This window comes from Labrus bergylta, chromosome 5, assembly GCF_963930695.1.
Source record: "Labrus bergylta chromosome 5, fLabBer1.1, whole genome shotgun sequence".
Classification (NCBI taxonomy): Eukaryota; Metazoa; Chordata; class Actinopteri; order Labriformes; family Labridae; genus Labrus; species Labrus bergylta.
The window spans coordinates 23,714,347-23,768,107 of record NC_089199.1 but is presented as its reverse complement, the minus strand read 5'-3'; the positions used below and the strand labels follow the sequence as shown (position 1 = coordinate 23,768,107).

Sequence of the window (53,761 nt, the reverse complement as noted above, 5' to 3'; positions counted from 1 at the left end):
TCTTTGGTGCTTTCCAAAGGGCGTCCAGGACCCCAGGTTTGAAGTCAATGCTCCAAAAGAAACATGAAAAGAGTTAATTTGATTCATTTTTGATTATAGTTTATACTCATTACTGGAACTTATAGTGATGCAAGGAATACATTCATTATGTGAGCTTGCTTTTTTCAACAAATAATCAGCTCAGTGGTGCCAGGTCCCATGGCAGTTTAGCATGAAGACATGTTCACACCACACCTTCATCAAACAAAACCAAATATACCTGAGCAGTCCGCCAGATCCCCACAGGGGTTAAACCTTACTAGTTTTTATATAGGTTGGATCTTCTTGTTGGTGTGTCAGTACTAACCAACCCCCAACATAACAGAAATACCTTCAGCCTTTCTTCTTCCAATAAGGTATCACAGTGTTTTCTGATGTGGTGAAGAGTTTTATTGATGTGCTGAAAGTTATTTTTGAGACTGAATGAAACATGTATGTAGATGATAGAGAGGTGCCTCCAGGATTGCAAAATTTCCAATGTCCAGTTGGGGGGGATTCCCCCCAATAGAATAGACGAATAAAGTCAATGTAGGACAACCAAAAAAATAGGCTTATGATTTTAAAATGCTCAATACTGCATTTATGGTTCAATTTAGAATACGAACATCCAAAAAGTTGAGTACTGTGTGCTGGACAAAAAACATATCCAAAGACACAGGAAGATGAATGCATGCGTGTCTGATGAAAGGCGAGGGCCAGACACCTTACAATGTTAAATGGAGCAGCTTCTGGTGTGCAGACTTAGTCTTTCTCTGTCTCTGGTCCTCTGCTGCCAACTCCTGGGTGGTGGTGTGTGATGTGTTCAGGGTCGCATATACCCTGCTCCCCTCCAAGCTCCTATCTTATGTATTGAAGAGGTGCAAATGTGAAACTTATAAAGAAAGTCAAAGGAGGCCCGGCATCCTGGAGTCTGGCCCCGGAACCATGTCACCAGTCAGTAACTTTATTGCAAATTTTACATTTAACTCAATAACAACATCATATTGACTTTGCCCTTTTGGTATGAGCGGTGGTGTAACTAATTCATGGTTATAAAGCACACCCTAACATGGAATGCATTTTTGGTAGTGATGGTAGATATTTGGCACCAACAGCGATGCTTTCTCATGGTCTGCACTTATTTTATTACAAACAGGTTAAGACTGATTTGTTCCAATAAATGTGGTTCTATAATCCAATAATTACAAGATGAAACCTTTTCAACCTTCATAGGAAGTTTCATGATGGCTTGTATGTTGGGAAACAAAATAATTTGACATTAACAGGTGCCTCTTTAAAAGGTCACGAGCTCAGAGCATTGTAAGAAAAACCTGAACCTCAAGGGTGGTTGAATTCATTTTTTGAGAGTGTAAATCTAACTTTATTTAAAGTTTGGAGCTATAACCAGCCGCAATGCCATGATTTGCTAAATGCTGGTAAATGTTGGGACCCAGGAGAAAAACCCAGACAAGGCAGGTGAACACTAATCATGCAAGATTACCCTAACCTTAACACCAAACCCTGAAGGAAGACATATAAGGATGAGCCGTTGTGAAGTTGTGAGAAATTGGCAGCTTGCAGGAAACACAGGTAAACTGATAAGCTGCTTCTAATTGGGTCAGATGCTCTGCAGCTGTGCCAGCAGGGCAGGGCGCCTCAGACCACACCTCCAGTATCTGCTCCAAGGAAAACAAAAAACACAACACAAGGTCACAAAGCAAAACTGTGCACTGATAACAAGGACAAAAAATAAACACTGAAGTACAAACGATGAAACGCGATCCATTCTTAGTGAATCAGGTTGGACAAAAAAAGAGGAACAAGGAATACACACACATAATCACAAAATCAACACACCAACAGAGAAAATAAGTTGATATGTATTCTCACACTAACAGTGTTTACTCATGGTGGCGGTTCTGAGAAAAAGATCTGATTGGCTGAGTAATGTGACATGTGTAGAGGAAAGAAAAGCTTTGCCATTTAAGGAGACTACCATAAAAGCAGCAAAGGCTGCACTGTTAAAATATGGTGCAGACTGTCTCCCTCTGCTGGTCAGAGTTTGCACTGCATGGCAGCATCACACTAAAGACATCTTTCATTACATTTTATTTTTATAACAGTCAGAGTAGAAACTATTTATGTAACATCTGTTGGGTTTTATACTTTTTTCTGTTTTTTCTTTTTATGATTTTTTTAGGTTAACTTAAGTATGTGCATTGACTTATACTGGTACTCTGCTGAGGTTTGATGTACCTGCTCTGATCTTTATAAACAGTCAGCGCTCTGATCCAGTGGCGCTGCATGACTCGCTCTTTATGTCTCAGTTCTTGGGACATGTCCCTCTGCTGCTTCCCATCAGGCGGTGGACATATGTACTCTCTTGTATTGAAGAGAAGCTACTGAGCATGTGCAGCTTTTAAACAAGAGTTTATGAAGGTAGATCACTTATCTGAGCACCAGAGACCAGCGCCATGTCAGATAACAGTAACTTTAGACACGTAGAACGTTTTTAATCTTCATCTTTATTGGAGATAAAACATTTTACTCAGTAGCTACATATTGTTTCCTTCACCCTATTAAATTTGAACATGAATGTATTCTTTATTGAAAGCTCTTATTCAGTTATTCTCCTTGGGGCGGGTGGGCGGCGCCTTAGCTCCCCCCGCCCATAAACCCAGCACGGATAAAAAACATTTTAAGCTGGGTGACATTAAACATTAAACAGCTTCAGTCAACACCACACACGAGCATGGGACCATGCCTGAAGTCAAAGAAGCTGCAGACGGCGATCTTTGTGAGCATGCTCACAAACTCTTCAAAGTCCACTTTACCGTCAAGGTTCTGGTCCATCTCAGCACAGACCTTGCCCACCCTCACAAGGTCCCTGCTGGCCTTTAAAGGGAGAAGAAGACAGTAGAGTCAAGCCTGTGATTTTAACACAAAGGTCCCATGCAGAGAGATAGCGAGAGAGAGAGAGAAGAGAGTACCGTCAGGAATTGCCCGAGTTCAATATTTAACAGTTCCCTCATCTCGCGCCTGCTCAGGTAGAAGCCGTCGCCGTCTCTGTGAGAGTGGCCTTTGAACACATCGATGAGCGTGTTCATGGCGTCCTCCAAGGGGCTAATCTTCTGTCTCATCAGTGGTGGGTTGCTTGCAAAACACATCCTGGTGAACCTGAAATAAAGGAACTCACATCATCTTTGCAGACATGTTCAGGATTTATGCAAAAGTTTGTGTACAAAAACGATTGTCATCACAGCACATCAGAACTATTTTAAGTTTTTTATTTTTCAAATCGTTTTTTAAATCGTGGGGGGGAGGGGGTAATTTAAACTTTAAAAACTCAATGGATTTTATTTTATTACTTTAAACGGGTTGTGGCAGATTTGATTGACAGCTCTGTGCGCTGCATCTGTCTGTCAGTTCAGGAGGCTAGGTAGCCATCTGATTTCTCTTCTTTTTTACTTCGTTTGGAGAGTTTGTTTAACACATATCTGACAACATACATGGCTTGCTGTGTGGTTAACAGACCATCCAAGAAGTTGATTCTTCAGTTTTTTTCGGTAAGTGATAAAGGAGTGTTATATTTACTGCATACTCGTGTCGGTATATTTACAGACCTAGCTTGTTTAGCGTTAGCTTGTAAACCAGTCGGCTAACTGTACTCAGTGTAGCCCATTATTTACGGTCAATGGTTTAGCCGATCAAGACTCCCATTCATGCCAAAGAAGCTAATGGCAACATAGCTAGCCAGGACTATTAAATTGGGGGAAAATGTAATTCTGAAGTGTTTGAAATTTTAGTTGGCAAGATGTGGTAAGACAGAGTTTGTGTGACGTTAAAAACTAAAGGTCCACCTCGGTGGTTAACCGCAGACTGTAAATATTATGAATGACGTTATAATTAATGTTATACGCCACGCAAATGTCGACATTAAAAGACAAACTTTGTGCATATGATGGGATTCTTTTTTGTGGGAATCAGAACTTACAGGGGTTAGACAAAGTTCAGAGTCAGAGAGTTTTTTCTAGATCTGTCAGTCTATTTGCATTATCACATTTCTGTTTCTTTAAAAGGTTTTCCAACTATTCCACCTTTGTTGAAAGTTTGCTGATCTGTGTTACACAGTAGTCAATCCCTTTGGTTAAGTTGCCATAATTGTCTTGGACATTTTTATGTAGAGCACGCACATCTTGTTGCATTTCCACTTGAAGTTGTTCCATCATAAATCGAATCTCTGAAAAAAGAGAACTTTCAGAATTTTTCACTTCCTCTGATGTCACAGTTTTAATGCCTTTTATCATCAGATCCATTCGAGTTTCAGTTCTTTCCGTTGTGGAGGATATGATAGATTTGAGGTGAGAGAATAACATTTGTTTTGATCAACTAAGGTTTGGAATTGATCCTTAGAGTGAGTTTGGTTTTCATCAACACATTTTATCAACTCTTTCATTTCCTTGTCATGGTACTCCATTTTTTCCATCATTTTTTTCCAGGGATCCTGAGTTCTTGCAGCCATTTGACTCCATTCTTTTGCAGGTGTTTCGAATTCTCCGGGTAAATCACAATGACACATTGAAACAGAAGATGATGAAAGGATGGGTTCTTTGCTACCCTCTGGTGGAGCAGTCCAGTATTGGGAATTTTGAGGAATCATTGTTTCATGCTCCCAAACCAAGGATTGAATTGAAGTATTGAGTTTCTCCGGCTGTGGGAAAGGAGAAAATAAGGACTGATATGATTATCATTCTGCAATAAAACACACACACACACTTCTGTTCAGACTTCTTTGTCCATTTGTTTTCTTGCAGGTCAACAGTGAGGATGACTACGGTGTGTTGGAGGGAAATTGGGGGAGTTCTTTTGAGGACGGACATTCACCCAGTCACTGGACCAGTAGCAGTGCCATCCTTACAGAGTGGCTCAAAAACCAGTTCGAACCAGTCAAATATGGGCAGTGCTGGGTGTTTGCTGTGTACAGGTAACATCAGGCTTCTCACACCTGGAATAACATCTGTATCTGTATATCGCCAAGTCGCAGCAAATGTTATCTCAGCACACTCTAAGACTCTAAGAAAAGAGCAGTCGACCGAACACTTGGCAACATAAGAAACTTTCTTTAACAGCAGAACTGATTCATCGTGTTTTCACACAAAACCCCTTAAAGGCTTAATATGGATTTTTCACAGTTGAATGTAATAGAAATCAAGTATATCCTCTGAAAATAACTCTCTGAGTCATGACTGTCTACAATGGGTGTAACACCTGAGTCCCGAATGTTGGAAAACACTTTTATGACTTCATGTGTAAATATATCAAGTCCTTCTATCTGGTTCTCAGTGATGCGGTTTTTTGGAATCCCCTGCCGCGTGGTCATCAACTTCTCTTCAGCTCACGACAACAACGCCAATCTCACCATCGATTGATACCACTCAGCAGCCTCTACCATCAGTGTGTGAATGTGTAGGTGTGACCTGCGGTGAAAAAGCGCTTTGAGTAGTCAGAAGACTAGAAAATAAATATACTCAGGTCCATGTCTGTGATGCTTTCCAAGTTTTCCGAGTCCTATCTTCACGTTGTTTACATCGCCAGGACGGCCGGCCGGCTCATCCCCTCACGTAAAAAAGTTGTTTAATTGAGGGACTAGAGAAAAGAAGAATAACATACTGTACTCACTGCTTAATTGAATGTCATGTAAGCGTTTCTAGATCACGGTCATTACGTGTAAATGTACATGCAGTGTGAAGCTACGAGCAACCTAAAGCGTGCTAGCATTGGCACGCTAACACAACAATGCAGCGCGAGTTGTTTTGGTTTTATGCTGGAGCTTAAGGGCGACATCTAGTGGATCAAAAAGTTGCATATTCTTCCTTTAATGAGCATTATGTAATGTGCCTTATGAATGGGGGACTTTACAACTCAGGCAGTTTTTATCTTTTTCTGTCTCAAAGTTTTTCCAAAAGTGAGACTTGAAGTGAACCAAAATGAGAAAGAAGAGTAAAACTGGTGCCACATTTCTCTGCCAACCCTAGTTTTAATTGTTGCCTATCAGAGCTGCAGAATGTTGGAAAACACTTTTATGACTTTATGTGAAAATATCTCAAGTCCTTCTATCTGGTTCTCAGTGATGCGTTTTTTCAGGATCCTCTTCCACGTGGTCACCAACTTCTCTTCAGCTCACGACAACAACGCCAATCTCACCATCGATCGATACCATTCTGAAGATGGAATTGTGGGTAAAGAAACCAAGGACAGTACTTGGTGAGAACACACACACAGATGTTAACATTATACACCATGTTTTATCCACTGCACTCTGCAATTCTCTCTCCTGTGAAAAATGGACATACATTTTTAGTACAATAGTTGTCCTGGATAAATCCCAACAAAATAGGCCTACAAACACTAGCGTATGAAACTTTTCAAGATGTGTTGTATCATGGGCAGCTGTGGCTCAGTCACTAGAGTTGGTCGTCTCTCAACCAGAAGGTCAGGGGTTGGATCCCCAGCTCTGATGAGTCCTTATAGGCAAGATACTTAACCCCAAATTGCTCCCACTGCTTCGTCAGACTGTGTGTTAATGTGTATGAATGGGATTAGTTACTTCTGATGGTCAATTTACTTAGCAGCCTCTACCATCAGTGTGTGAATGTATAGGTGTGACCTGCGGTGAAAAAGCGCTTTGAGTAGTCAGAAGACTCGAAAATAAATATACTCAAGTGCATTTATCATTGTATCATAAGTTCTTTGGTGCCTTCCCAAGGGCGTCCAGGACCCCATGTTTGAAGTCAGTGCTCCAAAAGAAGCATGAAAAGAGTTAATTTGATTCATTTTTTATTATAGTTTATACTCATTACTGAAACTTATAGTTATGCAAGGAATACATTCATTGTGTGAGCTTGCTTTGTCCAACGAATAATCAGCTCAGTGGTGCCAGGTCTCAGTTTGGCATGAAGATTTGTTGACACCACACCTTCATCAAACAAAACTAAATATACCTGAGCAGTCTGCCAGATCCCCACAGGGGTTAAACTGTATCAGTTTTTGTAGGTTGGATCTTCCTGTTGGTGTGTCAGCACTTGCTAACCAAACCCATCGCCTTCAGCCTTTCTTCTTCCAATAAAGAGTCACAGTGTTTTCTGTTGTGGTGAAGAGTTTTATTGACGTGCTGAAAGTTTTGTTTGAGACTGTATGTGACATGTATGTAGATGATAGAGAGGTGCCTCAAGGACGCATTCTGTCCCATGTCCAGCAGGGGGAGATTCCTACCTTTCTACCTAATCTACAAGATAATGATCCTACTTTACAGTTGATTTATAACTGGGTTAACATTTTCCTAACACTGCTGTTTAAAATCTTCCTCAACACAGCATGATGTTCATTTGGTAAATTATGGTCCAATTTAGAATAAATTAGATGATAAAAGAAGGGTAGGCTTTAGGGCTTGCTACCAGTCCTGGACAAACCAATACCACAGATGACTTGTGGGCAGCTGTTGCTCAGTTGGTAGGGTCGGTCACCTCTCAACTGGAAGGTCGGGGGTTTGAGCCCATGCTTCTGCAGCCACATGTTGATGTGTCCTTGGGCAAGACACTTAGACCTGTATGCTTTGTCGAGTCTGGCGGTGTAAGCTCAAATCCATTTATCATTGTATCATAAATTCTTCGGCGCCTTCCCAAGGGCGTCCAGGAGCCCAGGTTTGAAGTCAATGCTCCAAAAGAAGCATGAAAAGAGTTCATTTGATTCATTTTTTATTATAGTTTATACTCATTACTGAAACTTATAGTCATGCAAGGAATACATTCATTGTGTGAGCTTGCTTTGTTCAACGAATAATCAGCTCAGTGGTGCCAGGTCTCAGTTTGGCATGAAGATTTGTTCACACCACACCTTCATCAAACAAAACTAAATATACCTGAGCAGTCTGCCAGATCCAGACAGGGGGTTAAACTGTATCAGTTTTTGTAGGTTGGATCTTCCTGTTGGTGTGTCAGTACTTGCTAACCAAACACACCGCCTTCAGCCTTTCTTCTTCCAATAAAGAGTCACAGTGTTTTCTGTTGTGGTGAAGAGTTTTATTGACGTGCTGAAAGTTTTGTTTGAGACTGTATGTGACATGTATGTAGATGATCGAGAGGCGCCTCAAGGACGCATTCTGTCCCATGTCCAGCAGGGGGAGATTCCTACCTTTCTACCTAATCTACCAGATAATGATCCTACTTTACAGTTGATTTATAACTGGGTTAACATTTTCCTAACACTGCTGTTTAAAGTCTTCCTCAACACAGCATGATGTTCATTTGGTAAATTATGGTCCAATTTAGAATAAATTAGATGATAAAAGAAGGGTAGGCTTTAGGGCTTGCTACCAGTCCTGGACAAACCAATACCACAGATGACTTGTGGGCAGCTGTTGCTCAGTTGGTAGGGTCGGCCACCTCTCAACTGGAAGGTCGGGGGTTTGAGCCCATGCTTCTGCAGCCACATGTCGATGTGTCCTTGGGCAAGACACTTAGACCTGTATGCTTTGTCGAGTCTGGCGGTGTAAGCTCAAGTCCATTTATCATTGTATCATAAATTCTTCTGCGCCTTCCCAAGGGCGTCCAGGAGCCCAGGTTTGAAGTCAATGCTCCAAAAGAAGCATGAAAAGAGTTAATTTGATTCATTTTTTATTATAGTTTATACTCATTACTGAAACTTATAGTCATGCAAGGAATACATTCATTATGTGAGCTTGCTTTTTCCAACAAATAATCAGCTCAGTGGTGCCAGGTCCCATGGCAGTTTGGCAGATATGTTCACACCACACCTTCATCAAACAAAACTAAATATACCTGAGCAGTCTGCCAGATCCCCACAGGGGTTAAACCGTACCAGTTTTTATATAGGCTGGATTTTCCTGTTGGTGTGTCAGTACTAACCAACCCCCAACATAACAGAAATACCTTCAGCCTTTCTTCTTCCAATAAGATATGCTACTGGGCGATAGTCATTAAGGCAAGCTGGAGAGGCATTCTTCGGTACAGGGACAATAATGGCTTTTATCAGACTACCATAAAAGCAGCAAAGGCTGCACTGTTAAAATAGAAGTGCACATCAAATAAGTCTGGGTCTGGGCAGCATGGCATCTTAGTCCGGATTCGTACCGGGGTATGCCATTTGTTGACCTTTGGTGTAATTCATGAAATGGTATGGTATCGCTGGTTAGGGTGAGATAAGAAAATGTAGATCTCAAATCGTCCCAATTTTCTACGAACTGTATGACACTATGCATTTGAAATTTCTCTCACAAACTTTGGTTTATAAGGAAATGTTCCTTACAGTTCTGGGTCATAATGAATGGGCGTTGTGGGATATGTGACTCAAATAAAACCTTCTTTGTCTGAAATTTCTCTTTGTTTTAGGTGTCAAAGCCGATTAACGGTAAGGCTGTGAGCCAGAAATTGGTGCTGAGCAGTGAAAGTACTGCTGACAGGCCGCTGATCATCAACATTGCCGTTCAAGCCATGAACTACACCGGACACCTAGCTGGATACATTCAGGATGAGGAGTGGGAAAAGACACTGCTGCCAGGAAAAGGTGAAGCTTCTTTTGCGGACAGGACAGAGATTTTGATTAGAAAGGCAGAAAGTGAAAGACCGGGATCTCAAATTTGTCTGACGTCTTACATTATTTTCTCTCTTGTAGCTCTGACAATGCCGATTGTGGTCCCGTTCTCAGTCTACTCTAAGCCCATGTTAGAGTGTGACATCATGAAGATCTCAGTCCTGGTTAAAGACAAAGAGAAGCCAGACCACCCATACCTGGGAAAGGTCGACGTTGTGCTGCTTGACCCACCGATCTCCGTCACTGTTAGTAGAAAACATTTTTCTTTCTCTATCATCACCTGCCATCGACCTTTGTCCAGCTGTCTGTCACGTCATTTACCAGCTGTGATAATAACCTGATCAGTCTAATATTAACGTTATTGTAATGATGATGTAATTGGGATAGAATAGATGCAAGGTTGATATTAATAGTTGCATAGCTTAGATTCACTTTTGATTTAATGATGTCGACCGTAGGTACCACGAGCAGGCCTGATAACTGAAAGTTCTACCTCCCATAGTACATTTAGAGACTGTAGGTACCACGAGCAGGCCTGATAACTAAAGGCTCTACCTCCCATAGTACATTTAGAGACTCTCGGTATGACCCTACGTTAGAAAGTCATGTCTGTAGGTAAAGATTACTGAACACAAGAATGCAGATTAACCTGATATAAAGTGATAGTGGAGGAGTGAACACACACACACACACACACACACACACACACACACACACTCTCACCTTTCTCTGTGAGTGAGTAATAGGATCATGATGAGCCTGCACCAGTTTCCCTGCAACAATAAAAGCTGTGTACTTATTCTCTACACAAGCTCGTTTCTGCACATTTTTAGATCATGTCGACAATGTTTCTATATTTAGAAGTCCTCAGTCCTGCTGAGCCGGTGTAAACGTGCATGTTTTTGTTTAATTTGTTGAACTGTGTGCACGAATAAAATGTTTATGAAAAATCCATGTTCCATTTGTGTCTTTGAGTTTTGTGTAATCACACCCAGAGAAAAACTGATTTCCAACCAAATACAAGGATACAAATGTAAAACTGAGATAGTGCAGGAAAATACTCCTACAACACAATATTATGTCTGACTCTGAATAATCTGTATTTGTGATGGTTGGTCATGTGACCATATCCAGCACAACTTCACCAACTAACAAGGTGCATGAAGGGTGACAGAAGAGGTCAAAAAGCTCCAGCAACACTTGTACTATGAAGATCCACTTTATTAACAAATTAGAGTGACGTGTTTCGGCTTGTGGCCTTCATCAGGGAAATCATGAAACGCATTGCACACAACATTTAAATAGAGGAGGTAAGAAACTGAGGATCATGTAAAAATAAATCCAAAAATACCCAAATACATCCACATAGATATCAGCCAATGAGGAACCTGCAAAGGTGGGCGGGTTAGGCTTGTTGGCCAGATTTAGAAGCTTGTAGAAACGGGTGAATTTATTAATTTATTTTATTTTATTTCACCTTTATTTAAGCAGGTCAGTCGCATTGAGATTAAGAACCTCTTTCTTTAAAAGGAGATCTGGCCGAGACAGCAAGCAGCAACAACACAAAGAGACACAAAGTTCAATTTACAAAAATGGAAACATGCATTAAAAGAGAACTGTCTATGAGTCCGAAAAATAACTTTCTGGAAGGTCAGTTGTACAGCCAGGCAGGCTGAAATCATTGACATCCTGTAGAATCTGCTTCCAAGTCTTTCATTTTAGATTTATAAACATGGAAAGGACACCAGCTCCTTGAGTTTCAAGTCCTTCTGCAACAGATTCCAGGCTGAGGGCGCAGAATACCAAAAAGTCCTTTTCCCAATTTCTGTCGGGAATGCCTTGGGGTCCCCCAGGAGGAGCTGGAGGGTTGGATGGCTGAATGGATAAATTGGATGGATGGATGGATAAATTGAATGGATGGATGGATGGATGGATAGAGGTTTGGATGGATGGATGGATGGAGGGTTGGTTGGATGGATGGGGGTGTACCAGTGTATGAGTTTAGGGGGCGCCAGAGCCCTCCATCCTACCCGAGAGTACAACTCACAATAGTGAGTCAGAGCGTTACATTTGCAGTGAACCTCAAAAACACATGGTAGGGCTGCATTTAAAAGCAAACAGTCCATCTTAATATTAGAAACAGTCATCATCTCTCCTTCTCTTCCTCGACCACGAGCTGAAGACGAGAGGCCAGGTCGTGTTCAGCTCGCTCATCCTTTTTCAGTTGACCTGTGATGTCATGTCCGACTTGCAGGTCGGCCACAGCCGTCTGAACCAGCTGCAGACGAGACTCTCTGAGGGAACGCCTCAGCTTTGCCCGCCGGTTCTGAAACCAAATCTAAGAGAAAGAAAGACAGAGAAAGAGAGAGGAGAAACGGTCAGAGAGAATGGCAGAAGAGCTAAAATCAGAGAACAACACCGCCTTTTATCTAACTCAAGGACAGGTTTTTTCCCAACGAGTGCTTTCTGTTGTCTGAACCTGTATTCTGTCCTCGTCCAGGTCCAGCCTCTCAGCCAGCTGCTCCCTCAGCTGAATCCCTGGATAACAGTTCATCTGAAACACCGACTCCAGTACTTTCACCTAAAGGACAAACACGGACAAACATAGATTAAAGGGACCAATCAGTGAGATATGTAATGAGTGAAGTGATAAAGTGACCTTACTATATGATCAGACATTAAGGAAACATTCTGGTCCTGAATGCTCTGGATATGTTTGGACCAGAGAAGGTAGGCGCTTTTAAGGCGACCCCCACACGGCCGTTTAGGACGCCCCTCGGTTTGCCAGATATGAGAGCAGTTATCAGGTCAAACCAGCAGGTGTTGCAGCGATGGAAGCGGGTGAGAGAACTGGTTCAGATAGAAGTGATTGTACCCGACCTAAAAAGCCTCTGCATGTTTCTAATAAGCTCCACGAGCAGAAACGTCCTCAAACTAGGATCAATATTGGAGATGCTTTTTGAAAAATGGAGAGAGGTTAGAACACAGAAAGGTTTACAGACCGATGCAGAGCTGGCTAAACACTGAAGCTTCAGTGTCCACCACATGGTTAACCTGCGTGAGCATCGATTCTAGAGAGGAGGGGGCGGGCGGGGACAGCTCTCTACAATGTTTAGAATTTTGACTGCAGTACCCATTTTAAACACTAGGGGTCAGAGTTACATATTGCTCCTTTAAAAGACCAACGTCACAGTATTATTTTTACTCTCAGCTAACTTACTGACAAAAGATCACTTGTTTTATTACCTGGCTGTTGGTGAAGGCCGTGCGTGGTCTGCGTCCTGCGTACCAGTTTGACGTCGGTCTGGTGGAGCTTGTCTGCTGAGGAGGATGTTGTTGTTGTTGTTGTGGTTGTGGTTGTGGTTGTTGTTGTTGTTGTTGTTGTTGTTGTTGTTGTTGTTGTTGTCGTTGTTGTTTCAAGCTCAAACTGTTTCCTCTGTTTTCCTTCTCTGCCGTGATCTCTGGAGTCATGAGGACAAAATAAGAAGAGCAGATCAAACATTAAAACATCTTTAAAATATCAGAAACACTGGACAGAATCACAATTAAATGGTTAAATATAAATAACCCATTTAAGGTAGAGTTGGGTAAATATTTCAAAATACAAACAAATTTAAATGATTGCACAAAACAGACAAACAGGCCTGATAACTGAAAGTTCTAACCCTCATAGTACATTTAGAGACTGTAGGTACTCTTTTCTGGGAGCATCATGGTCTGGAGGGGTAATATGGCACTATTAGCTCTTTAACATACGATGGTGCCTGCCCATTCAGAGCTTTGTATGTTTGAAAAAGGACTCAGTTCCAGATTTTCTGTAGTCTTACTAGAGCAGCCTGATAAAAGAGAAATACAATAATCCAACCTGGTGGTAAAAAAAGTGATGGACTAGTGATAATTAAATAAAGATGACCAATTACCAACAGAAGCGTCCATAACAATTCCTGTATATAATCAGATTTCAGGATTGATGTTTTGATAACAATGTCAGTTTTGCCTGAAAGCTACAAGCTGTCATCATTGGTGATTTTTTGAGTCTACTGTGGGTTGTTGTGCAAGGAAAATGTGCTCATTCTTGTTAGAGCTGCTGCAGGCTTTTCTCACACAAACAAGAATTAAAGAAGCATTTAACCTGCCAGAAAAGTCATGCCCTTTAGCTGAAAGTTAAAAAAACCAAATGCAGCGAATTGACTGAAGAAGGAATCACCACAAATTTTACATCTCGCACAGATTGTTAGCTTGACTTTTACCTGCACATGGCACCCTCAGTATTAAATCGTACTCCCTCTCCATGAGCTAATTAATCCTCTTATTTTTACACAGATATGCAAAACCTTCACATCACTCCTCTGAGTGTGGAGAGTATAACTCAGCTGTCTCTCTTATTTTCAATGACGCCGCTTTTATTCTGAAGGGACACTAAACATTAAAGTGGATTGCTGTTTAAATTATTGTAAAAACATGATCACAAAGAAGTGATTGTTGTTGTGTATTTTTAATTTCCACAGCAGACCTTCCCTCTTTTATCTCTCACAGAAGTTTGAAAAGCTGTTGCTCCTCACCTGTCCAGGGCCGATGGAGTTTCAGGCAGTTTTCCGGTCTCTCCAGCTCCAGTCCAAGAATCCTGTCGATGGAAAACGTCGGCCTGTTTTCTGCTTTAACAGGAGCCTGCAAGGCTGCCATCATGTGACTGATAAACTACACCGGTGATGTAAAAAGCTCCAAGCGTGCTGACAAAACACCTGAGAACAACTCAAAGATACTCAGGCTTCAAAATAAAATAAAAAGGTACCACATATTCATTTTTCCTCTGATTAAAAGCTGGTCTTAGAGCTCTGGTGTGGACCTGAGAAGGTAAGCGGATGTTGAAGTGTGAGGAACATGTGAAGCAGCAGGAAGACAAACCGCTGCCTGCTGGTTTTAAATGAGAGAGGAGGATTTACACCAGCCACCAATTAGAAGGAAGAAGTGGTTTTTCCATGAGAAAGAGACTCCCTGAGGTTCCATACAACGGATAATCTCCGCTCTGTGAGTGTCGGGGTGTAGACTTCATTCATTTTTGCATCAACTCTGCAAAACAGAAGTGTTTGCAAACTTTGCAGGAGACACAAACATCTCGTGTGTGTGAGGACGTGTGTGTCTGCAGGATTTTAGCGTGCACATCTGAGATTAGCACGAGGAGCGTTTTGAAAAGGGGGGGGGGGGGTCATCAGAGTGTCTCAAAAACAAAGACTGACTGAGCCCCTTTTCTTCTGAGTTACCAAAGGAGAAAATCAGCAGAGTTTTTTCCCGCTCAAAATGCGTCCTCTAGCTGCAGGTCTGTGACCGACTTTAATCTAATAATAACACTCATAATAATAACAATAATAGAAATAATTGCAATCATAATGATCCGGGGAGATCCCGCTAATGCTATTAGGCTAATCTGTGTGTGTTGTGATGCAGATGAAGCTGGTGGCGTGTGAATGCATGGGGAAGCAGCGGGGAGGAAAAAGCTTTTCACAATAAGATGATCTGCTAATGAAGGCCTGAAGCCGCTCTAAACCAACAGCACACTTGTTTATTTAACTCTGAATGAAAGGGAGGATGTGTGTAACGATGTGATGCTACAGGCACAAGGGAAGTAAATTTAAAGTCAACCTAAAGAACGACTCAGGGAAGCAGACTGCTTCGCTTTCTATGACTAACATCAGATCGTTATCGGACTTTTTCTCTGGGTGTTCAGGCTGCAGCGAGGATGGGATTTGTTTTGCAGATGTTAAAATACATCTTTCATACTCATCTTTTCAACAGATTTTATGTAATCAAGGACTACTGACTGGAAGAAACAGCTTCCTCCATCAGGGCCCTGAGAAGAAGAATCTGGTAGAATCAAGTCTCTTCTTTTAAATCACTCCTTCAAACTCACTTTTATAAACTTGTTTTTACGTTATTTCTTTAAAATGTTATCTTCTTCTTACATGTTAACTCATTTCCTATTCTTTTTATAATTTTATCCTCAGTGTCCTTTTGTTGCCTTCGCCGCTGTTACTTTAAGGCAGCATTATGGGGCTAACAACAGCCCACAAATTGACCCAATGAGGGGACATAAAACACCTTAACACAGTCAAAATGAAGTGATTTTAGTAAGACGCAAAAATAACTAAAATGTTAACAAAAGTCAACAAAGGACTGAATCATCAACACTACATACAAACCCTGAGTGAGATGAAGAAGTTGAGATCTCGAGAAAAACAACTGACATGTACTCGTTATGGCGGTAAAGCCGAGTTAAATGAAATGTATACGAAGCATGCATGAACACTTAGGGCTTCACTATTCTGGAGAACATGATTTTTTATTCAGTGAGTAGATTTGCATGTTTTTGAATAAAGCATTTCCTTCCTCTTCAGATGAACTATGAACCATTTAGGACACGGAGACAACAAATCGGAACCTAATAAAAAGTAACAAACCAGCTTTAAAAATGAATTAAAACTAAACTGAAATTTAAAACAAACCAACCAGCATCCATCACCCTTCTGGCTACCAAGGCAGTTTTCCCCCTATATGCACCTAGCAGCTGTGGTGCACCGAAATATGACTACCGGTGCAGATTTTTTATTTTTTTTTAGGTGCTTCCAAATAAATTATTCATTTTCTTTGGTAAAATTCTGACTCCTCTCATCTTTTGCCATTACCCACGTGCCGGGTTATGACAATAGGGTGGTTTTTGGTTGATCTCTTTTATTAGTAATTATTTTAATGATCAGAATTTTATAAAATTGCACACAACTAAAGCATTGTTCCACATCACCACTGCTGCTGCACCTCAAACCTGAAACACTGCAGTGTCCCGACACGTCCTCTTCTTTTTGCTTTGCTGACTTTCATTGACGAGCTGTCATGCACGCGACGCTTAGCAGGGCCACAAGAGTGAGCGCTGTGATTCTTAAAGTCCTAGTCTGCTGCTGAATGAATTATAACTTCAAAAAAGAGTCGACCATAAACAGGTTTATTTAATATTTACATGACAAGATGAGATGGTCAGACAGAATTAGGTTAAAGACCACTTTTTGAATGTGTCTCGTCTCCAGAATCGAAAGCATTTCTACTGTCTTGTTTCGGCCTCAGACTGGGCGGACTCTCGATTTTAAATCAAGACCGGTCAAGACCACCCCTGATCGGCTATTTTTCCAGGTTTTTCCTGTGATTAGAAGGAAAACGCTGCTTTCTAGAAGAACAATTAACTTCAAGTCATCGATTCAACTTCTGTTTGATTCCCCCCCCCCCCCCCCCAAGTTACGGCTGCAACCTTCCTGGGGTTACGGTCTAAGTGAGTGACACGCCCCTGAACAAAAGATGAGGACTTTTCAGTGATATTTATGGTCTTGACTGGGAGCACTCTGGTCTCTGTCTCAGTTTGTATGGTCTTGACTCCTACCCCTTATTTTACTAACACCCTCTTTCTTGTTTTAATCTGAAGAAAATCAATAAAAAGAAAGTACCCCGCTCCCCCAAAAGAAGAGTCAATCATTCACAGGTTTATTGAATATTTACAGGACAGCTTTAGGCAGGAACAGGTGAAATGTGTATATGAGTGAGAACAAAACAAACCCCCACACAGGACTGTTTCCTTTAAGATAATTTATTTTGTACAGTAAAACAGATGTTCAGAGGCTGCGTTCCATCCACCGAGTGACTCCGTGGAAAAGACAAAAGAGGATTTACATAAACTTTAGAGGGCAACCTTTCCCCAACGTGGTTATTGAGTATTTTACAAAGATGGGTAACCAATCAATCATTGAGACAAAGTTTCTGATACCAGATGTCAGGACGTGGAACTGCTAACGGCGATGACTCAAAGCAGATAAAACAAACTTTTGGGAAGGGTGCGTTCAAGGACGCCACAACTCTCTGACTGACCTTGTCACATGATTCGCTCCACCACACCAACGACTAAAATAAAGGCATTTCTCTGTAGCAAGAAACATCAAACTCTTATTACTCTACCCGCTCTTAGAAAGGCATGTGTGAGTGTGTGTGTGTCGGTTGTTCTGTCTGCTTGTTCCGTGTGAGGTGAGCGTTGTGGTGTCGTTGAACGCAGCCCTCTCCGGTAGTATTTAGGCCCAGGTAGGGGTGCGTTTGTGTCCGTTTACTTGGGAGGCTTGTAGGCGATCTTCCTGCTCTTCAGCACGGACCATCGGTGTCTCTTCATGTAGTAGATGAGAGGGACGAGGATGGCCGAGCCCATCAGCAGCTGCAGAGGAAACCACAACCGAAAGATTAACTCCAAAGCAACATTCATGTTTACAGCCTGTTTTGTTTTCCGACCGTCTCTGTGTGCTGAGACTGCCTTTTATTCATCATAAAGGGGGTCATGTGAAGACCAGAGACCCTTCCTTTGGGGGTGGGACATGTTTCTTTGTTTAAGTGGAACACGGGGGGCAATAACAGAACTCTGAAAATGATGCATTTTACCACAGCAACTTTGCAGGACCTGAAGGTTTCATCAACATTAAAGGAGATCTATGATCCTCACTCTCTCCATCAATGATGTCAGTCTGGGACACCGACTGAGAAGTGCTGTGAGATGTGCAGCTCAAAAACATCTTCAGTTATCTGAGACTGGCATCAGTAAAATGCCTAATTTCATCCTCTGCCTGAAACGCTTGATTTCAGCTACTGTCTCTTTAAGACAGAAAAACAACTTGGAAACTCTGGGGAAAAAACTAGGTGCTCGACTTGCCGCCATATTAGTCATCAACAAGGGGGACAAAATATGTTTTGTCAATGGTAGGATACATTTTCACGTATTGCCCATCAATGTTTAGCTCAAAAATAACTTGTAACATTCACAAATCTTCATAGCATTAACGCTGTTTTTTTGCAATTATTTCTATTATTGTTATTATTATGAGTGTTATTATTAGATTAAAGTCGGTCACAGACCTGCAGCTAGAGGACGCATTTTGAGCGGGAAAAAACTCTGCTGATTTTCTCCTTCGGTAACTCAGAAGAAAAGGGGCTCAGTCAGTCTTTGTTTTTGAGCTTTTCCAACTTTCTGAACTGAAATCCCAAACGACCTCACAACTGGTGAATCGCCAAGTTCTCGTATCGTCTCGTTTAGAACAGCAGGAAACCACGCCCCGAGGATTACACCAACAACATGTGTGACTTGTGTTTAAAACTTAACTGAGGTTTAGTATAGCCATCCAACATTGTAAAGTTATATTTATGGATTAAAGTATTGATCAGCAGAATACATCTCCTTCAAACATCTGGAAACTTAATTTTGTTAAAATAAGAATGAGAAAATGTTTTAATTCCCCAAAGTAATGTGTTGTGAATAAAGAATATCGTACCTAACCTCAGGTGTAGTAATAAAGTGTATTTGTGTCGTACCTTCAGTCCCATGCGTTTGCGCTGGTCGTGCTCTGGCTCTGCGGCCCACCTCAAGAAAGTACAAACGTCTTTAGCAACCTGACTCATGGTGGCCGGAGTTCCTAAGAAAAAAAACAACAACAACAATCAGCACACTGTTTTATTTTTACTGCAGTATTTAGCATTCACACATAAGAGTCTTTATTCTTCTCTTATCTAGAAGATGAAATAAAGGGAAACTTCACACTAATCAACACATTTCACACTGACGTCCAGAAGTTAAATACATTACAGGGTCACCACAACACCTGACATGTCATGAAGATATTAGAAAGAAGATGTTGAAGTGACACACTGCTGTAATAGAGGAAATGATTGACTGTTTGTGAAAGAAGCTTTGGACCAGTGGTTCTCAACTGGTTGGCAAAACGGGGGGGCCAAACGTGGGTCACTGAGCTGTTTTCAGTTGGTCACAAAGGTGTTCCTGGAGAAGTTGTCTAACAAATATATGAAACTTTGTTTGTTCTGTCGCATGTTTTCTACAGTCTGAGGTCCAAACTGCACGGGGGGGTGGCAGCTGTGGATCAGTGGTAGAGTCAGTCCTCCCTGTAGTAAAAGGTCAGGGGTTTGATCCCAAGCTCCTGCAGTTACATGTCTGTTTCCTTGAGCAAACACTTAACCTTCATGCATCACTATGGACATTTTTGTCCTTAGTGACTTAAGAGGGTAGTAAATTAAACTGATGCCCGAGGGTTAACCCCAAATTGCTCCCGCTTGCATCAGCAGCGTATAAACGTGTCTGAATGGATTAGTTACATCTGATGGTCACTTAACACGTCATTCGGATTGAAGGTGAAAGCCGCGTCTGCACAGCTCAGTGTGTTTTTACTGCACCAGACGCAGATTTGGTACATATCAAACACACAGTGCACAGTCACTCACCATCATCATACTCCAGCACCTCGTTGTAGATGGGAGGAGCCATGCCGATGGCCTGTCCTACAAAGTATGGGTTATAGTACAGTCCCTCTCTCACCGCCACTCCTGCTGGAGGTTCGCAGTATCCTGTCAGCAGGCTGAACACGTAGTCTTCTCCTCCGTGTCTGAGTGAGTGAGACACAACAAGTCAACACCAAAGATTTAAGGAGAACTGTTGTCAGACTTCTACTGTGTACATTTACTGTTTGTTTTCTGTTACCTTGCATTGACGATGTAGCTGAGGTCAGGAGGCAGGGCTCCGTTGTTGGCGGCCCTGGCGGCCTCAGGGTTCGGGTAGGGCTTAGGGAAGTAATCCGAGAGCTTCCCTGACCTGGTGAACATCTCTCCGCTCTCATCAGGACCATCCACCACCTCAACCTGTAGACAACATCATCTTTCACTTTATAAGAATGCCTGACAATAACAGAGGACACGGCTGGGTGGCACCATCTACTGGCAGGACTCAGTAATGCCTGCTAGACCCACACACAAAGACCCACCTCCTCAGCGATGGTCTTGACCTCCGCCTCTGTGTGCGACACTCCCACCAAGTTCCTAAAGGCCAGGTACTCCATACTGTGGCAGGCTGAACACACCTGCTTATACACCTGGTACCCACGGCGAATACTGCAGGTACAGGCGGGGGGAAACAAAGCGTTAGGGGTTTTCATTCAGGGGGGGATTATATGTTTAAACTCTACAAACTGTAAAATGAAACGTGTGTCAGAAGCTTTGTGATTCACAAAAAAAAGTCCTCTGAGGCTGCAAAACTTTTAGTGTATTTGGATAATGCGCGTCTGTCCATCGCACCTGGCGTGATCCAGCGACGACAGAGGTCCCGCGTGGCTCCATGGGTAGTTCGGGGGGTGGAGCTCCAGGTCCGAGGCTTTGACAGACTGGTGCAGCATCAGAGCGAGACCCGCCCCGCCGGCTGTGACCACGCCCAGGGTCGACAGGGCAACTTTCTTACTCCTCGACAGGCTGGCAATCGACATGTTGGCCTAAAGGGGAGGAAGACCACGAGGTTCCAGTGAGTTACTGGACATCAAAGTGAAGGTGACCATTAGAGACCCCCGATCACTCAACGATCACGAGTAATGAGACTGACGCTTAACATAAAACTCCAAGAAAAACAAAACAAAGAAGTAATTTCTTAAGAGAAGGAGGAACAGAGTGTGGTCGTGGTAGTAGGCGATGATGAAGATAACAAAAGTCAACTTTTTTTGAGGGCTTGGAAATGGAATTTTAAAACATTTTGACTTGAAGATACAAAAGAATCAAATATTTTGAAAATGACAAAGTGAAGACCTGATGAACATCAAAACAGAAAGCATGATTTTTTTTTTGTGCTTTCGTGATTATAAACCCAAACCTACTGGATTAGATTTTATCACAATGTCCTTTCTTTACTGTGGTTTTATCTTATGAAACTGTCCGTCACTGTTCTGTAACCAGGCATTGGGTGTCACATGACGGCATCCCTGCTTCAGTGTGTACACACACACACACACACACACACACCTGAGTGTTGAAGATACGTTTAGGAAGAGTGCCCAATGCTCACCGGCATTAATAAATGTTAGGCTTGTTTGTAGGAAGTGTAATCCTCAAGGTAATTATCATTATTGAAAACTACAAAACAACGCAGACTAAAATAAAAACGAGGTCTTTACAAAAAAAAAAGACGCAACAAGCTAAAACTGTAGTGTGTGTTTACAAAACTAACTTAAATAAAATAAGGGGCAATTGTCCTTAACTTGTCTTTGACACAGGCACACCAGGTGATACTTCACCTCTCCTTATGATCCGTCTCAGACGTGTCGGTTTTCGCTTTACTTTGAGCTCGCTGCTTTCCCTTTCTCTTACTCATTTCTATCTGACACTTTTCAAGAACTCCCTTGGATTATGATCTTAATATGCATTGCTTAGTTTGTCCCTTATAAAAAAAAGGTAGAAGTAAGCAAAGCACATTAATATAATAATTTATATTCAACAACTTCCTAACGTCCTGTCAATAAGCAGTAATAAAGAGGGACAGCTCTTGGTGTATGGCCTATTACTTATATACTGTAGTTATGAAGAATATGCTTCTAATAAGAGCTTAATAATGACAATTAGCTCGTTAATAAGTAACTAGTTAATGAACATTGTGACCTTAATTGACCGAATTCGTAAATCATCCAGAGAACAGCAACATGTACAGTTTCCATAATGTTGCAGAGCGTTATAACAAAAAGGTCATGACCTCAGCTGGAGGTAACATTTATCAAACAGAAGAGCAAAGCAATTAAAAAAATAAAAAAAAGCTTATGACGTCACCGGAAGTCCTCACAGTCCTTGAAATGCTAACCGGTTAGCCGTCTGTTCATCTTTAGCAGGTGTTGTTCTCCACAGGATGACTCTTAAATCACGGTTTGGGCTCAGGACCGAAACATTCACCATCACTACGATGACACACACACACACATTGTCTCGTGTCCACGCAGGCAGTAAAAGGTGGTAAACAGTGTTGACCTGCTCAGTTTGCCGGCTGGTTCACACGGCATCATAAGTTAGCTTAGCAGCTAGCTTCCTTTGCAGCGCTTCATTCAGCAAGTTGGAGATATCTTAAAAGTGTTTCTTTATAAAGGCCGTGAATTCGTTTTCTTCATTAAGAGGAGGACGAGTTAGCAGAAGAGGTAACGCCACAGCAGTTGTAGACGTCTGAAAAAGGTGTGGGAACACGAGTGACCTTGCTTCCCCTCCTCACTGACTGACACCGGGCTAACGTTAGCTTGGTGCTAGGACGTCCCGCGGTGCCGCTTCTTTGTGGCCACGAAGAAGAAAATGGTCAGCGGGGTGAATAAAACACTCATCCACGTACTCACCGTCTGGGTCTTGATAGTTCTCGATGTACCGAGGAGAGCCCTGCCGCTGCCCGATAGCACCACGACTCGTAACGCCGCCATCTTCTCTGCAGTTTCTCTGAGCTGAAATGTTTTCCTGATTGAAACCGGCGTAAAGACTGACACGGAACACTTCCGGTCGGAGCCTTCAAAATAAAACAGACAGTGTGACCTGTCTGAAAAATAACACAAGGACACCATTATAAATAAATAATAATAAACTGCTTCTAATAATTTATATAATCAGTCCCCCTCTTTAATCAATCAATCAATCAATTTTTATTTGTATAGCGTCAACTCATAACAAGTGTTATCTCGAAAAAAAAAAGAATAAAAAAGCAGGTAAAATACCTTACTCATTGTTATGTTACAAAAAGCAGGTAAAAGACCTTACTTATTGTTATGTTTCAAAGACCCGGCCTATCCATCATGAGCACTTTAGCAAAGCAGCAAAAGTTACAGTGGTCAGAAAAAACTCTTTAATCATCATTTTGTATTCTAAGACCTGTGATTTCTAAGGGTTTGCATTATGACGGTCATTCTATTATCATTACAGTGCTGTCCCTGCTAATTGTACTCCTACTTTAACCATTATTATCAGCACTGTAGCCATATATCTGTATGAACTGTTGTTGTTATTGTTGTCTGTTTGTCTCCATCTCTTTCTTTCTTTCTGCCTCTCCCTCTACCCTCCTTGCTTTTAAAAGGGGTTGATAGTTGTCATATCTGACACTTAAAATATCTGTCTTGATGTGACCTCTGAACTCTTAAATATTCAGCATTAATCTCTTGATTCCTAAAAAGTAGTCTAATTTTACTTACATAATGAAACAGAGTGGACATAAATCACATTCAATAAATGAATCCTCTCTTAAGACTAAAAAAAGGCAAAAGGAATCTGTTGAATGTCACAGTTATGTCATCCTGAACTCTTGTTTTGAAAGTTGCACTCACACCAACCGGAAACCCAAAGTCAAGCTTGTTCCGGTTAACTTTACGAAAACTTACACAACCTGAATTTACACAACCGTTTTTTCCGCATTGTTTTGTAACATTTTACTAAACAAAGTCAAAACACCAGAGGACGAACCGCTGTTTCAACGATTCTCTGTGTTTTAAGATGAATTCACTCCTGATTATTTACAATAAACGGGATTTAGTCTGTGACGTTAAGTCTCCATCTAGCGGCAGCTTCTGAGCTTCGTGGCTCTACATTACTTTAAAGATTATCTTTGACTGTAAATCAAAAGTGACTTCATATCAGCTTTCATTGCGCGTACTAGTATTTATTCATGCCATAGATGGATATTTAAAGTATTTTTTTACGCCGTGTTTCGAGGGGAAACAAGGACAGGAGCAGTAATTCAAACAGACCTCCAATAGCTTTTTGAATGAGAAAACTTTATTGAAACCACCGAACAATTGACAACATTTAATTATAGCATAACCACATTTTAACATGTATTTTCACTTAAACATCTTATAGGCTAGTCTTTCACTTGATTTATTTTGTATGTATGTGTGTGTGTGACTCTTAATTTTTTTTAAAAGACAACATAAAACAACTGTTTTTGTTATTCCTTGAGTAGGCTAGGACCTATCAAATAAACCTTACTTTTCATGACTGAATTGATAGAAAATTGTGAAACAAACCACACTGAAAGTTCCCTTTGATTTCTATTCTTGAAGTAACAGTCTCAAATATGAAAAAAAATAACATAGCTGTCTATCTGCAGCTTTTGGGCCGTTTTATTTCAAATGGGGAAATCTAGGAATCAATCAGTCATTTAGTTCGTTAGGCCAATACATTTCGGACCAAAGTAGACTAGGCCCATATTTGTTTTTCAATGCTAAAACATTACGATCAGGCTTGTAGCCAACAAATACAGAATTTAAAGTATACACCAAATGTAAGTTTGGACAGTAGGCTCATTAACTCTCCCATAGAAAGTTGTTAAAATGAAAGATTGCTTCATATAGCCTACAATTTAGCAGAGCCTGTAGGTCTACTGATCACGTACATACAGTATACGTACTGTGATTAAAAAACAATAATTCAGGAAATAGATTAACCTTTGCTTCCTTTATTGGCTTTTGATTCTGAGACCTTCTTACAGTCAGGCTTCTTCAAACAGGAATTCAAGGAAAATGTCACAGAGCCATACAATCAATCTAAAAAGCTGCTGATGCCATGTGTCAAGCCAAACGAATATACACTGAGTGATTCCCCCACACCCTCAGGGGTGAGGCAGGGTGACGCTTTATCCCAAACCCTGTTTGCTATTTTTATCAATGACCTAGCCAGAGAGAAAACACAGCTGGGGGTGACATGGGGAGAAGTCAAACTGAGCACCTCGCTTTATGTGGCACCTACACTTACATATGAACAATTTACTTGTGTTCAACATTTGAACAGCTTTGTTCCTGCAACACAAACTCATAAAGGATCAAATAAAAATACTGACACAAAGTTGAAGCTGTAATACCCGAGTCATCCAGCAGATGGAGGCACTGCATCAAAAAACACACACAAACCAGCGGCACAAACCTGAGGGTTACACTTCATTTCAATTCAAATCTATGAAAAGCTTACAAATAGAAACATGCTGTTTAGTTTCTGGATAATTTTATTCATGTTTTTTTGGAACCAGGACAGTGAATATATTCAGAAATTAGAGAGAGAGAAAGAGAGAAAGAGAGAGAGAGCGTGTAGACTGACAGGAGCCACAGGTCGGATTCAAACCCAGGCTGCCTGCTTCGAAGACTGCACACTACCCACTACCGGCCCCCCTTTTGTTTGATTCATGTTTGTGTATTTTAATCCTTTTTTATTACATCTTTTGTGAATAAATGTCTCGTGAAAGACGAGCAGATTATTTTAGAATACTCTTCTTTCTGCTCCTTTTCATTCAAGATTTGAGAATTTATGTTCGTAATTAATTGTTTAATTTGGTTGATGAATGAAATACACATGTGAATAAACACACAAATGTTTGCCAGATTCTACAACAGACTCTCAAACATGGAGTCTGCTGTAAATTATTTAAGGGATGTTTAGAAGCCGTCAACACGCTGTCATTATTATTTTTATTATTTTGGGTGCTAATTTGACGATAATCCAAACTTTTAAAAAAAGGAACAGCAAAAAAAACAAAAGTTTGACTCTGCTTTCCTTCTCTAATTATCGACAGGCCTTCTCTTAGCATGACAAACATGGGACGATAAAACAATCGAAGAGGAACTCATCTTTAATCTTCAAAAAAACAAAATAAACGTGGATTTTTTAAAATGCTAAGCTGCATGTCCATCTTGCATTTTTTTTTTTTTTTTTAGCACCAGCGTCTTTTTTCTGTTGTTTTCAATGAGTAGATAGCGTTCGCAGCAGAAAGCGGGCGCCTGGAGAAAAAGCGCAGCACTTAGCATCTATTTTCCGTGCACTCCACCTTTTTTTGTGGGGGCTGCTCCGAGCGCTCAAATTCAAAATCTTTCATTTTCCAGAAAGGCGCTGTTGTCTTGTCCCCTCATCCTCCTCGCTCCGTGTCTGATCGGGAAATTAACGATCTCAAATATAAAACACGCAGTAAAAAGTAACAGAGATGTCAACAGACTGTTGTCATGGAGACCAGACGGACCTGCAGCGCTTTTCTTCTCAGCGCACAGACACTTCATCCAAGAGCTCCAGAGCGCACAGTCAGCGCTTTCTGCTCTGAAAAACTCACCAGGTGGACACGGGGCGTTAAAAACTAAACTCCTGTCAGACCAGCGGGGTGCCATCCTTCTGAAGACACGAGGAGGAGAACAAAAAACAGAAGGTGAATAATGAAAGAGGAAACATCCACAGCCTGAAATATTCAGAGTCATGAAAACACAGAGCTTGTTTGAATGAAGTGAAGTCGGTTGCGAGTGTAACCGCAGATGGATGTTTGCTGTCTGACAGCAGGTAGGTAATAAACTATTCATCAGCTCCAGCAGAGACTGTCATCGCCTGTCATGTTTGCTTGACGGGGAGGACGTTTCTGTCGTGATGTCTGCAGGTACATGCTGTGCATCCGAGCGCTCCGAACGTGCAGCCACATGGAGACTGAAAACAGAAATCGTAAAGGCTTATTATTACAAAGGAACAGAGTCAGGGGTCGAGGTCGTTCAGGTCAGTCAGACAGAAGCTGAAGACAAACCTTTATTTAACCTTCATCTCACAGTTAATTCCTAACAGTGTTGACATTCACATCTGAGATTAAAGGACCAATCAGTAAGCTGTGTAGTGAGTGAAATGATAAAGTGACCTTGCTGTATGATCAGACATTAAGGAAACATGCTATGTTGAAGTGCTGGCTTCTCTGACAACAATGCAGCAGCCAGTATGTCCTCCTTCTAACTTTAGATTCTGGTCCTGAATGCTCTGGATTTGTTTGGACCAGAGAAGGTAGGCGGTTTTAAGACACCCCCCACACGGCCGTTTTGGACGCCCCTCGGTTTGCCAGACATGAGACCAGTTATCAGGTCAAACCAACAGGTGTTGCAGCGATGGAAGCGGGCAAGAGAACTGCTTCAGATAGAAGTGATTGTACCCGACCTAAAAAGCCTCTGCATGTTTCTAATAAGCTCCACGAGCAGAAACGTGCTCAAACTAGGATCAATATTGGAAATACTTTTTGAAAAATGGAGAGATACAAGGATGTAACTTAACACATTATTATCAACGAGTCACAAAGAAAGTCGTTTTTTTTTTGTTTTTTAAGATCACATTTCACACACAGATGAGCAGAGCTGACAGCTGAAGGAATCGTCTCAGGATCTTTTTTAGCGACTGCAGAGAACACATGCTCTGTAATTATAGACATGTTATTTGTCATGAAGATTACAGGCTGCACATCAGTCTCTGTGTGAGTGTGTGTTCTCGATCGGTGTGTATTCTGTAGCTGTGAAAGTGTGGATGAAGACATGATGGTTCAGTTTGGTTATGCAGATTTCTGTGTGTTTGTGTGTGTGTATGTGTGTATGTGTGTGTGTGTGCGTGTGTGTGTCTCACTCGTGTCATGTCAGTTGTTTAAATCACGGTGAGCAGCTCTTTGACAGCCAAATATCTGTGCTCCAAGTCCATGACATCTGATGCATTAATTACACCGACGTGTGCACATCAACAGGATGAAGAATTTACTGCACATTAAGAAAGCTGGTGTACGTTCTATTTGCTCCGTCTCCTTTCACAAGCAGCAATAGTTGCTTTCCTTTACCTCTATTCAGATTCAGATTCAGATTCTTTATGCAACAGGAGCACAAGAAGCACAAGGACAACATCACCATAAAACATAAACCAAAACGAATTAAAAAAATAAGACAACACAGCAAAAATATAAAACCAACTAAAAACAATGCAATAAAATCAGTCAAGAGCTCATACCAGAATGGAAATTCAAGTTATTAAAGTGCAAAGTGGAGGTGTGCAAATGTGCAATTCAAGTGCAAAACGAGCAACAAATGGCTAATTGTTGTTTAACATATTAATTGCACTTGGTAAAAATGAGATCTGGAGTCTTTTAGTCTTCCTCACAGGAGCTCTAAAACAACGACCTGAGGGTCAAAGGTCAAACTCGTTGTGAAGTGGGTGATCTGAGATCACAAGTGTGGCCCAAGCTTGCTGATTATAGAAGGTCAAAAGCACAACCTGACACCTCCCTGAAATTCTCCCAAGTCTGTTCTTTGTTTGACAAGTTCAGGCTTCCATACCATGCAGCGATGCAAAAAAAAAAAGAAGTATTATCCATGGTATTGACTTTAAAACAACTTTTTTTTAACTAGGGTGGCCCACCTGGGGCACTGACTTTTGCAGGAGTGGCATGACGTTGGCACATGCCACCCATGGCCACCAATTTGGATGCACCCCTGTAGCCTTTCTCGAAAAAAGCAACCTGAAACCAACTTGCCAATTCAGTTCCCATATTGGCCACTTGAGGCTGGCTCTATAAACAAGTCATTCCTCATACATACCCTCAGTTTAAGGTTCAAAAACGGATAAAGGTTTGGACCATCTGCTCAGTGTCGCTACCTCTCTTCATGGTAATATCTCAACTTCAAGAAAAATCTAAATTTTGTTTGATGACACAATAATAACTTTTATATCTGTAAATCTTTGTTTCCCCCAAAGCCATGTCATATAGATGGTTGTGTCTGTTACCATGGAGATTGATAAATGTTTTACATGTCAGCGTGATTCTTCATCTGGACTGTGAAGTGTCTCCTTCAGGCTCCTGTTATACGAGCATAAAGGGAATGATGCAAATGATAGGATAAGAGGGCCTAATGTAACGTTTTCCTCACTGTTGCTCAACCCTCAATGGCGTCCTTTGTCAGAAGTTGCATTGTGTTGTTTTTGGTTACCTGCTCAATCCTTTCATCATCTTACTGATGCATTATTTTTTTTTTTCCCATCTCTGTGTAAATTCTCTCAGAGGCACTCCTCCTCCCTGAATCAGCTCCGCTCACTCAAACTGCTATTCAAGTCTGTTTTTTTTTTCTTAGCTCAATTTTCTCTTCCACAGATCTTCCACGACTAAAACTTTGACGCTCTAAAGGCTGAAACCTGCTTCATAAAATAAAGCTCTGGCTCTAATATAACTTCTGAAAACAAGAGTTCATTTATCAGATATGTGGAGAAGCATAAAAAGGCTGCTAGCTTGGATTTAATGTATATTTGAAGCTGTAAGTTTGCCTGAATGCTCATTCTCATGACACACAGTAACTTTTACAACAGTGGCCACAGGACCCACCAACTACTGCTTCATGAAAAATCTCATTTTTTACAAGTTTCAATCAATTTGTTTTATTAAAAGAAAAAGTGTGCCGTTTGGTCCCCAACCGCATGTGTAACCATACATCGCTCCGGTCGATTTGCCAGTTTAACCAGGACAGGCATCAGCACGCTAACCTGTAAGGAGAACTGAAGGCTGGTGTTCTTAGCAATGCTAACGTTAACCACGCTCAGAAAAACCTATTTTACATCATTTACAGATGGCCAAATTCAACCCACAATGCACTGCATTTCGGTTCACTTCCCTCGTTTGGTCCAGAATGCGTTCTCATCTATACAGCGAACCGAACTCTGGTTTTTAACAAACAGCAGTTCGGTTCTTTTGTAAGCATCAGAGTTCGTTTGAGCGTTCACATCACCCCAAACCAAATGCACTATCCGACAAAGCGCACCAGAGATTTCAAACGGACCAAACGGCTCAGGTGTGAATGCACCCTAACTATAAGAAGTGGTGATTCTAGTCTAGTGCCAACCTGGGCAAAAATTCACAGGACACCCCTCCAACCTTCGTTCATCACCATGATGTTATAAATAATCAAGATAAAGATAAACTTTATTGATCCGCCATTGGGAGAAATTTCTTTGTTACAACAGCTCAAAAACATTAGTATAATTAGTAAAAATAGCAAAAATATATATATTTACATTTATTAAATAATGCAAGGACTCACAATAGAGATAAAATAATACTAGACATATACTATAAACATTTTCACTTGTGGAAAAACAGAACAGTTTTTATTAAAAAACACACACAGTGTGTAATCTACACAGTGTGCAATCTCATACATGCAGCAAAAATTATACAGTATATATAAAGAACCATTACAACCTTTAAATTAAAAAAATGAAATATTTTTCAGTCAAAATACCTTTGAAAATTGTGCTCTAGTTCACATTAGTAGAATGTGGAGAAAAATATGTTGTAAAAACTTCAGATAAAAGACAAAATAAACATTTGTAAATACTGTCCTAAAAAAATCATTGTTTTCTGCGGGGTCTAAACCCACCCTATGAATATGTCCCAACATCTATCTACAATTTCTCGTATGAAGTTCTTTACAGCAATAACTTAAAATGTTTCACACAAACATCAAATTAAACTTTAAACTGTAAATCTTCAGATTATTCTAAAAAATGTTTATTTGACTGTCAGCTAAAAGAAAGGCACATAAAGTCAAGCTGTGGATTAAGCTCCTTGCAACCTGTCTCGTACCCTCTCACCTAGCTTCAGCTCTTCTCAGACCTCCGCCCATGTTGACTCCTAACAGGTGGTCTTTGAACGCATCGCGATGTGAAGCTGAGTGCAAAATGAATAAAAAGGTTCCCTGTTTCCACTTCACTGCTGTGTGTCTGCGTGTTCCTATTACAGAGAGTGCTAGTGCTGTCAGGATCTGTTTACCACACACACACACACACACACACACACACACACACACACACACACACACACACACACACACACGCCCCGAAGGCTATAGCACTTCACAGATAAAAAAGAGAGAGGCTTACATGCACGTTCATGTCGAACACTTCTAGCAGACTTGTAAACACGTGAAGTGGTGACTTGAACATTATCTTAGCTCGGCTGAACATTTCACTGCAGATCAATCCTTACCTACACATGGTCCAAGTAAATTAACTGATATAACAGACTCTGCAGGGTTCAGGCATCGACTGTATATGAAAATAGATAACACATATCCACCTCCTCCAGTTGAAAAAGCGAAGCTGAAATACCCCCCTCGAGGGTCGCTGACATCTTGTGCATTTGCCAGCTCTGCATCGGTCTGTAAACCTTTCTGTGTTTTAACCTCTCTCTATTTTTCAAAAGCATCTCCAATATTGATCCTAGTTTTAGCACGTTTCTGCTCGTGGAGCTTATTAGAAACATGCAGAGGCTTTTTAGGTCGGGTACAATCACTTCTATCTGAACCAGTTCTCATGCCCGCTTCCATCGCTGCAACACCTGTTGGTTTGACCTGATAACTGCTCTCATATCTGGCAAACTGAGGGGCATCCAAAACGGACGTGTGGGGGGTCGCCTTAAAAGCACCTACCTTCTCTGGTCCAAACAAATCCAGAGCGTTCAGGACCAGAATCTAAAGTTAGAAGGAGGACATACTGGCTGCTGCATTGTTGTCAGAGAAGCCAACACTTCAACATAGCATGTTTCCTTAATGGCTGATCATATAGTAAGGTACCTTAATCATCTCAGTCTGTAGATATCTTAATGATTGGACTTTTAAAGTGAGTACAATTCAAAATTAGAGGCTTTTATCCAATGTTGTCAGTCTCAAAAGCAAGCTATGTGGTGTCATGGATGTGTTATAGGCTAAATAGTTATTGGACTGTTGCCACTGGGTTGTGAGATCGAGGCTATGTTCATCTGGATGTAAATATTGCTTCATTTTGCTGCTTCTGGTTTCTGAAACATTTTTAAATCAATCAGTTTTGACTGCACTGGATCAAGGTTGATGTTTTACGCCACAAACTTAAACCTCACTTGCTGACAGTATTTGGCCCCGCAGGTCTGACATTTAACATGAATGTAGATGACTTCATGTTAAAAGTATGTTGGGATTTCCCTATCTGTAACATGGACCATCTCCTAGTAAATGCTACTCAAAGACTGCTATTCATTTTATGTCTGAACTTCATTTGAAAGCCGTTTGTTTTAGCACAACACTCATGAGCATCACGTCACAGTTTTGGCAATTGGGTTCTTCTGTTACGAGCTATATTTGAGTGAGCTAGAAATACAATAGAAAAAGATAGAGGTCTTCAAATGGTCAAATGGTAAAGAAACCCACCATCATCATTATTTTGTGCAATTAACAAGAAAGAAGCAACGGCAGGGGAAAAAACATGAAAAGAAATAGAGATGAAAAGGCATTTGTATGGTAAAAATGTTTCTTTATCTGATGCTGTAAATCATCTCAACAACCCTTCAAATTTTTCCTGCGATGCCCCCGGGGAGAAGCAGCACTGTGATTGGTTGGAGCTGTCCCATTTACCCACTCAGGAGCTCAGCAGGTCAGAGGGAGCTGCTGTTGATGTCGATAGTGATTACAGCAGCAGGTGAAATCTCCCGAGCTGCCGGCAGACTGAACCTGAAGCTCTCTGCAGACCGTCGTCACCTTTGACAGCCAGCATGCTTCCCATAATGCATCCTGACAGGAACAAGCAGCCAAGACGACGAGGACAAAGATTCACTACACAATCACCTGTTTTGAGTTCATGCCATTTACTCTTCTTCACTGCACACAGGATGAAATGGAAAGGCTCAATATTCAGACACTCGGCCCACGTTTGTTTCATTTCCAGGTATTTAATTAAACATCAAGTGCATGACCACACCAACATGTAATGCAGAATGTCCCGTGTGTAACCTTTAGAAGGCTAACCAGATGTGAAGAATATTCAATCAATCAGTATCTGTAAAGCGGCAATTCTTAACAAGTGTTATTTCGAGACGCCTTACAAAAGAGAAGGAAAAAGACCTTACTCATTGTTAAGAAAAATAGGATAAGGGGAGATGGGATAATTTGCAGGAAGGATATCTTCTCCTCACGTTCCTGTTATCCACACTTGCTCACCGCTGAGGTGGAGGTTGGAGCAGGCCGTCCATGAATGATGACGCCGGTGGTTGTCGGGATGATGGTGGAGGCTGGGCATCGGGCGGTTGTTGAGGGAGTGTAATGAAGCCTTAGCTTGACGCTCTTAAAGTTCCTTCGTCCGTTCTTCACGTCAAACAAATCCACTGAACCACTTCATGAAAGTTTAGATGTTTATTTAGACAAAAATAAACAGAAAAACAGATATGGAATAATCCAAAATATTCCCAAGTTATACATCAAGATCGAGAGAAAAGGAGAGAGACAGAGAGAGGTCAAAAGACTCTGTGGCTCCACTCACTGTTTGTCTCATCTCAGCCCAATTAACTCCCATAACTTCTCCCCAACCAGATCAAACCTCTTAAAGTAATCTTTAAACTACCAGTGACAAAGACACGGTTTTCCACTCACTAGTGACATTTTTTTAGCTGAAGGTTAAGGTTTCTTAATTAGTAGCTAGAAAGGTAAATTTCTTGTGCAGAGAGGTGATTCCAAAAGACACAACACATAACAATACAGGTTAAAAAGACCAAACAAAAAACATTCAAACAAACATCGTCCTTTACATCAGGTCATACCAAACCTTACACAGACACCCACTCAAAGGTTTAAATATTCAACTGAGCCACATATGTTTTAAACGTACATATTTAAACACTGCAATCATAAGCTGTCACTGTATCAATCTGTTAATAATGAAAATAGTCCTTCCAGTTATATTTAAATCAATGAACTAACCGAGAGCAAGACATACCTGAACCCAGAGTGCTCTGAGACATTTAGGGATCAAGACCCGAGTCAAGACAAAGACCAAGGCAGGGCAAGACAGAGACAAGACCAAGACCATAAATATATCTGAAGAATCATCATCTTGTGTGCAAGGGGGGCGTGTCACTCACTTAGGCCGTAACACCGAGAAGGTTGTGGCCATGACCGGGGGATAAAAATTGAATTATGAATTCATTGAAGTTATTCGTTTTTCTATTAATCACCTGGAAAAAGCCAATCAGAGGTGGTCTTGACCGGTCTTGATTTAATATCCAGAGTCCGCCCAGTCTGAGACCGAGTCAAGCCGGGTAAAAATGCTTTCGATTCCAAGACTGAGACCTTCAGAAAGTGGTCTCAAGACCAAGAACGATTTAGAGAATGAACCATAAAAACTGTCCACATATGAACCCAAATTATTGTATGCTGATCACATTTTAATCATTAAGAGAATTGTGCCGGCTTCTTCTGTACACTTTGGTTTTACAGCGACTCTCAAGATATCAACAGTGGAATTTCTCTGTTTGTGTTAAAGTACGGAAACATTTTCTCAGTGAACCTGTGTGTGAAGGTGTGTATGTGTGTGTTTGTTTCAGAGTTATAAAATGACAACTTTCCTCTGTCACAGTCCAGTTTCACCTTGATCTTACAAAGTTTCTTCGCTGAGAGGAGAGCTTCTGTTCCCGTCTCTGGTCCTGTTGGTGACCATGCTGTGTATTCATCTTTATAAAACAGGATTCTCCAGAACCCAGACTTTGAGAATACGTCTCCTTTTCTTCTGACTGATTCTGCTGCTACACCCAGAATCCACACTGGACTGTTTCCAACCTCAACAAGCCAGCTGTGAGTCCCTGAGTTGAAGCCCTCAGAGCCCAGGACAGACAGGCAGGAATAAAACCTCTCTGGGTTGTTGGGAAGCTTCTGTCTCTCTCTGCATTGAACAGTGCGCAGATCTTCAGACAAGACGAGTTCTGGATGAGCAGAGTTGGGATCCAGAATCACAGAAGAGACGGAAACAATCTTCCTCATCTTGGTGTGGACTCTGAAAGCCAGGTTTCCCAGGTGTTTGGCCTCGAATATCAGAGCTCCTGAGACCAGGTTTGGATCATCTGGAAGGGGGCGCTGCTGGACTCTGTTCACTGCAGCCTTGTAGTTCTTCATGAACAAAACATCATCAGCTCTCAGCTCGTCCTCTGTGGCTCTGATTGTGCCTGACAGAGCTGCTATCTCTCTGTTCAGAGCCGCAATCTTCTCCCTCATCACCTCACTCTTCTTTTTCTCTTCCTCCCTCAGAGCAGAGATCCTGACCACCTCTTCCTCTTGTAGAAACTGGTGAAACTTCTTAAACTGCTCCTTGATCCGCCGCTCTGTGATTAAAGCCTGTTCCTTAATGTATTCTGCTGTTTGGTCACAGTTCGCTATGACTCGTTCAAAAACTTTCAGTTTCTCTCTTACAGGTTTCAGGGTTTTCCGGAGTTCCACTTTGTGCTCCTGTGCGACCTCTCTCATAGTTCTCATTTTGTGCCCAGCGTGTGAATCTGAATGCTGACAGACGAGGCACATGGGCAGCTGATGGTTCACACAGTAGAGTTTGAACTTCTCATTGTGCAGACCGCAGAGAGCGTCAGACTCTGCAGGAGCTTCCCGATCTCTCTCCTGTAAGAAGGTCTCGCATAGGTTCTTCAAAGCCAAGTTGCGTGGTGGATCACTAAATAGAGCGATTTCCTTACAGATCGGACACTCGCATATCTGTTTTTCTCTCCACCAGCTCTTCAGGCAGTCTTTACAGAAGCTGTGGCTGCATGACAGGACAACAGGGTCTTCAAACATTTCATGGCAGACAGGACAGGTGAGCTCCCTCTCCGTCTGCGAAGCCATTTTCTCTGCGAGTGAAGATTGAAAACACAGCCGGCAAAACATCTAAAATCGAAAGCTGGCTCATGAGTTGTCAGTAAACTCCTCCCAGTCTATTCTTGTTTTGTGTTTATTTCCTTATGATGAATCTCATTGTCCTTTTGTATGTGTGACACATCTCATCGCATCAGTAACCTGTTTGTCTTGTTCTTATAAGGACTGGAGCTCTGCCAGGACCTGTTGAATAAGTGCCAAAGTATTTAACAACACCATCTTACTTAACCTTATGTACTGTTCCACCTGCTTCTTTTACATGATATCTGTTAAACACAACACCAAACTCATATACATCAAAATCACAGCTGCCAGAATAATTGGTCTCCACCCCCACAGCCTAACAGAAGTCAACAACAGGACCATCGCACACACTGCAACCTCAATAGAACACCTTCTAGGTTCCACTGGACCCCCACCTCACCCACTTCCATTAGGATGGAGGTACAGAGCACTGAGGTGCAGAAGGGCCTTGGGAAAAGCCTAATCCCTGCTGTTATAGAGCGCCACAGGAATGAGTCCTAAAACCTGGAAGTAAATTAGCATTTGAGCGCAATGGGGTCTAACGTCTAAAAGTCAATGGGGATTTTGAATGGGTTTGTGGTTAGATGCCTGAAATAAGGTCTGTGATTAACACAAGCTTAAGAGATGTTGGTGTTTTGTTAGACCACATAAACTACGTTAGGTAATACTCCCACTTGTGAATTTTGAAGTTTTTATGCGTCTTTAAAAAGGCGGTTGCTAACAAGTGGCTAAATGTGACTACAGTGGTTGTCGAGGACATTAAACGTCATCACGCCGGACACAGAGGCCGGGAACTCTCTCACTAGTGGGAGATGTCTCAGGTTTAATCTTTAGGTTAAGGCAAATATTATGTTAGTAAACAATTTATCAAGCTACGCTGATTAGCTTATCAGAGATCGTCTGAAGCATAACGCTAGTGACGTCACAATCATCCAACTGTGGTGTAGTTTGCTTGTAGCATAACGTTAGCTTTTTACTTCTTTCAGCCGCATCATTATCCTGCTGAACAAAACGCCTACGCTTCAGAAACGTGCGTTTGCCACAGAGCTTATTTTCTGCAGTGATCCAAAATCCAATGCAAAAATCCCATAGGCGAATTCTCGTTAGACCCCATGGTGATGCTACTTTCGGGTTGGCCTACAAAAATACGTTATATGGTTTGTTCTCTATAGCGGCCCTGAACAAAAGGCCTCACTGAACAGGTCAGAGTGCGAACTCTTGATTGTTGTTTAACTCTGCTTGTTTTAGACTCTGTGTTTGTGTATGTACAGTTCTTTGGATGGGAATTGTATGTTTGGACAGAAATGGTGCTGTGAGAAGGAATTTCCCCATGGGGACAATAAAGTCTAAAGTCTGAAGTTAAGAGGTTAAGTTTTAAAGGTTTTTGAAGGACACATTGCTCTTCTACACACGTGTTTTATGAAATGGATATGCAAAGCTTTTTGTAGCTTTTCATAGCATTTCATATATAAATTTGCAAACCACAAAGTGTTTGGCATACTTTATGAGAAAGATTTCAGGTGCAGTTTGTCCTGAAATGTTCTCAACAATTTCTGGAGGGCTTGTAAGGTTTCAGTGTGCTGATCCAGGGGTAACAACCGGGCGATGCATCGTTACCATCAGCACAACCTATTGATCCGTCTGAGTTATCATTTGTCAGGACGGCGGCTGGCATTGATAAGGCTTCAGGAATGGCTGCAGTAGCCGCACGCCATTGATCCTGCCCTTGTCTAATTGAATACACACAGTCCTGGGTACACACAGTCCTTGGTATTGACAGAAAAAAGAGCTCTAATTTGATACAACAGTGTCGGATATCGATATGTGAATCAGAAGTTGTTATTTAGCAGTGTGGAGTATTGATAAATGGGATCGGAGGGAAGTATCGATAGGTAGTCTGCAGGCTCAACAAGGTGAGGTCAACTAAAAGAGGAAGCTGGTCACAACAGTTTGTGAATATGTGTGTGTTTTAAAGAGTCATCCTTATTGCTGCCGGTATCTCTTTTTGATGTCCTGCTGCTAAATACCCTCTGTACAAATAAATGCAGTCATTTCCATCCCTGACTGCTCACCCAAATAATTTTCCTCTCAGTCCTTTATGTTGTGCAAGGCAGTTACTGTGGAAATAAATTACCTCCCGGGTCTCATCACTGTGAAGAAACAAGCAGCAGACGGCTCTGTGTGAAACGAGACAGATCCTGCAAGTCATTCAGTCATTAAATGAATCAATAGATCTTTTGGCACTTCAGGAACTGAAGCTGTCCATGAAAATATGATGCATTGCAGGATTCCTTATTGATTTGTGGTGCAATAAGTATAAACACTGTGACAAATGTCTGAAAGAGAGAGAGAGGAAGATGAGGCCGATAAACATTTGTACATACATAAAAACTGCAAGCAACACTTGTAGCACTCAGGGAGTGACGTGTCCTTGATGGTCATTTAAGGTCAATAAGGCATTGAATTGTTCAGGCTTTTGCACAATGGCGTTACATATTGCCTGCTATTTTCTTAATGTGGTGTAAGATAACGTCCATGTCGCATTCAAGATACAGGGAGTGTAGACCGCGCAATGCAAATGTATTTGAAGTCTAACTTGCCTGTAGATGGCAATGTGACCAAACATGGAAATTGGCATATGGAGATGTGTGTAAGCAAAGCCGCATTCTTCATTGTTGAAAAATGAAGCCAATTACAGAAGTGCGAAAAACTGCAGAACCTTGAGTGTCCACTTGAGGCTGGCTCCAAAAGCGAAGATATCCTCATTGGGTCCCATATCAAAATGTCCAACTTTACAAAGAGTTATTCATAATTCCTATACTTGATAAGTGGAGACAGATGGACCCAGGAGTTGTTAGAACCACCTTAGCTCCACATCTTTGCCTGTTACTAGATTGATCGAAAGTTAGGTTGAGGAATTCCAATATGGTGACCACCATCATTGTGCTTCATAACACCTCTTCGGAACCCTATGGGTGACGTCACTGCACTACGTCCATGTTTTATTATGTTTGATGGTGATGAACCAAAGTCTTTGTCCTGCCAGAGTGTCACCGTTTGATTAACTCCAAATCTTCATAATAAAGTATCTTCATGGTCTTTAGGCTTTTCTGAGCACATTCAAAATGGATTAGGTTGAGGAAAAAGGATGACATCAAAGTGTACATGTACCCTCTGCTTGGCCTTAGTTGGTGGTACAGAATTCTTTGGGTTACAAATCTTATCAAAGGAAAAGGAGGTAGTTACACGCACATCACATTGGTGCAGGGCAGTGCAAAATCAGCGGATTGACTGGTCGAAACGTGATGAATTCAAACTTTTTGTCTTCTTCCTTACAAATACTATCAAAAATGTTAAATTTGGGGCATATTTGACATTAAAATATGACAAATACTATTTATTTTGTTGCAAACATTGAAATTGCTGCCAGCGCCCTGCCCTTTCCCAAGGAAAACTCAAGATTTGAACAACTTTTAATCAATATATTATTTATACATGGCCAAGTTTAAGGTAAATTGAATAAAATGTTTAGTAAGGGTTGGTTAAATCAAACCGAGGGCTTGCACATAAAACATGAGTACTAACCGGTGTATCTACTACAACATGATTGTAGCTGCAGGTGCCACTTCATTTCTATTTTCTAACGGGTGCTATGGAGCCAATTAACGCCTTAAAACTTAAAAATGTCACCACTTGTTTCAAGTCTGCAACGTGTTGTGAGTTTTCAAGCACTTTCATTATCTTGAAAATGCAATTGTTTTGGACCAAAATGTAGAAGGAGATAAGAGTAAGAAAAAGAGAATACAAAAATCCTAGCATTTCCAATAGATCTCTCCATTATGTGGGCATGTAGTGAGTGTGCATGTGTGTGGCAGTAGTGACTCTGATAGAGAAAGGTTAAATAAAAGGCAGACCGCCACTCCTGAACAACTTAAGAAGACACGTAGGACAAGAGAGGATTTGACAGTCAGACAAAGAGAGAGAGAGAGAGCGAGAGATAGAGAGAGAGAGAGAGAGAGAGAGAGAGAGAGAGAGAGAGAGAGACCACGGGATGAAAGACAAGGTGTAGTGACAAGGTGAAGAGAGGAGAGCAGACAAGCTGCCACTGAGGTTCACATCTAAGACAACCGCATGGCCGTTTCATAACAGTTTATACACAAATGTCTGTTTTTCTGTGCTAACCAGGACTATCAGTTGAATGATATGGTAGGATTTGGGAACCATTGAATACAAAGTTAAACTAAAGGTCTCAAACCAAACAAAAATAAATATAACATCTAGTCTTAACCTTAAAATTGTGCATTAAATTGTGAGGACAGGCTTAATGTTCTCACAGTAAAGACATGTCCTCACTCTGAGTGTTGGAAACTGTTATTGGTCCTTATAAAGATAGCAAAACAAGAATACTCACACACACATATATCATTTACAAACAAGCCCACATCCCCCTCATAATTCAACTATTTCTTTCTAATTTATTTGCATTCTTTGATTGATTAGAGTTACATTATTGCAAAATATACGTATTAAAAAAATCCTAATTCCCAGTCAGCCTAATTAATAATGCCCCATACCTACCCCCACCCCCGCTGTAACACGGCACTATATTCACCTCACATTATATTAGCCCTTTTCTTAGTGCACAGTTAAATTCTGCAACAGCGCCATAACGAAGTCGCACAGTTATTACGCTGGTCGTAGCAGCCATGGGTTACTAGTCAGTTTTCATGGTTCATGGTTTTCTTTTAACCTTTTTTGGGGGGGATTTGGGGATTTGGGGATTTTTCTTTATTGATTTTACAGCAATTTGGTCAACGTGAGTTGTTTTTGGATGTGCTCTATAAATTAATTTCATTTCCAAATCTGAAACATAAATAATCTCTTCTTTTGTAGCAGATAATTGTTGGGTGACTTTATGAATGAATAACAGTTTTTCATGATTAAACAACAAGTGTGTTGCTGTGTTTCATTTGCATATTGGGAGTCAAATATAAAAGCAAACCGTGTTAGATCCAAAGTCCTGCTTGTGATCAGTTTAGTTAATGTGTCCAGATTTTTAAGGGGTCAAACATGTCATCTTTTAGGTTGTGCAAAATGTGAATGTAAATTATTTGCTCTGTTTTAAAACAAGAGGGCTGCAGGACTAAAAAAAAAAAAAAGAATGACAGAGCGAGAATCTGGATGGTGAAATTATTTTTGTAGACAGCATGGTTAACAGTATGGTTGGATGTGTTCAATCCACTTCTGTAAAACTTTCTGCAACATCTGTAATTGGGTTACGACTTTAGAAGCCCTCGAGCAGAATTGTGTGTGGTTCAGCCACTTTCAGAACAGAGGGGGGTAAACAGTTATAATGCAATTTGTATATTTATGGATAAATTGTAGCAAATCTTTGCAGCTTTAAGTAGTCTCATATGATGGCTTCAGGCATATCTCGATGTGTATAATTTTTAAAGCTGAGGGAACATAGCACTCGTCATGTTTTTTCTCTTTGTCGGCTCACTTCTGCTTCAGGCTCCTGCAGTTTTATTTATATTTGCAGTGGGAGCTGCTGAGTAAGACCACAGAACAGCTGGAGATTAAACTCATTATTTACTCCCCCTTTGTCTAAACATGAATACTTTGACAAATATGCACAAAACTCTGGACAAAAAACAGGAACAGGATGATGGGGAATCACACAAACATGCAGGGACTGACAGTGACAGCAGGTGTTTGTGTTCGTCCTCAGTGGAGAGTTAACAGGCTGAATTATCCCTCATGAAGCAACAGTTAGGGAACCTCAGCCAAACAAGGATGATGGATGGTCTATCCCGACTGTGTGTGTGTTTAGTTGATGCTGTTCCATCTTCATGTGGATTAATTTGAGATGTAGTTCTTGAAGGTGACATCATTTTTTTCTGATCATCACTTGTTCAAAGGGTAAATATAAAGCTTTAACCATTGTAAAAATCCACAGCTGGAAATGGAGAGACTGCTCCAAAAATCTGTTTATAGGTTTGTGTTTGAGTAAACATAACCCACATAAATATTCTCTTTTAAGTGATTTATATCAGGAACATTTCAACTGGTTAAGAACACAAAAAAATATGCAGTAGGCTATTTGTTAGACTTTAAAAAATGCATAAAAAATGTTTATATTAATTTCTCAGTGTCACAGTTCGTCAAAAACAAAGAGGAGGACCCTGGTGCAGATAACAAAACTAAAAGGCTGACAAAAACATGTGCTGTAGCACAGTGGTTAGAGCGCGCGCCCCATGCATGGAGGCTAATAGTCCTCCAAGTAGGCGGCCCTGGATCAAATCCGACCTGTGGCTCCTTTCCCGCATGTCATTCCCTACTCTCCTTCCAGGGTGAATATGTTCAGAAACTCAGTTTAAGGTGTTTCTGTGTAGATGGGGAAAACAGAGTTTTCGTCACGCTGTGCACCGGTTTCTCCTCCGTGTGACGTCATCGTGCGACGCTGTCACTTTAGTTTACATGAGATTAGTGCAATGGCAGACGTAGCCAAACTAGCGCTGATGCTAACGTTGCTAACTCTACTCTTTGCTTGCCCACACATACAAACACAGTTACTCTCCCACTTTGTTGACGAGCGGAGACGCCTGATTGGACGGCTTAGAAAATGAAATGGTAGTTGAAGAGGAATGGCGAGATCATTTTTACATGTCAAGGACATTGGTGTTCATCATCTCAGCCGTAACAATGCGTTTTTGCATTTTCATGTGGACGAAGATGTTTTAGAGAACTTTTTTAACCAGAGGAGGAAAACCTCAGTTTAAAAAAATAACTGCCTACATGTTGACTATAGGCCTTCATTTTGATAAAAAAAATCAAGAGCCACGAGGAAACACTAGGAACACTAGGAAGTACAACTTATCAACACGGGTTGGTAGAAGTATGAACTGACACAAAAGACAAGGAATACAAAGATTATAAACACTGAGTAAATCAGAAACGGGTAAAGATAATAGGGGCGATCAAAGGGAGGAAGTCAGACAAGACACACTGGGGAAAAGAATTACAAAATAAAACAGGATACACTTAAGACACAGAACTCACAGCACACCGAGAAACACAAGTATAAGAAATTACAAAATAAAACAGGAAACACTCAAGACTAAACTAGGACGTAAAGCAATACAAAATCCACATAAGGAAAACAAGCATCATGACAGAAGAAAGAAACTGGGGCGCTGGTGGTGCAGTGTTAGTGTGCGTGCCACATGCATGGAGGCTGTAGTACTCCCGGGTTCAAATCCAGCCTGTGACTCCTTTTCCGCATGTCATTCCCAACTCCCTCTCCCTGATTTCCAACTCTATGCACTGTCCTATCTCTCCATTACAAAAAGCCCCAAAATATTTTTTTAAATCAAAAAAAGAAGAAGGAAACAAAATAAAACAGGAATCTAAACTCTGAAACACAATAAGCAGAGTCAGGTTTTCTGGCACAACTCCATCGACTTCCAAGGTGAGAGTGAAAGGCTTGAAGAGGTGAAAAAGCTCCCGCAGCAACTTGATTAACTTGGTTAGACCAACACGTTTCGGCTTGTGGTCTGGGTGACCCTGATACAAACATCCAGGTGTTAAGACAAAGAAAGCTTGTTCACAATAAAGAGCTGGGACTTCTCAAGACTGTGCATTGATGCGACCTGGCACTCGCACCGCTCCACACGAAGCAAAAGAAGTGATTCAGCTGTGACGAGAAGCTGCATAACACCTGACCGAGCCGTCTGGTGACTCAACACCTGACAATCATGAGTGTAAGGGGACTAGGAGAGAAGGGGTTGTTTAGAATTTAACAAGCTCTAGCAATTCAGGGTAACATGGGCTGGTCTATAGCAGAAAGAAAGTATTTTTGAAGAGCGAAAAAACATAACTCTACATGAGGAAGTTAGCTTTATTTAATTTTTGAGGAGGTGGTTATGACGTATATTTACAGGAACAATCTGTGCTGTAGCGCGGTGGTTGGTGTGCGCGCCCCATGCATGGCGGCTAATAGTCCTCCAAGCGGGCGGCCCTGGATCAAATCCGACCTGTGGCTCCTTTCCCGCATGTCATTCCCTACTCTCTCTCTCCCTGATTTCTGACTCTATCCACTGTCTCATCTCTCTATTAAAAACACAAAATGCCCAAAAATAAATCTTAAAAAAAGGAAAAGAAAGATAAGCTCTGGATCAAGTATGAAGACAAATGATTTAAAAATGTTCTGTCTCAGCCAAAACTAAGGACGTATGTATTGATCAAACTGAAGTTTATTCCTAAATTAAAGGTAACATGTGGTAATCTAGCAGACAAAGATCTCTTTAGTTTTTTTTCTTTGTATGTCTCATAATATGCAGTCGCCTAAATATTTGACTGTGATGATTTTGAGGTATGAATTCAGTTCACTAAGGGATCGAGTCCCAAACAAAAGAGGTTTGGTTCTGGTCAAGACATGTAACTAAATACAAATGTGTGTGTGTTAAGGTGTATGTATTTGTGTGTGTGTGATTGTGTTTGAATGATTGGGATGAAAGACACCAAGAGACGTGCTTGAATATTGATGTGCTTCTGTACTCGATCTGATTCACTTTCATCGATCAAAGAGATTTAAATAAATGACAAATAAAGGGAAGAATTAAAAGAGGAAGACGATGTGGGCTTGTTTGTAAATGATGAAGTGAATGTGTCTGTGTGTGTGTGTGGATGTGAGAGAGAGCAGGTGATTGATATTGAGCTGACACTGCAGTCGGACCAGAGGAGCTAAACACATTTACTCACCAGTCATTGTCTTGAGATCTCTGAGGGAGACACACACACACACACACACACACACACACACACACACACACACACACACACACACACACACACACACACACACACAAACACACACACATCCTCTTCCTCTCACTATTTTAATTCTATTCTTAATTCATCTCACTTCTTCTCATTTATTTGTGTCTGTTTGATCGATTACGGTTTGCTTTGACTGTTTTTCATTCTTTACATTCAGGGACTCACTCACTCACTCACTCACTCACTCACTCACTCACAAACACACACACACACACACACACACACACACACACACACACACACACACACACACACACACACACACACACACACACGCCATTTATTGTCTTCACTTTTTCACTCTCGTCTCAGCAGGGAAGGTAAGTAAATCCAACACTCATACTAAGAGAGATGGGATTTAAATCTGAAATAGAACCACAAAACTGGATCTTACATACGTTTTACACAAACACCTCCGGTGTTTTTTTTTTTCTCACAGCAGTCAACGATGCATGGACCACAAAGATGTCTTCACCTCACTCCTGTCATTCTTTCACTGCACAGATCTGCTGATCATGGGATGTGCAGTTCGTCTTCTTTTACGTGTGTTTCCAGGATTGGTGTTTTTTTACTCTGCATTGTAGTGAACTTAAAGTTAATGCATTTTGTGTGGCTTTCCGTCGTTGCATTTCTTGGGACTTGCATTCATTTTTGGATTTGGGACATTGTTGCCCACACATGGACGATACTTGTGCGGGCTGCCCAGGTATATTTGCCAACCGTGAGAGTGAACTGACTGAAGTGCATTTGTTCCACAGCACACACTGCAGTCCGTCTACTTTCAATGGAGCCCACTGCAAGCATGCGTCAGGCTGAACAGAGATCCTAGTTTTGAACTTATATGTTCCCTGGTTTTCTAAAATCCTCGTCCCGTTTTTGTCAATTGTGACCATCTCTCTCTTCACTGCAGTGTTCTTACGTTTGTTCTTACCAGGCTGATGTTTGATACGGCGACTCACCATTCACTGAGAACAAAAGTGCTGATTGCTGGTTAGAGGTTTCTTCTTTGGATGTGAAACACTGATTTAAATGATTATGGGTTTACAAATAATTATTGTTATATTATTATTAAGGGCTTTTATAATCAGAGAAAGAAAACTAGTAAGCGCCGGCTGACATCAAAGTTATTGTTGACATTTCTTACAAATATGGAAATTGCTGTGGAGGCAGGGACCAAAGCTATCTGTTGATTTTCTTCATCTTAAGCTCTGCTCGCATGTTAACACTGCAGACGTCAACATGATCTGATGTTACTACTGATTATTGAAGTTAATATTTTATTTGTTCTGAGCTCAGAATTTAAGTTAGAGTCAATAGAATTTTTCTTTGCAGCATTTGTTACGACCCCTAAATTAATGACTTGTTTTTACTGGGGAGTCGAACATAAATCAATCAGAGATTAAATCATCTCAAAGAAAAGGGTTATTTTTATAATCAAACAAAGAAACAACAAAACTATAAGCTGAAAACCTGGGGTACAAAACAAAACAAAAAAGAAAGGTCAGCCACCCAAGCCAGCCCACACAGGGCCGTCGGACCGGGCACTCACCCTCTACCACCAAAACCACAGGATCCCTTAAAACAATGAACAAAAGCCGCAATAAAGGGATAAACACTCTACCAGGTTACTCAGACAACATTGATACTGAATAGATTTTCTTCTGTGACTCTCAGGAGTCCAGGAGAGAGAGAGGGATGAGAGCCGGGCAGTTTCTGCCTTCTTATTTGCACCGTCCTCAATCACCCCCAACCATACACACCCAAGGGAGAGACAAAAGCAATTAGTTGACAGGTTACAGAAACGTCCCGAGTCAACCAGAACAAACCAGATCAGGAAAATCCAGTCAGAGGACAGAGTCTCTGCAGACACAGTCACCACCACACATGTATGGAGGCCCAGAAGGGACGATTGAAGTCTGTATTTTATTTTGTAGGAAAGAGCTTCTGACTCTACCTTTAAAATTCTAGTAACTTTCTCAAGCGTCTGTTTGTAGTTTACATCCCACACACCAGGTTGTTGAGCTCCCCGGTGTGCCCTCTTGTGGCATTGTCTAGCTACATGCATCTCATATCGTTAAGTATTTTCAAAAATTACACTCATGACACAGATGGCTGCAAGCATATCTCCGGCCTTACACTTAGGATAATTTTTTTGTACACAATGTGCTGCGCACTTCTTTGATTTGGTTTGTCAGTTCTACTTTTTTTCACAACTTTGTTTCACTTCAGAGAGATCAGTGGCCATTTTTCTTTTTGTAATATTTGTTTATTGGTTTGAACAGAACCCAAAGCCCCTTCGATGTCACATTTCTCGCTCACCTTTTGGTTGACAAAATAACTGTTAGGACAACACACACAGACAGGTACTGTTAGGTGGGGGTTATTTCTGTATGAGATGGACAATGATGAAATGGTGAAACAGACTGTGGATCATCTTAGATTTATTCAGCCATGGTCAGACAACACAGAAACACAACACACATGGCTCACAAAGTGCAGACCATCGCTGACCCATGCTGACCAACATCTCACAATCATTGACAATCATGGGCAAAATGGCAAAATGGCAAAGTCTTCATCACACAGTGTTGCTTATATTCTGCTAGAAGGTACAGCCCACAAATTGCTTTCCATTTGGGTACATCACTATAAAACAATAAAGATGACATGACACTGATTTGTATACGTATCAGATGTAGACTCTCTGTCTAGCAAACAGTTGCTGACAACATATAGTTGGCTCCTATCCATTTATAGATCTGCTACTACTTAGGTGCTTCACCCATCTAAGGTTACAGCTTCACAGACCCAAAAGTAGAATTACTGTGAGATGGCTGACACAATTTAAAGATATGTCCACAAAATTATCAAGATGAATGAATCCATGAAAATATGTACTAACACACACACACACATTAATAAGTGATTCTCTGTTGCACATTCTGGCGAGTGCACATACCTCACCTGCTACCTTCATTAATCCTCAGATAAGCAGCACCCCCCCTCCCCCCCACACACACACACACACACACACACACACACAAACAACAAACACAGTCAGTGTGAGCAGTGTGTGTTGAATGTATCGAAGTTTGAAGTTGTTTAACAGTCCTGAGGGAGCACTCCATAACACAGTCTGTTAGCAATTAGCAGGAGTGCTAAAAACAGGACAGTGACTGATGATGCACACACACGCACACACACATGCACACACGCACACACACAAAGTGCTTAATTACTCTGCGTACTAGCAATTAGCAGCAGTGCTAACGACAGCAAAATGATAGAGTGTGCACATGTACACACACAAACTGAAACTGCTTCATTATTGTCTTTGCTAGCAATTAGCATTGGCAGTAATGACAGCACACACACACATACACACACATACAGACACTCATTGAAACAATGTGGATCAATGAGCAGTGAAGGTCTAGACTTTGCCTGAATAAGAGGTTCAGTTCCCTCGGGGCTTCTTTGCTTAAGGGCAAAAAACACAGCAACACTTATCACTTATCAGACTGACAAAACAAGAAATGTAAGCTAATGTTAATCCAGACAGACTTTAAGAGGCATGCTAATTTATGTATCTCTCACTCAGTCGCTCTAAAAACCTGCATGATAAATACATTTTAATAATGCTGAATAATGCTTCAAACGTAATTCCTGCTTGGATTCAAAAACAGTCTGCGTGACTTACTTTTTACAGTTAAACTGTGACGCAGCACAAACACATGAACGGCCGCTCCTCAGATGGATGCTAGGCCCTCTGAGGCGCAGCGTCCTTTTTCAATTGTTGTCAAGAAGGAGAGAGCGTTTGCAGCAGCAGGCGGCCGGCCAGAAAAAAAAAAACACAGCGCCCTGCATCCTTTTTCTGAGCACTTCGTTGTTTTTGTGCAGCCGCTCCTAGCATCTTTAACCTCTTGGAAAGGCGCTGTTGACGTCACCGGCGCTCTTTTCAAGATATATGATATTTGTCTCCTGCAGATCGTTCCGATTACCCAAATTGTCCGTTTGATGCTCGTAGTGTAGAGGAAGAAACGATCTCTAAGAACAATGGAGCAGTGTTCGTCATACTGTTGCCATAGAGACCACATGCATGTGCAGCACTTTTATTGTCAGTGCACAAGCGCTCCATCCAAGTGCTCCAGAGCGCACAGCAAGCGCTTTTCTGCCCGAGAAAAATGCTAGGTGGACACAGGTTCTTATGAACCAGGAAATTAAAGTGACATATCTGGAGAGGCCATTTTCTCCGCCATGGACGCTTCTCAAGTTGCTAACTGGACTTTGAACAAAGCCGTGCACAGAGCAGGAAGTCTAGACATGAAGTCGTTTAACGCTAACCTCTAGCTTAGCTTTAATTGAAGAGTCCTTAGAAGGGCTTTAAACATATCTTGTGATACCAACTACTGAGTAATTGAAGATTGCTAGGAAAGAAGCAATAAACTGAATATTCAAGATGAATAAAAGTGTGTCCTGGTTACAGTAAACCAAACTGACTCCCTTAATAAAATCAGGAGGTAGTAAAAATACCAAGCAATGTCTGAATGGGTCTTCTATGTGATTTTGATTTGTTTGTTTTAGTGATTTTTAAATTTTCTATTTTAATATTTCTTTTTTTCCCTCTGTCATGATGCTTTTGGTGTTGTGTGAAGCACTTTGAATTGCCTTGTTGTTGAAATGTGCTATATAAATAAACTTGCCTTGCCTTGCCTTTAGCTACTGCGAAGAAGTTGGCCATCGTTCTCAGTCATACATCGTATATTCATATCAAATTTGTGCTGATGTGGATCACCTTTAATGTGATGCATCTTAACAACATTGATACACAACCTCATCCTCTGCTTCTAATGTCTCTGGTCTCAAACTTATTCCTAAACGCGGGTCAGAGTTTCATACAAACACACATTTTCTCAGCTTTACTTCAGAGATTGAATCTGTTTAAGAAGGGCTGTACGTCATTTTGAAGGAAGTGCACAACAGTTATACAACTCACACACTCACACACTCTCGCTTCTAAACGCACTGTCGCAGTCGCATGCATGAATGGTCACACACAAACACGGTCACAGTGATGCCATGTGTGCACACTCAGGAGGCCGATCAATGAGTGTTGATTGAGAAGAGACCGCGGAGACTTCTTCTCAGCAAAGCCAATGACATTAACTAACTCACTGACAAATAGACTGTGAGTGTGTGTGTGTGTGTGTGTGTGTGTGTGTGTGTGTGTTCACTCCATCACTTTGACTCTAATTGCAGGCATACAGTGTAATAGAGTTCTGTATGTGTAAGATGTATTGTCATGCAGCTCACTGCCTTCATCAGTGTTCCTCTCTTTTTATGTGTGTGTCTGTGTGTCTGTGTGTGTGTGTGTGTGTGTGTGTGTGTGTGTGTGTGTGTGTGTGTGTGTGTGTGTGTGTGTGTGTGTGTGTGTGTGTGTGTGTGTGTGTGTGTGTGTGTGTGTGTGTGTGTGTGTGTGTGTGTGTGTGAGATTCCTCTTGAACATTTCAACCACTACAGAGCTGAATCCTGGCATACTAACGCATAGAATTTTATGACGTTAACATTCAGGATGAGCCGCCATGACAGACACGACATGTTCATTGTTGCCGTGGAAACACCGAATGTTACGCCAAAGACCGCTGCATGAGGACGCGTGAGCTGCTACTGAAAACTGTCGTCCTGTTGCTGTATGTGCTGCTGTGATTTCAATTATACTCTCGTACATTAGCTCGTCTGTAAACATATTCTCTTCCTCAGGTCGGTTTCTCCCGGTCGTCATGACTACGGTCAACTCTGAGTTCATTATCATCTGGGGTGTTGGGGGGAGGAGTAGCAGAGAGAATCACTTCCATGATTCCCCGCCAGCCTTGACGTCATCTCTTACGTTATTGTTTTGATGGAGAGCCCCCTGGTGGCGGATTTTACATACTGTGCATTTAAACTCTATGTGGAGATCACAGTAAAGTCTCTCTGGTTTAATATTAAACATTTATTTTGACTTCCTGTCCAGCTTGATGTGAGCTTGCAGCGAGCTCCGTTGCAGTTTATATAAAACAGAGTAGAGCGTCGTGGCGCTGCTGGAACACTCGCTGTGCGGCTGCGCACGCTGTGGAAACAGGAGCTTTGACTAGAGTGTGATTCCTGCAGAAGCTTTTTGTCTTCGCTTTAAAGATGCAGGTTCCCCCCTTTGCTCCATGTGGGTTAAAGTAATCTGATTTTCTTCTGACTGTTACGAAAAAGTTTCTTTTGTTCTAATTCTAACAGATGGACCACTTTCTCACTGACTCCTGGGTATCAAACACAGTGGGATTCAATTTAAAGATATCAGGTAACTAGTGCTTTTTTTTGGGTGCCATGATTTTTTTTGTGTTACAGCTTGAAGTTGTTTAAAAAACCCGAAATGCTCAAAGGAAAATTTAAAAACCATCTGTTCAATCAACCTCCTTCCTCTCTCCAGCTGTTTGTTTCAGAGCCGGCTCCTCTCAGCCTGATTGGATGCTGCTAATGAACTCTCGCTCTGAATGAACTGTTATTTGAAGTGCCCTGTTTTGTTGTGGGGAACTCATGGTTAGGATTTTGTTTTGGAAGAAATAAGTCTCATGAATTAATGATGAATACGACTTGTTTGATGAATCGGTAAACAAACACAAATAAACAAACTGGACAGGATTCAGTGTCTGCAAATTTATTCTTACAGGATTCTTGAATTAGTGAAGCTGCATCGGTTAAAGCGGCGCCTCACAATCTGAACTAAAGGGTGGAGAATAACATATTGGAGACCAGGAAACATAATGCAGCAGGTTCATTAGAGCACCGAGATGGTAGAGGTGGCGTGCAGACAGTCTATGGTCGTGCAGCGATCACAGGGGATAAACGTCACCACCCCCTCCCCCACTCGCTCCAGGTGAATTCTCCTGATTATATCCTGCTGCGTTCTCACATTTATATAACGTCTTCTATAAAACATTATAGCAGAATTACACTCACCTGCAAGTTCCACAAAATTTTGCTCTGTCTGCAGTGCGCGCCCTGCCCCACTGGGTCCGTTTCTGGAGTGGCAAGTAAGCGGCTGTACACACGGGTTCACAAGATCTCAGGAGAACTACAAGATCATGCGGGAATACAAGGGAAAACAACATGTTGCTTTGACTTCCTGAGGATGAATTGTTGCTCATTCGGTGCATGTTTTGATGTAATGTTGATAAAGTGATCATACGATCAGGAGTCTGTATGTTGGGTCCAAAACATACATCTTGGATTTCTGGGTCAATATGATGTCATAACATCAAACTGATGTCAGAATCAGTATCCTCAGGGTTGACTTATATTTTTTTTTAAAAAGTGATGATTTCTGGGCGCTCGGGTTCAAAAGTTAATTTTTTCAACATGCAAAAAAGCCCAGGGATTTTTGGGAGGGACTTGGGGCGTATTTTTTAAAAAAAAAAGGTCCATAGAGGTCAGATCAATCATCAAAACATCTTAGCCAGACAATGGTCACAGAATTTTGATTTTGGACCCAACTAGTATGTTGTGTTTTATTTTGAAATTTACCGGACGCTCTGTGCGTAAGCTTGTCTGACTTCCTGTCCTTGTCGATCTATTCTGTTCAGCTTGACATGCGTTTGCAGCGGGCTCCTTCCTGTTGGTTCGACTTGGTGTGTATTTGAAGCACAGCAGAATGGATTAACACTGCTGGCACGCTCTGGAGACAGACCGAGGGCGCGTGATGAGGAATCAGGAGCATTGAGCATCGTAAAGCTGCGGCGCATGGTGTATGTGGAAATCGGGACTCAGAGTTTTTGCACAAGAAATACGAGGGGACTGGCTGGAGAAACGCTGGGTAAAGTCCAGGGGGAAAGATGTGTCTCTTTGCATTCTTGAATGAAGCTCACGCTGAAAACTGAAGGGAAGCAACTTGATCGGTTTAAGTAAAACTCTTTATGATGCGAAGAACAGGATAACAGTGAAAGCTTGAAAACAAGTAGAAACAGGGTCAGAGAGAAGATGAGCCTGCGGACTAAAAAACCTGTGTTGAATTTGATTCATTTTCAAAAGATTGACGGTAGCACTAGACACAGATCATTACAAGGAGAAACCCTTTTTCCTTCCTAAATTCCCATTATTTTCATGATCACGGCTGTGGCAGGTATGAGCACCATTGGCCAGTGTGACCTTTGACCACTGCCGTCCCCTGTCCGTCTTTCATTTCTCACATCTTCTCAGGAGGTTCAGAGTAATTCAAACCGGGTGCAAACCGACGTCTCCCTGCTGCAGCGCTGAGGTAACACATTATTTTTTTATGGACAGCAGAGAGGTCAGTTGACCTCCATTATGTTTTCATGTTTTACCTCGGGCACCTCCGCGTGAAAAATATTCTCACACACACCGTCTCTGTGGGCTCCTCTGTCATTTTCAAGAGTGTGTGTGCATGAATGTGTGTGTGTGTGTGTGCCCTCGCTCTGTGTTGCTGATCACAAAGCTAATTGTGATGAAGTGTTAATTAAAATGGATATGTGGATTGATGTTGTGTCTCTGTGTGGAATCAGGCCCTGCTGGTAAACACTCGACTAATCAGGAAACCTACTGAAGCCTCTAACAGCTAAACGAGTCGCAGCGCCGAGGCTCAACAAGGGCGGAGGCTTTCCCTATAAAATGTTCAGTTCAAGTTGCGTGAATATGAATGTATCACTCGCAGTAAATTCATTTTAAAACAAAGCTGTGACATCAAGACTTTAACACAAACCAAACATCACACAGCACAGTTTTTTAAATACCATAAGGAAAACATACTGAGAAGTAATCATGGCAGCCATTATGATGTCCTCTATTAGTTTGTAGACCCCCTTTTAGAAATCTGGAGTTCAGCATTTGGCCGTCCCCTCGTAACATTTTGCAATATTTGAGACACAAGCAGGGGCATTTCCAGAAAGTGTCTCTAGACC

The 53,761-nt window shown here is 41.4% G+C and overlaps 3 protein-coding genes across 3 annotated transcripts; all 3 read right to left on the bottom strand.

The window, feature by feature from the left end:
* Positions 1–10,841: 10,841 nt before the first annotated feature.
* Positions 10,842–14,619, bottom strand: hesx1 (HESX homeobox 1). Its single transcript, XM_065955249.1, has 4 exons — positions 14,190–14,619; positions 12,874–13,088; positions 12,107–12,208; positions 10,842–11,965 (listed from the first exon to the last, which is right to left on the bottom strand). The coding sequence occupies exons 1-4, from the start codon at positions 14,311–14,313 to the stop codon at positions 11,774–11,776; spliced, it is 633 nt and encodes a 210-aa protein (XP_065811321.1). The 5' UTR covers positions 14,314–14,619; the 3' UTR covers positions 10,842–11,773.
* A 2,619-nt stretch (positions 14,620–17,238) lies between these two features.
* cyc1 (cytochrome c-1) lies at positions 17,239–22,992 on the bottom strand. The gene is made up of 7 exons (XM_020653189.3): positions 22,836–22,992; positions 20,779–20,969; positions 20,469–20,595; positions 20,189–20,346; positions 19,933–20,093; positions 19,012–19,112; positions 17,239–17,866 (listed from the first exon to the last, which is right to left on the bottom strand). The coding sequence occupies exons 1-7, from the start codon at positions 22,914–22,916 to the stop codon at positions 17,762–17,764; spliced, it is 924 nt and encodes a 307-aa protein (XP_020508845.1). The 5' UTR covers positions 22,917–22,992; the 3' UTR covers positions 17,239–17,761.
* Positions 22,993–33,437: 10,445 nt separating this feature from the next.
* On the bottom strand, positions 33,438–35,921 carry LOC109998376 (nuclear factor 7, ovary-like). The gene has a single exon (XM_029281055.2). The coding sequence runs from the start codon at positions 35,919–35,921 to the stop codon at positions 34,539–34,541; it is 1,383 nt and encodes a 460-aa protein (XP_029136888.2). The 3' UTR covers positions 33,438–34,538.
* Between the last annotated feature and the right edge of the window lie 17,840 nt (positions 35,922–53,761).

What these genes read in the sequence shown, in the direction of transcription:
- hesx1 (XM_065955249.1), bottom strand. Translation starts at nt 14,313, where the DNA reads ATGATGGCAGCCTTGCAGGCTCCTGTTAAAGCAGAAAACAGGCCGACG. An exon ending in ACTCCATCGGCCCTGGACAG is followed by an intron (nt 13,089 to 14,189) that starts GTGAGGAGCAAC and finishes TCATGACTCCAG; the next exon opens with AGATCACGGCAGAGAAGGAA. An exon ending in TGGACGAGGACAGAATACAG is followed by an intron (nt 11,966 to 12,106) that starts GTTCAGACAACA and finishes TCTTTCTCTTAG; the next exon opens with ATTTGGTTTCAGAACCGGCG.
- cyc1 (XM_020653189.3), bottom strand. Translation starts at nt 22,916, where the DNA reads ATGGCGGCGTTACGAGTCGTGGTGCTATCGGGCAGCGGCAGGGCTCTC. An exon ending in TCAAGACCATCGCTGAGGAG is followed by an intron (nt 20,347 to 20,468) that starts GTGGGTCTTTGT and finishes TGTTGTCTACAG; the next exon opens with GTTGAGGTGGTGGATGGTCC. An exon ending in GGTGCTGGAGTATGATGATG is followed by an intron (nt 19,113 to 19,932) that starts GTGAGTGACTGT and finishes TTTTTTTCTTAG; the next exon opens with GAACTCCGGCCACCATGAGT.
- LOC109998376 (XM_029281055.2), bottom strand. Translation starts at nt 35,921, where the DNA reads ATGGCTTCGCAGACGGAGAGGGAGCTCACCTGTCCTGTCTGCCATGAA.